Genomic DNA, 71,798 nt, shown 5'->3' on the forward strand with positions numbered 1-71,798 from the left:
TAGCAAATAACCTTTCAACCACTCAGATATAATCACATAAAAAGAAATTAAGTATTATACTAGTACTTGAGAAACAATATTTTAAATTATTGATGAGTTGTTATTTGGTTGAGTTCTACTCGAAAGAGATGTTACAACAACAACAACGACGACGGCCCAGTATAATCCCATAAGTGGGGTCTGGGGAGGGTAATATGTACGCATACCTTACCCCTACCCCGAAGGATAGAGAGGCTGTTTCCAGGAGACCCTCGGTTAAAAAAAAAAAAAAAAAGAAAGCAAAGCAACAGGACAAGTGAAGGGACAATAGGTACTGGTGGTGGTGTGTGGTCACATTTTAAGTTTATGTGTCCGAGATCTTAATTATTTTAAGTTATTTAATTTTAAATTAATAATCTGTACATATTTAATAAAAAATTTAAGACAAATACATGATTTAAACCAAAGTTACTGAGTTCAGTCGAAACCGTAACTGACGCTGTGGCTCCGCCTCTTCTGTGAATCCTGATTTGTATAAAGTATATTTTTCCTTTTTTGGCAGGCGATTTTCGTCCAGATAGATTAATTGCTTTTCAACAGTTTCAGTTTTTGGCATACGTTTAACCATAGGTTAAAATCCTAGTTCATTTGGCATTCAACATTTTTGATATTTTTGGACAATTGACATTTCTAACTTAATTGATGAACTTAACGAGCTAGCAATTCTAGGAAAATGACCTGCCGAGCAATACCCCAGATGTGAAAAGCTTCCTAGATATAGACAATGTCTAGCCGGTAAACTCTATGTCCAATAAAACAGTATCACATAAATTGGGACGAAGGAAATATAACTGCTACAATTTAATTGATCGGCTTGGTGTAAATACCAAACACTATAAGGGTCGTTTGGTTGATGGTTATAGTTATGCAGGTATCAGTTATGCAAGAATAAGTAATGCAGAGATTAGTTATACGTGGATTAGTTATGTAGGAATTATTTTTTTTGAATATTTGGTTTGTTATATAAGAAATTGATATACATTATATAAATTTTAAAATAAAATACTTATTTATTAATTTTGTCTCTAATAGATTGAGCAGAGGAAGAGCCTAGGAGTGACGCATCAATATCTCCATGCTTGCTCTCCAAAGGGCTTGATACAGATCAATCTATCGAAGGAAACCATTATGTGTAAAGTGATAGAGGTAATTTGTCATTTTAATATTTTATCCATGTATTACTAATACATGTATTAATTATTCCATCTTCTACCCCGCATAAAATAATACACGGATTGAGTCATAATTTATACATCTATTATTTATGTAGAATAATAAAATGATTACCAAACATAGTATTAGTTATGCTGAATTTTATACAAAATAACTAATGATTACCAAACATTGTATAAATTATGTTGCCCTCAATACATATATAACTTTTCTCGTAACCAGCTACCAAACGGCCTCTAAGTATTTAACGTATCTCGCTTAGGAACGGCCCTTCCCTAAAGCAAGTAAAACAACTGCTTTAGACTCCACATTTATGGGGAGGGGGGGGGGGGCTATTTTTTATTACACCTAATAGACTATGTATAAGTTTAAAAAAGGTTATGTGAAGTGAAAAAGTTTGACTTCTTTCTTTAGGCCACAAAACTCGTCGAGCCGCCCCAATCATGCTAGGGGAGCTTAATGGAAGGTGAAATTCTTTACAGCACAGCACTGATGGTTGACACTCATTCCTTGGCGTGGCATAGCAGATACGACGTCGTTTAGACATATCTTGCTTATGTCGGCTGGTTAAAATTAATCACATTCACATGTAACTTCGGTGGGACCAGATGAACAATTATTATTACTCTCATCATTATTATCCAAATAAATATCCAATTGTTGAAAGTTAAGTTAATATCAATAGCCAGAGTGTGTGGTATTTCTGAAATGTGGAAGTATTGTGATCAGAGCTTTGTGGTCACAATCTAATGTGACCTGACTTGCTGTGACTGTTATTGTCACTTTCTCAAAGTTTTTTTACCCTCTTTTGCCCGGCGATTTACACCCAGAAATAGTTATAATCGCTTTCAACAGTTTTTATCATACTTTTCGACAAGATTTTAGCTTATCCTAATTCATTTGGCATTCGACATTTTTGACATTTTTTAACAATTGACATTTTCAATTTACTTGGTGCAAACTAGCAATTCTCGGAAAATGACCTGACAATCGCGGCTGAGACTTTCCTAGGCCTGGAGTAGGGGTGGCAAACATGCGAGTCGGGTCGAAAACGGGTAATGTAAAAAGTTAAAATAGCACGATTTAGCCAGTTTTCGGACTGGTCATTTAAAAATAGCCAACGTTTATCAAGTCAATGAAAAATAGCCACTATTTTGCTACAATAGAGATCGGTCCGGCATAATATACTGGAGTTTGATGCACCTGTGTATGAACTTCCAGCATATTATGCTGGACTCGTATACTTTGCTGTCTCCGGTATACTGGAGACTGGAGCACCGGTGCTCCAAATTCCAGTATATTATGTTGGACCGGTATATTATACTGGAACTCCAGTATATTATGCTGGAGTATTTTTCCGGATTTTGAACAGTGTTTTCATTCAGATTTATCTTTACATGAAAAGTGGCTAAATTTCGATTACTTTTAAAATTGTAGCTATTTTTGAATGACCACCTGTAAATCTGGCTATTTTTGAATTTCTCCCATGTAAAAATGAATAAATTATCCATCCCATGAAGATAGTAAATGGGTTAACCAGTGGATAATATGGGTAACCATATTACTCATATTATCAAGCTTTTTGAATATGATCACTTTTAGGGTAAAGCTTGAGGAACCCCTAATTTGAGTCTTTACAAATATAAAAGTTAAACTCATTAATTATCAATCGGTTATCCATTTTCTAACTGGATAATATGATTCTTATTCATATATGACCCGTTTTTAAAAAGTTCATTATCCATTTTTCAGCGGATAATGTGGATGGATAACTGTTATTTTTATCCATTTTGCGACCACTAGTCTAGAACTACTTAACGGCGAAGGAAACCAGAATTACAATCAAGTAAAAACCAAAAGAAGAAGAAAACATGCAGGGTACCTCCAGCACTTAAAAAATGGGATTAGAAGAAACAATGCAGAAAGCAAAATTATAACACACTATAAAATTCGAGTAGAAGCACCTTTTCTTTCTTTTTGTCAAATCTTGAGCAAAACTGTCTGATATCTCTTTTGGTTAGTCTGCTCTTTAATAGCTGTTAACTGCAAGAATTCTACTTGTCGAATAATCAAGAAATAAGCACAACATAAGCACGAAAAGTGTGCGCCACCACAAAAATTGGATCTTTGATGAAGCATATTACGCAAAACATTTGAGTCTAGCAAATGTCAAATAGCCAGTATGACCTCTTGCTTCACCAGAAGGCCTAATCATCACAGTAGGAGAAGAAGTGCATTCAATCCCATTGTTTCCTTCAGCAGAACCCTGCCTCCTCTTTCGTGGAGGGCGCTCATTAGAATCTCCTTCATTAACTAGGCAGCTCTCTATTATCCTTTGTCTAACATCATAGGTGCGTAGAAGCACTTCAAATGTTCTTACATCTACACAAAGCAAAAACACTTGCCACATGAGAGTCTGTAGTTTTTATATAGCAGTTTTCTTGACTGAATTGAGCTAAAGTCTCCAGGAAAAATAACTTACCAGTAAAATGTGATTTGAGTGCTTCACAAGAGCGTTGTACTTGCTCAATGCATGGAGAAAAGGAGCACAATACCCCATCTGGTTTCAACATTTTTCCAGCAGAAGGAATGACAAGCCAAGGTTGAGGAAGGTCGAGGAATACTGAATCTGCCCGCCCACAAAACTCATCAGGGAACCCTTCCCCCTGTATATCTCTTACTCCTACTGTGACCAGATTGCTCAGCCCTGTCCTTTCAAAGTCCTCCCTACAGGTGGAAATTTTAAAGACCAAGTTAAACTAAAATAAATGAAACAAAATTAGTACAAAATTATAATGGGATCTCTCTCTTTTCCCTCTTTTATACAGACATGCAGCGCTGGGGGATTTTGGAAAAAGAAAGACATTATTGCAACTCTTGGACAGATCTAAGCCTACTATAAAATTACCTTTCTTTGGGAGGTTCATTGTGTGACAGTGAAAACAACAAGTAATGAAATAGAAGAAAGCAAATTCAAATAAGCCATAAGTTCCTTTCTTTTCTTATAAGAAAATTTCATCGATAGCAGCTCGGTGACGACATAGTAGACAATATATATCAAATAGAAAGCCATAACAAAATATTAAGAAAATAGAAAGCCACACATGTAATATGGCGTTCTATCTACTGGTGCATCCATCCAATCATCTACGCTAGTGAGAATGTCATATGTGCTCCAAAGATTTATAAAAGAGAGAAAGAGAGAAAAAAGAAGAGAGAGTACACAGTCCTATGTACTTGCTCAATAGAAGTGGAGAAGGGTAGATTGGTGGACCTATTATTCCCGAGTTTCGAACTGTGAACCAGCTAGCCCCCAGAGATTTCTTGTTTATCAAAAAAGAGATAGTACTTAATTATTGGTCCCATCAAATGCTTTTAATTCTTTTTCCCCAATTGCGCTTGCCAGTAAAAGGCATCACTATTTCCACTCTAAACAAATTCTAGATTGTTGACCATAGTCGATAAGATGACTGAAGTAGTATGTGGTTGACATTTTCCCCTGCAATATTTGCCTTGAACACTAACTAACATAAATTTTCTTTCTTGATAAATTTCCTTTAATATGGCTCAGCTATCACGTAAATGCTGCTAGCTACTTTCACTTCCTTCCTTTGGGGTCACATACTACATCACCTGCTTACCCCTTGAAGTCCAAACGAACCATTAACTGGGATAGATGCTTTCCTCACAAAAAGAATTTGCAATGGAAATATTAACTTTCCCTCACAGAACATTGTGCAACCAGACGCGACGAGGAGCAGGGTATATCGTTTTGCGGCAACTATGAACAACTTTGAGCAAGTAAGACTTTGTTACATACTCTGTAAGCTTTCTCATAAATATACCAATGACTTTGTATATCGCTCATGATTATTTTAATGTGCTAAAACACTGTAGATTAAAAACACGTCCGATTAAATTCAGTTGTATGGTTATTATATAGTCCAGTGTGCTATGAAAATGGTTTGTTTCTGGTCATCTTGGCTCCTAAAGGTTGTCTTTACATACTCTTGCTATTGCCAGTGAGACTTGGCTGTAGTAGCGAAGCAAAGTCCAATAAAATTGAGATCTAGGGTCACGTGACTAGACTATATTTTTATTTATTTTTTGTATGTGGGCATGATGTGGAACTGTCTAGCATTATTATTGTATGGGTCAAAATCAGATCAGAGAAATTCGACATGCAGAGACAAGTGGCCGAGGTTGAGCAGTAGTCTATAAGGCCGAGGTCGAGCAGTGCAGATAGATGTAACGGCTAGTTTGCTTTGAAATCCTCAAAGGGAATATTCTACTGGATATTCCCTCTAATTGTACTTTTTAGGGTTTTCTAGGGATACCCCTTATAAAGAGGAAGAGAGGACTTCTCAAGAGGGGGAGACTCTCTCTCTAGAAAATAGATAAACACATCTCTACAGAGATTAGAGGATCTGTGATCCCATACCTTCCATCATATCCAACAAGGGTCCTAAGGTTCTTGTATTTGTTTATCATTCATCTTTATTAAATGAAAGAGGATCTGTCTCACTCAAGATTGGGTGAATCTTTTCCTTTTGCATTTTATTGTCATTTAATGTTACTTAATGCAATTTTTTTATGCTATTAAATCTGGCCATACTCACTGCCAGCATTTATACTCAATTATGTTTTTCTATTTATATTATTCATCTCAGATCTAGAATTAATTATCCTTAACTAGGATTTATCCTCTATCTTCTTATTTAATTAGTTTAACAAAAAAGGTTCCATACTTTTTTTATCAAACAATTTGGCACCGTCTGTGGGGATCTTCTAGTTAAAATTTTAGTTTCCTCTAGATCTAAAATTCAATTCTAGCGAGTTCGTAAAGTAGCGTTGCTGTTTGGGATTGCCGCACAAAAAGAGGATCAAAATCTATCCAGATCTAGATCTGGCCGAAAAAGAAAAAATTCCAGCGACCTTTAGTTTGAACAATGCCGTAAAAACTTGCCGGAAAATTATCTCCGGCGTTGATGGTGTTTGTTGCCGCTGCTGCCTTGTTAGCTTTTGTCGAGTCACGATACTTCTTTTGTAAATACAGATTCAGACAGAGGATGGACAGTGTAGTTGCTTCTCGCTGTCCATTCAGAAACATGCATGTCCAGTATAACTATGTTCAGATTCTTTCTTGATTACAGAAGGAATTTGGGCCTTTAAGCTTTTAGGGGATTCAGATTGAACTTCATCTCCTGAGCAGTCATTTAGTCTAGAAAATATAAGCCTCACTCGTAACAGAAGTTCCTCTTTCTGCTTGTCATTGTGGAAAAAGAATGAGTTCTTCAAGATGAATATTGCAAATTTAGAGAATTGGTGGTGCTTCTGTTAAATAATTTTATCTATTATGCTGAACTTTTATTTTTAATCTGGAGATGGAATTAACCAGTGATTTTCCAGACGTATCATCTCCAGTTCTTTGTGTTTCTCTTTCTTATCATGGAGTTCACGGCGGCAGTAGTGGTTGTGAACATGGAATTACCTCGCTTTCTGCTGAAACAGAGAAGGGCCAGGTCTTACTGGTGGACTCTTCCTTCCTGCGCTTGGTGCTCTTCCTGGTGCAACGCTCATTCTCGGACATCTGAAAATCAACATGTCAGAAATACTAGGCCGCTCCTCACGCTCTATTCTTTCTTTAAGGAAAGATTCTACATTCCTCCCTACTCGTTGACCGATCAAATCGAGGTAACGAACGATTTCATTTGGTTTAACTGACTATTTTTCTAAGTGGGATAGAAGCAGGAGCATTCTCTCGGATGCGCGAAGAGGGAACGATCGCCATCATATAGAAAGAAAAAAAAAACGAAGACGCCAAGAGACCATATAGACTGGGACTGGATTGCCAGCCCGGAAAACATGTAAATCCCTCCGATATGCGTAAGCAAAGCATAAGTGCATGAAGCTCACCCGCATTTTCGCCAAAGCAACGCTGCATCAATTACACAAGTTACATTCCGCCTAGCTCGAATCAACACTCGGCCTCGCCCGAACCAACATTCGGCCTCGCCTGAATTAACATTCGGCCGCCTCGCCCGAATTAACATTCAGCCGCCTCGCCCGAATTCACATTCGGCGGCCTCGCCCGAATCACATTCGACCTCCTCGCCCGAATTAACATTCGGCCGCATCGCCCGAATTAAATATTCGGCCGCCTCGCCGAATTAAATATTCGGCCTCCTCGCCCGAATTAACATTCATTTGGCCTCCTCGCTCAAATTAACATTCGGCCTCTTCGCCCGAATTAAATACTTGGCCTCCTCTCCCGAATCAACACTCGGCCTCGCCTGAATTAACATTCGACCTCCTCGCCTGAATCACATTGGGTCGCCTCGCCCGAATTAACATTCGGCCGCCTCTTCCTCGCTCGAATTAACATTTGACCTCCTCGCCCGAATTAACATTTGACCTCCCCGCCCGAAATAACATTCATTCGACCTCGCTCGAATTAACATTCGACCTTGCTCGAATTAACATTCGGCCTCGCCCGAATTAGCATTCGGCCTCCTTGCCCAAATTAGCATTCGGACGCCTCGCCCGAATCACATTCGACTTTGCTCGAATTAACATTCAGCCTCCTCGCCCGAATCACATTCCACCTCGCTCGAATTAACATTCGACCTACTCGCTCGAATCACATTCGGCCGCCACCCCCAAATTAACATTCGACCACCTTGCCCGAATTAACATTCGACCTCCTCGCCCGAATTAACATGTGGCCTCCTCGCTCAAATTAACATTCGGCCTCCTCGCTCAAATCATATTCGGAATTAACATTCGGCCTCCTCGCCCGAATTAACATCCGGCCTCGCTCGAATCACATTCGGCCGCCTCGTCCGAATTAACATTCGACCGCCTCGCCCGAATCACATTCGACCTCGCTCAAATTAACATTCGGCCTCGCCCAATTAACATTCGACTTCACTCAAATTCAACTCTTCCTCGACCTAGTTCAAACTTGATTCACAGCCAGACCTTGTTCGAGTTGAATAGGGCAACGTTTGACTTCGCTCGAACCAATCAAAAACACTCAATCACGTTCGAATTAACGCCTACCAACGATTCCTTTGAAACCATCAATCGAGGAAAACGTTCAAGAAAAAGAAAAATAGAATCAGGAATGAGCACCAAAAGTAGCATTCCAAATCAAAAGAAGTATCAGAAAAGGCATCTCACAAGGGCCGAATCGCCCGTCCAGATCTGAGGACGCGTATGACCTCCTCTGATGCCGCCGTCCTTGTCAAAGCCGTCATCCCGGCCTCGTCGGCCTTTTCCAACTCTACTGTCTTCTCGATTAACTCATCACTCGAGTCATTGGCCTTGATCGAACTCTGCTCAAGTTCAGCCCGCGTCTTTGACCTGAAGATAGACACCCTCAGCCGCGATCCATACTAGTCGACCTCCCCATCCGAATTTCTCGAACTACGATTAATGAAGTCCGCTCACCGAGCTCGACCAAAAGACGACCTCGATAAGCGGAGGGACTAACTATATGGGTCAAAATCAGATCAGAGAAATTCGACATGCAGAGACAATTGGCCGAGGTCGAGCAGTGGTCTATAAGGCCGAGGTCGAGCAGTGATCTATAAGGCCGAGGTCGAGCAGTGCAGATAGATGTAACGGCTAGTTTGCTTTGAAATCCTCAAAGGGAATATTCTACTGGATATTCCCTCTAATTGTACTTTTTAGGGTTTTCTAGGGATACCCCTTATGAAGAGGAAGAAAGGACTTCTCAAGAGGGGGAGACTCTCTCTCTAGAAAATAGATAAACACATCTCTAAAGAGATTAGAGGATCTGTGATCCCATACCTTCCATCAGATCCAACAAGGGTACTAAGGTTCTTGTATTTGTCTATCATTCATCTTTATCAAATGAAAGAGGATCCGTCTCACTCAAGATTGGGTGAATCTTTTCCTTTATTTGCATTTTATTGCCATTTAATGTTACTTAATGCACTTTTTTTATGCTATTAAATTTGGCCATACTCACTTCCAGCATTTATACTCAATTATGTTTTTCTATTTATATTATTCATCTCATATCTAGAATTAATTATCCTTAACTAGGATTTACCCTCTATCTTCTTATTTAATTAGTTTAACAAAAAAGGTCTCATACTTTTTTGGTCAAACAGTTATGTCACTTTCAATTACTTAGTCCTCCCATACTGGATTATACTTTGCACTTTTAAAAGAGCAAAAAGTTAATTTTCTATTAATACCTTCCAACTGTGCATTTGAAGTTTCGAAAAGATCCTGTTCTATTATGTTAAGGTTCGTTATCACTAGCTAAGAAAGCTTACTACCGGTGAGAAACTAGTTCTTTGAACTACACTGGGGGAACTCTTAGGAAGAAACTAAAGGCTGATGTTAACTAGTTACTGATCTTCAAAAACTGTCTATGGATCATCTTTTGAACTAACAAAGCAACTTTACACACTTCAGCTATCATACAAACACCCTGCAAAGCTGAGGTTTAAAAACTTGTTTATTTCAGAATACCACAGAGCACAGAGTATGGTGCATGGATATTAAAAAAACATAAAATTTGTGGTTTCAAAAATCAGGAAACAGTCTGCTTCAGCATAATGATGTTCCTTCATATCTTCTCGTTGTATCGTGGTCATGTTTTAGTTCTACTTGGGAAAGTAAGCTGTCAATATTACTGTTTAACTAGCTGTCTTAATACTGACTTGGCTCAGCTGAAGTATTGTTAAATCCTTCTCGTTTGCAGTTAAGTGCATATAAAAGGGGCAACTCCCAACACAAATTTATCATTTCATACTCACAGAAAGCAAATTCACTTTCAGCTATTAGATGACATCCTTGAAAATCATGCTACTTACTGAAATCTCAAGGATGTCAGTCACCTCAACTCAATACAACTGTATCGCCTTATACACTGAACAATGTTTTAATTGCCCATCCTTGTCCAGCTACAGTTTCCCATCTTCATTCAGGTAAGAGTTTAATTTGTTGTATCCTATGAGACATACTGCCTGTCATGCTGCTTTGAGATTGGTGATTAATGATGTTTTCTCTAGACAGAATAAGTAAAGAGGGCCGGTATTTTTCTTCTCTGTTGTTGCAGATCAAGTGGACTTAAGAGTCTCAACACCTGCTGAAAGCATTGCACCTGTTGACCTACTGCTCCAGGAGCTTACAATAGTCTGATGCACAGAATTGTGAAGCTTGAGGAGTTAATGGAGATTGTATGGTATTGCAAAGAAGGGTTGATCTATAGTGATGGCTCTCAACTTGTCCACGCTATTCAACATGGGGATAGAGTTTTTATTAGAGTAAACATACATAATTGAGCTTTTGTAAATTTGTTTGAACTAAGTGTAAGTGTTGGACAATTTTTCTCTGTTAACTCTTGAAACCTTTGCTCACTAGTGCACAATGATGGTGGTAGTTCTACACTTTCACATCACAGAGGCTGCAGGGGAAGATGTTTGTTGCCCTAGGTTTCTACCGTCTAGAGTTAACTCTTGAAACCCAATTACATCTTAATCAAGCACAAAAAAAACTGCAAACAGAAGATTTCCAATGAATACAGTCTCCTTAGTAAAACAGCCCGAGTCAAAAAAAAAAAGGATTCACACTTCTATAACCTCTTGAACAATGCCCCTACTACTAAATTGTGTTCAGCATGAATCTTAAAACATCTTCTAAAATTAACATGTTGCACTAGAATGACTGTAAAGGATCCTAGATACACTTAAAACCAGCCAAAGCTTGGCACAAATCACCTTAGAACCAGGGCCGGAGCTAGGTTCAAGCAAGTGATACTGTGCAAATAGAACAAAAAGACTTTTTTTATCATATATAAACTGTTGAATCCCCTTGCCATAAGAAGATATTCTAGTGTAGTGGCAAAGGGGTACAAAATATGCTTTTGGCCACATATGCAAACCCTAGTGTGACATTCTAGTAATCTTTTTTTAAATTCCTTCATATAAATTCCTGGCTCCGCCACTGGCTAGAACAATTGAAAACTTAATGACCGTAAATCCACAAATTAAGTTCCAAACATAGTATAGAAAACATATATAAACATGATATTAAGAACCTTACCTAGCTGAAGCAGCTCTCTGTTCATGGAAATCAAAGGTATAAACATGACCAGTGGGAGCCACAGCCCTAGCAAGTGAAGTAGTCAAAGATCCACTACCAGTCCCAGATTCAAGCACCAAACAACCAGGAACAATCTCCAAATACATAACAACAAAACTAATATCAGCTATATAAAGAATCTGAGTTCTGTGACTTAAAACCAATGTCCACAACTCTGCAGTTGGAGCTAACAAGTAAACAAAACTTCCTTTGTTACTTAAAACTTTAGATCCAAATGGTTTTCCTATCCATTCCGAATGCTTAAATGCACCAAAACGATTCTGTAGAACACCATCCTCACTGACTTTTACTGCTTTCATTGTATCATGTCTTTCGTATACAATTACCAAATCTCCATCTTTAATGCAGCGTTTAAAGGATAATTTATTTGCTGGATTTATCGGAAGAATCATTTGGAATATCAGTTTCAAAGGAAAGAGTTTTTCAATTACTGGAAAATATGAAGTATGGGGATACAGAAGGGAGGGTTTCTGTGATACAGAGGAAAGTTTGGGGTTTTACGGTTTCAATGGGATAGAGCAGGAACCTCATTCGGGTGTAAAAATAGAACGGTATAGCCGGTTTTCGTACCGCTGATTCAAAAATAGCCACCGTTTACGAAGTCAATGAAAAATAATAATTATTTTGCTGCAACAGAGACCGGTCCAGCATAATATACTGGAGTTCGGTGCACCTGTGTATGGAGTCCAGCATATTATGCTGGATCGGTATGCTTTGCTGACTCCAGTATAATATACTGGAGACTGGAGCACCGATGCTCCAAACTCCAGTATATTATACTGGACAATTATACTTGGTGAAACTCCAGTATATTATGCTGGAGTTACAGCATACTTATACTGGAACTCCAGTATAATATGCTGGAACTCCAGTATATTTACGTATTTTTCGGATTTTGAACAGTGTTTTCGCTCAGATTTATCTTTACATGAAAAGTGGCTAAATTTCGATTACTTTTGAAAATGGGCTATTTTTGAACGACCAGTTGTAAATCTGGTTATTTTTAAATTTCTCCCCATTCGGGTTAATGGATACTGTTGATCCAGGCCCAGGTTTTGGAGTAAAAATTTTATGGGCTTATCCCTTTTCGGACGAGTTTTTGAAAAATAGCCAGTGTTAACAAAATCGATGAAAAGTAGTCATTTTTAATGCAAAAATAATATGACAGTTTCATGAATTTCGAACTTAAACAAGTGAAGAAATAGGATATTGTCTCAAATTTGACATGCATAATAGTGTCATGGATTTCGAAGATTAAAAAACATGAACTCCATGACAGTGTCCTAAATCGCAAATAATTTTGTCATAGAATTTTACTTTTTTTAGTTCAAAATTCATAATGGTTATAAATTCTAACTTTTTGTATTTTTTAATTACTTTTGGATTTGCCTCAATTTTCAATTATAAGTTCAAAAAACAATTACTATGTTTTAATTGTGTCCCGATTTCAACGGTTAAAGTACACAAATACCCTGCATAGTAGATGGTCTTGAATTTTTTTTCCTTTTGGTCATGTGCAAAACTTCAATTTTAACAAGTATTGTTTGCTTTTAACATTTGATTTTAGAGTTCCGCAGACAAAAGTTAAAAATCACCCCCAAAAAATATTAGTATATTTTTGAGTTTTTTACATGCTTGATCCCTTTTTAAAAACTATTCTCATAAATGATAGTAGGCTTTATTTATTCCAAAAATAGCACATTTTTTACTTTTTTAACACTTTCACGTTGATAACTCCATTAACGAAGGATCCCTCTGCATTAATATACTTTTTACTACATTTTTTTTTCCTTACTCTTCCATACTTTTTTTTTCTCTTCCATAAATAACACTTGTCCAAATATATCAAAGATTCTGAAAGAAGAATATCTCAAAAATAATTTCCTCTACAAAATGAGAACTTTAGTGGGCGTTTGGATATAAGAATTGTAAAATTCCAAAAAAAAATTATTTTTTTTCAAGTGAAAATGATATTTGAAAACTAGAGGTATGTTTGGACATGAATATAATTTTGGGTTATTTTTTAAGTTTTGTGAGTAGACTGAGTGTAAATTTTGAAAAGCAGCTTTTTGGAATTTTTCAATTTTTCAAAAAATTTTAAAATTCCTCTTCAAATGAAAATTTGAAATTTGATGGCCAAACACTAATTTCGAAAAAAGTGAAATTTTTTCGAAAAAAGTAAAAAAATTCTTACGTCCAAACGGGCTCTTAGTATTTCTTTTTTGGAGTTTTTAACTTTTTTCTATACAATTTTGTTTTAAATCAAAATAAACCTTTAATATATTTCAATAGAATTTACAGATATGTAATTTTTCTAGAATTAAGCTGAATAAAAAGGTTCATGTATAAAAAAAATCTGTTATGGAATGGATCGATAATATATATTTAAATATAAAGACGTGTATTAACAACATATGCATATATACATGAATTTCCCTAAAAAATACATGATTTATGATGTATAGATACCACAAACATACATTACATTTTCTTCAAGAAATATATGTATTTTATTTTACTAGTATCTATAAATCTATGTTGCACGTTAATAATGGCACGTGATGATTTAAATATTTATTTATATGAAAGAATAATAAAATTTAATTTATGAGAGAAATTTTATATATAATGACAATCATCTAAACGCCAAAAAATATTATTACATTAGCATAATACGTGACTTCAAAATGAAAGGACATCATCTGAACTTACATAATTGATCAATTTTAGTCATGTTAAGTAGATAGTTATGTATTGTAGTTTAAAGATATCTAATGTGATGATATCTTACCAAATAGTTATTTAAAGATGGTGTCTTTTTTGTGTATATTTTTTTCTAATACTTTGGTTGCTCTGTCATAACCAAAACTCTTGTTGTGGATAATGATATCTCTCTTGAAAGTGCAACATATAATTATTCATGTGAGAAAATACATTTGTAGCACCCCGGAAAATTTCGAAGTACTTAAGTGCTATTAAGAAAGTTGATGTGTGCTAATTACATTATTTTATATGCAGACGAGGACTATTAATATGATGGATATTAATTGAATATGACAATAAGTGTACGAGGTATATTATAAGTGATGTGGGGTCTAAGGATAGCCCTAAGTCCAAGTCAAATTGGAAATTACATGGTAAACTAAAGTTCCAAATAAGTACGCACAATACCTAACTTTGGACGAGCATATCTATATATGTATAAAGAGATATGTGATGGACAACCTATGAAATGAAAGATCTTTAAGTCTAGTTTCTAACGCTTCAAACCGTTTATCATTTGGATATTCCTACAAGTTATGACCAAATTACCAAAGGCAGGCGGAGGAGCCTGCGGATGCGACGCCTCCGAAAGAAAGGCTGGCAGTGAAGTGCTGCCATAGCGTCCATATCGCGTCCGAAGCCCAGAAATCTGGGCCTATAAATACCAAGTCGGGGGAGAGAGTATTTTGAGTGTTGGGGGGTTAGGGTTCTTGAGGTGAAGGGGCGATTTTGAGCTCAAATCTAGTCCAAATCAACCGAGGTAAGTTTTTAATGATGTTTTGAGTTGATATTACTCAATATACATGAGTTCTAACATCATTTTAACATCCAAATTCTAGATTTCATCATCAAAGCCTCAAGAACACAAAATTCACCAAAGTTGTGATTTTTCAAGATTGATCTACTAAAGGTAATTTTAATGCTTCAAACTCGTTTATTATGAGTAGTTAGAAGTATTTGAAATATTTGTTACAAGTTTTATTGGTTGAAAGATTGGATTATAAAACTCTAGTTCATGGCATGAATAGTATTTTTGGGAAAATAATAGAGAAGATGAATGGTGAATCTTAGTGATGAAATTGATTGAATACAATGAACCTATGGAATTATTGTTAGCAAAAGATGGAAGTGATCAACTAAGTAATCATCCGAATTGTATATTGTGCAAGTTTTGATTATGGAAGATGATGAATAGTAACTTGTGGCATTGGACAATTGATGTAGCATCATTAATGACTTCGAATGGGTATTAAAATATAAGGATGAAGTTGAATGGTCTAGCTTGTAAATGTATTTGGCGATTTGAGTTGTTGGAGGCTTGTAGCCAATTTAAGAGTCATATAGGGACATTGATTAATATCTTAGGTCATATTTTGATGTAATTGGGATATCTAATTGTAGATATCAACTTGTTGGTAATGTTGAGCTTTTTAATCAACATTGTAATGATGGAAGAAGGTTGAAAGCTTGTGAATGTTAATAACGCGAAAGCGAGGTAAGTTGATTAAAACTTACTCTTCTTGAGAGACTTTCTCGAAAAACATGTTTCAGAATCAATATAATCTGCACGGCATCACCCTTCGTGCTTTTACTCTCGTCCTCAAAATAAAAATCAATATAATCGGCACGGAATTGTACATCGTGCGGCACGGCATCACCCTTCGTGCTTTTACACTCTTTCTCACAAAATCATACACGGTATCACCCTTCGTGCTTTAACACTCTCTCACCAAAAAAATGCACGGCATCACCCTTCGTGCTTTAACACTCTTCCTCACCTAAACAACAATCACAAAGCAATAAGGGCAAGGAAATCAACAAATTTACAATTAAATCCCGACAAGGGAACAATAGTGCATCAGTCATATCCCGGCAAGGGAAAACAATATCAATAATAACATCCTGGCAAGGGAGACAACATTAAATAACAACATCCCGGCAAGGGAGACAATATCATAATCCTCTTTTCTTTTTCACATTTACTTCACAACTCAATTCACAATTTGAGCCAACGCTCTATAAGGTTCAATTGTCAATTATACTTCCACAAATCACTTTACAACTTGAGCCAACGCTCTTCAATGTTCAAATACAACTATCACTTCTACTAGCATTGCTCAACAATAGAAATCATCACATAAAGCATGAACAATATAAACGGAATCACATTAATCATAATATAAGACTTATGAGCATGTTTGACACCAACGTATAGATACACGTCACCATGCCTATACGTCGTACTCAATAACTAGCACATAGCAAATAGGACACAACTCCTAATCCCTCGAGCTAAGGTTAGACCAAACACTTACCTCGATGACACGAACACAATTCAAGCCTCAACTATCGTTTTACCTCTTGATTCCACCACCAATTCGCTTGTATCTAGCCACAAGTTACTTAACTATATCAATAAATGCTAAATGAATCCATTCCAATGCATGAAAATAGGTTTTCTAAAGTTTTTTCCAAAAAGTCAAAAATTGACCCCGGGCCCACATGGTCAAAACCCGAGGTTCGAACCAAAACTCGATTACCCATTCCCCCACGAACTCAAATATATAATTTGTTTTGAAATCGGAGCTCAAATCAAGGTCCAAGTCCTCAAAATTTGAAAAACCTAGGTTCTACCCAAAACACCTAATTTCCCCCATGTAAATCCTTGATTTTGAGTTGAAATCATGTGAAAAGATGTTAAAGATTGAAGAAAACGAGTTATAAATAACTTACAATCGATACCCAAAAGAGTTTATGTTTTGAAAGAGTTTGAAAAATGAATGATTTTCGGCTAAGTCATGAATTTGTAGGTCGCAGATGTTGCAATTGCAAGATTTTATCGCATTTGCGAGACTGAAGAAAATTCTGTCCACTTCGCATTTGCGATGACCTTTCGCATTTGCGATGAACAGGTAGCATTTGCGATAAATGCTCGCATTTGCGAAGCTTGCACACCTGCAACTTCCTAAGTTCAATTCCACTCAATGGCCTATCCAAAACTCACTCGAACCCTCGGGGATCCAAACCAAACAAGCACGCTAATCCAAAAACATCACACAGACTTGCTCGTGTAATCAAATCACCAAAATAACATCAATAACTATGAATTTAGCATCAAAATCAAAGAAAATCTCAAGAACTTTCAAAGTTTCAAATTTTACAACTAAGGTTCCGAATCACGTCATATGACATCCGTTTCTTACCAAATTTTACTGTCTTGACTTAAATCACATATAAGACCTGTACCGATCTCCGGAACCAAAATACGAGCCTGATACCATCAAATTCCAAATATATTCCATTTCTAAAAACTCATATAAATTGCAGAAAATAATTTTTTTTTAAAAATTATTTCTCGGGCTTGAGACCTCGGAATTCGATTCCAGGCATACGCCCAAGTCCCATATTTTCTTATGGATCCTCCGGGACCATCAAATCACGAGTACGGGTTCGTTTACCTAAAATATTGATCTAAATCAACTTAAATTCATTTTAAAAGGAAAATTTATCATTTTTCATAGATTTTCACATAATGACTTTCCGGATACGCTCCCGGACTGCGTACGCAAATCAAGCTGAGACATAAAGGGTTTTTAAGGCCTCGGAACATAGAATTTTTTTCTAAAATAAGTGATGACCTTTTGGGTCATTACATAGTATTTAATATCTTTCCCTATTTTTTCTTTCCATTAATCCATTCCATGACATGTTTTATGTTTTCGTTGGAAACCAATCCATTCCATTACAGATTGTTTTTCTTTCCATACATGGACCTTTTTATATAATGTAATGTAGCGAAATTATACATCTTTATATTCTGATGAAATAAAATACATATATTTCATGAAAAATATATAATATATGTTTGTGATATATATACACTATAAATCATGTATTTTTTTAAAAGGAATTTTCATGTATCAAAATAAAATGACATAATCGGAATTCTAGACATTAGTCTTATACTCCTATTAGTTTTAGGACATAATACTACACGTCAGAAATCCTACATAATTACTTTTAGAAATCCTATTAGTATAATTATTTTCAGACATAGATATATAATAATTACATGTTAAAGAAATAAAAGTTTCGTTAAGTACCAAATTAGTTCATGTAAGCACGTGAGTTTTGCCCTATGAGAGAATTACTCCCAAAAAAATTCAAAATAAAACAATTTTCCTTGGTGTGCAATGTTGAGAATTTTCGTGGCATTTTTGATAATTATTTGTATTTGTCCATGCATGTTTATTTATTAAATTAATAAAAAATACAAAAATATGTCGCATTTGCATTTAGGATTTAATTCTACAATTAGGAGCAATTAAGTTTGTTTTTACAAGAACAAAAAATCATAAAACAAATATTGCACGTTGCATTTTTAGCATTTAATGTCCAAATTGTGGGATTTTATCGTAATTGCTATTGTGTTTTAATCGTTATTGAGAGTTAATTTGCACTTTTATAAATTAATTTAGTTCTATAGGATAATTTAGGATTTTTAGAATTTAGTTTTAGTTTATGAAGAAAAAAAAAGAAGAAGAAAAAAAGAAGCAATAAAAGAAGAAAAAAATCGGATTGGGCCACCTTTAATTTAAATCAACCAGGCCCAAACCAAATAACCCCCACCGGGTCGACCCGACCCAGTCCGCCCCATAATCCAAACAAATCCCAACCCCCCTACTTCCATTTTTTCATTTTTCATTTTTGAAAACCCTAACCTAAAAAAACCTAACCACCCGCCCCCCCTCTCCTCTTCTTCTTCTCCAAACCACCCCCCTCCCATCGTCCCAAGCTCCCATGGCTGCCCTCCCATGGCTGACCCTAAGCTCCAGTTCCAGCCTCCTCCTCACGACCAGCTGCTCCACCGTCAATCAAACAGTCCGTCGCCTTCATCGCCCCAAACCAGTAGCAACCTCGTCGACCAACCACGAACAGCCATCGCCGGCTGAAACCCCAGCTGCTCCGTCGACCACCCTTGCTGCTTCTTCGTCTTCGTCTTCTTCATCAAGCTCCAGCCAGTCCACTGCTGCTGCTTCACCTCAACAGCCTCCCCGTCCGCCATTGAAACCAAACGACCACCATCGCTTCTGCTACGTCCAGCCATGAACACCACCCAAACCACTATCGCTACTGCTGCCCTCCCGTCGAGTTCCAGCCAGCTTCACCTGCTGCCTCTTCTGCTTCGCCCTCTCCAGTCGCAGCTCCAGCCAGCCCGCCATGGCTGCTGCTGCTCAACACACATACACACAGCCTCACGTCCAAACAACCTGATGTCTCGTCGTTTCTTCAGGTTCAATCCGTCGAGGTCGTCATTTGTCGTTCTGAGTTCGTCGAGGTTAAAAGAGAAGGTGGGTTTTCGTTGAGTCGAGATCCGTTAGGTCGGTGACAGTCTTGGTTCGAGTTCTCCGTTTCCGTTCGAGTTCGTCGTTGTTCATTTCCGGTTAGTTGGTTTAAATTTCATTTCTGTCCGTATTTTGTTTGATATTCTCAGATGGTTAACAGAATTCCTTATCCGGATTTCTGGTGCGCAGACTGTAATACAAAGTCATTCTTTTCCTCGATTCGGGATTCAACCGGTGACTTGGGACACCACAAATCTCCCAAGTGGCGACTCTGAATCTTTAAATAAAATCATGTTTCGATTGTCCTTTAATTAGAAAAACTCCCTTCCGCGCCCCTTTGCGGCGGCGCGGGTGAAAAAAGAGATGTGACAGTTCACATGAAAAACAAAATCTTATTCAGGATGGCATGAGCAAGAAGTAGCAAAGATGGATATCTGTAAAAATATATATATATATATAAAATACTCATAAAACAATAATTTGCCAATATATCCAAAGATATGTTTTCACAACTAAATTGATCCACCAGCCATAAATGTTGTGATGGACCCAAAATAGTTTTTATAGGGAAAAAATAAGTCAAGGATAAACATTAAGCATATGGACATATTTTTAACCATGCAATCCTATTACTTTTAGGATATTCTTTTTAAAAAAATCATATTACTAGTTTCATTTGAAAACGTATTATATTGTCCAAATTCATTTAGAAACAAGAGAGCTTATATTATCATAAAAATACGAATATAATATTAGCATATCAAAATAACCTTAAAATATTAAACAAGAGAACTCATAGGGAAAGGATATAAATGTAATAACTTATTTTTTTGGACAACAATAACTTCTATGTTATGATTTTAAATTAAGAGAACTCATAAGGAAAGGATATAAATGTAATAACTTATTTTTTTGGACAACAATAACTTCTATGTTATGATTTTAAATTAATACAATCTTTTCAACTAAATTCTTATTACAAATATATATGAAGATTTAATAAAATCAATTTCATAAGAATCATCCATATTGGTAATATATTTTCACTCTATAATATCCATTATCAAAAAAAAAGTAATGTTAAACGGACTGCATAAAGCGTCAAAATAGAGAAAAATAATTCTCACAATAATATATTATTATATTATATTTGAACTTCTTTCCTACTCAGATAATATTTTTTATTATTATTTTTTCGTGTAATATTGAAAAATATACTCATTTAATAAAGAACAACTAAGAAAATTTATAAGAATATAAATGTGTGAGAAAGAGAAAACAAAAGTTAGTAAGAGTCAATATCACTAATGATTTTGCAAACATAAAGATCTAAAAGTGGAATGTCATATCGATCTTTTTACTCTTTGAAAATAAAATTTGTGGTGGATAAAATTATAATTATAGTTAAATATTCAAACATGAGATGAACTAATATTAGAAATCTGAATCAACAAAAAGTAGATTATTTTTTTTATATTAAAACAAAATAATCAAATCTTTCAATCAACTATTTAGCAAGAAAATCCAATTAAATTATTTTTTAAATTCATCATCCGAGTAAAATCATTTTTTAAGTTAAAAAAATTAATCTTAGGATACATAAATTTATTCCATAAAAAGAGTGTTAGAGGTTAAAAAATTTGGATCATAAAGTAAAAAAGATTAGTATAATATTAAGAAAGTCATACAAGTGTTTGACGTAGCACAATCAAAACTAAATCCTGAACAAGAATAAACTTTTAAGACTATATTATAAAAAGTTGACTCTGGTATAATGGGATTATCCTTTCTAGATGCCCCCGGCGGAATCAAAATAATATTCCTATGTCATGCATTACTTGCAAATATTATATTAAGAGGCATGATATTGTTAGCAATAGGAATAAGTGATGTACCATCAATGATTTTTTTATGAGGTCGTACAACTCATTTTAGATTTGATATACCTCTTCAAATAATTGAAATAACCATCACAGATATATCACACATAACAATAGAGCTAAATTTATAAGAAAAGCAAAAGTGATAATTGTTTGGGAGGTGATTTCTGTCAAGAACTATAAGTAATTTTAAAATTGACGAAAGTAGAAACTGTAAAAGCTAGCTTGCCAGAATTATATTTATGGCCTCAAATAAAAAAATATTCAAATGACAAGAAGTATAAAAGTAAGAGCAGATCCACCATTCAGTGACTCCTTACTTTGTGTTGGAAACGAAGAAGAATATAAAGATGATTTAGTTCTTCTAGAACACTTGGTTATCAACCCCAATGGTAATAGTAATATATTTAATAAAACAATATTTCCATTGTTTGATTAAAACGTAATTTGTGCAAATTACATGATAGAAATTAAAGAGTTATCTTAGCTAGCAGAAATAAATATGTTGATCAACTAAATAAAAGGTTGATTCCTAAGTTTTATGGTAAAAACAAAATATTTTTCAGTTTTGCCTCAGCAGAAGATGATACCAACAATTACTACCAAGAAGAATACTTAAATACTTTAATACCAAATGGCCTTTTAGCATACACATTTGTTATCAAGTTCATTATTTCTTACTTATGTTAGTATCACCACATATATATAATAGACTTAGTTAAAATTGATCTTACATTGCATATAGGTTGATTTTGAAGGAAAATATGCATGTCATTCTACTGAAAATTCAGATCCACTGAATAGCTTATATAATAGTACACATATGGTATATAGAAATTTGACAATATCGTCATACATGCAGAACTTATGATACCGGTCAATGTGCTTCTAAGTATGTGTTTATCTCCGAATTCAACTTTCGTCCTCCGAAACTAAAGAATATCATTTTAAATTTGCGTGAAAATAATTTTCAGTATGTTTATGTTTTGTAGTTATTATAATAAAGTACAAGGACAAACATCCTAAATATTTGACTATATTTACAACAATATTGTCACGACTCAAAACCACGTGACCGGCACCCGGCACACTACCCGACGCGAGCGAACCAAACCATGTGATGCAGCCAAATCATATGCATGAAAATCAATGTAACTGCGGAAGCTCATTAAAAATCTTATGCATTTTCAAGTTAAATGATAAAATATTTTCCAATTCAAAATCATACATGACGCCCTTTCATAATAATAATAACAATGAGTAAGTAAGATAAATACACTTTCATGAATGTCGTGTACAACCCCGTTACTACAACATTTCACAACTATCTATGGAGCCTCTATACCAAAGAATAGAACCAACGGCTGGAGTAATTCCAACAAAATAAAATAAGGAAGAATATGATAGCTACCACGAAATAAAAGTGGTGCTTCATAATACCTCGGAAAGAGAGTCATCCCGGCCTGACCGCATGCCACGTATCATACATCATCCTGAAACATATAAAGTAAGCAGGGCCCTGTAGGGCCCCCCTTAAGGGCTGAGTTCACCACAACCGTACTCAACAAGTGTCATAGACTCTAGATAACTTAAGTTCTTGGGATAAACTTTATAAAATAATACACCGACATTTGATATAAAACGCTAAGAATTTTTTTATCAATTCATGACCCTTGTTATTTTAAATAACAACCAAGTAAAATATAATCCACAATATAAACTTTTAAACATTTACACCAATCCAAGATTTTGGATAAGCCATACAAAATCATTTCATATGCTTTAAGTCATCGAAATCACTTTCGACTCCTTAGGCCTAAACATAAGAAAATCATCCTTAACTTTCACTGGGAGTACCATACCATCACCGACATAAGAAAGTCAACTAGGTTATGTACCTAGCGGCAAGTATCATATACCCTACTTGCTCAGGTCGTCTCATCACAATGTCGTACGAATTGACTCAGCCATGCTAATAATAGTACAAAATAGTACTCTCTCGAGGGAGAGCACTCTGCCGTAGCCTATACCACAAAGTGGCCATCTACGCCTACACCGGCACATGTAGTTTCATGACAACGAACACAATATATCCGAAGTTAATCTCGGCGAACACAAGTAACTCCCAAAACATTTGATACTTCAAAAATAAATTCATAGCATAGTATCTTCAAAGGATCTATTTTTTTTATCAAATCATAGCATTTATAGAAACTCCAAATCATTTGAACAAAACTTTAATAAACAACCCTTTTCATGCTAAAGCCTTTAGCAATTTAACATCAAACTCCAAAAGAAATACTTTCCATGAAAACTTATCTCTAGCACTCAAATATGTATATTCCTGTCAATACATAAGTTTTGATAAAAACTTATAACATTTACCTTGAGTGTCATCTTGCCAACAAGATTTAAAATAAAATTTTACAAAACGGCATGACACTACATATGCAACATAGTATTAGTATATGGAGACATCCGTACTTGTTTGTCCTCACAAGCACGAAAGCACATTTGCAAACAACTTAAGTATTATGGTGAGGATGAGAGTAAAAGCACGAAGGGTGATGCCGTGCACTTGTTTGATTTCTGATTCTTGTTGATAATTGAGTCATGGTTTTCCTTATATTTACCTGCTGCCCTTCTGTTATCATTCGATGTTTCCCCGCAGCATGTTTCGCCCTCCCATCCTTAATTGTACATTCCTACTTTTATTTTCTGCGGTATATGATTTAACTGCACAGATTTATTTAGTAGTTTGGTCCTAGCCTCGTCACTACTTCGCCGAGGTTAGGCTAGGCACTTACCAGCACACGGGGTGGGTTGTGCTGATACTACACTCTGCACTGTGTGCAGATCCTGGTACTGGAGCATACATACCGTAACTTTGGGTTGCTGCCTTCAGTCTATTCGGAGATCCGAGGTAGTCCTGCAGGCGTCCGCAAGCCTTTGAGTCTCCTTCTATCCTTTTATTTTGTTTCTTTTATATATTTCAGAGACAGTGTTGTAATAACTCTTTCAAACCTTTATTTGTAATATTCCCTCACAGTCTGTGAAATTGTGATACCAGCCTTGGGTAGTTTATGTATGGATTGGCATTGACATCTTTATTAATATATTACGTTCCAGTTTTCCGCTTTTAAATTTTTGTTGTTTATATAATGTTGGCTGTGAGCACGTGATTTTTTTTCCTCACAAGAATTAATCTAAAAGAATTCATAAATAATTTTTCTTTGTATACGATTTTGAATTTTTCGTGGCATTTTATCGGTACATGTTTATTTCATTCTAATTAAAGAAAAATACAGAAAAAATAGTAATATATAGGTACATGTGTATTTAGGAATTAATGTTGTATTTTCATAATTAATTAATCATGGGTTTATATAAAAGGATAAAATAAAATATATTTAGGAATTAAATAAACCATAGTTGGTTTTAAAAGAAGAAAATATGCATTTAAAGTGTGCCATCGTGGGATTTTATTTTTTACTTATGTGGTAATTGTTGATAAGAGTTAATATTTTGTAGTTTGATTTTGGTTTTATGTTTCATTTTTTTATTTTAGAATTTTTGTTAAAGTGTTGATTAAAAGAAGAAATGAGAAAAATTAAAAACATAGGCCAATCAGATCTGGGCCAAGAAACTTTAAACAAAAAAAAAAATCAGGACCAAAACTTTCCCTATACCCGGCCAAATCCAGTCCACCTGCAGCCAATCCAAACGACGTCGTATTGGAAACTTACATCTGGACCGTCGATCAAGATAATTTAATGGTCCAGATCAATTCTCTTGTTAAACCAAACGACACCGTATGACTTTATTTGATCAGGACCGTTCATCGTTATTAATCCAATGGCTCTCAGGCTTTCCCTCCTGACCCGACCCATCCCCATCTGAGACCGACCCAATTCCAACTAAACCAAAACGGCACTGTTCCTTTAAGTGGATAGATAGATCCTGGCCATCTATCTTGCCTGATCTAACGACCCAGATTAGACCACCCCTCCCCTATATAAGTTGAATTCCTAACCCAGCCCCCTAACCAAACACCCCCTCCTTCTCCTGTTCATCATCGTCCCTAAGACGATGCCCCCAAACCCTAGCTCCCCCTCGCCTGAAACCCGGCGGCAACTACGCTGTCGGTCACCAAACCAACACCCTAAGACCACCTGACCATCCTCTATCCAAATCTGGTAACCGCTGAGCTCGAATCTTCCTGGAGTTTCTTGAATCTTCATTTGAAGATTCGAGCCAAACTCAGATCCAAACCCAACCGTCTCCGAATTAACATCATATCACCCCCTAACCACCCTCGTTACAGATCTGTTAATTGTTCACCTCGAATCACCCTACATCGTCTCGAATCTTCAATCGAAGATTCGAGCATAACCTAAACCTACCCCGATGTACCCCAAACTCACACTAGTCACTCTCCTAACCTCACTCGTAACCAAACCAAACTTGGTTTGGTTCGAATCTGACCAGAAATGATCGAGCCCTAAATTAGACCTTCAAGAACTCTAAAATCCCAAATCTTGGAATCTGCCCAAATTAAGTAGAAGGTTGAGGTCTAATCGACCTTAATCGAAGTATTTTCAGTTGAGAATACTTCGACTAAGGTCTGTTCGATTTCAAAGTGTCCGAATCAGAGTTTCGAAGACTAGGTCCGTATAATTCTGTTATTATGAGGTATTCTCTTTCTTTCCTTCGTTTTGTTTTCATTATTTACGTATCTGTTTAGTTACTATGTTGATTTTGGTTATTGTTAGTCACATTGACTCTATTCATTTTCAAAGGACCTTTTATTTGGTCCGATTTTGTCTGTTATTTATAGTCGCCTTAACTGTATGTGTTATAAATTGTGAAATTGAGTCCTAAATTGCGTTGCTTAATTAATTCCCTGTTAGTCTATAAGTTCGTCATATAACACTGTTTGATAGTTGCTTTGTTACTGATTTGTTTAAGTGTCAATTGTAATATGTAATCGATTAATTGAATAGGTCGTTCATATAATTTGAGTCACTTGGCATCCTTTTGATATTAGTGTCCGAGTGGTCTCATGTGTGTTGTGTCTGATCCTTTTTCTCTTAATTAGTCATCATCTTGCTGCATATATTTCCGTTCAATGTGTTTACAATGTTCTGTATTTAGGATTTGTGTTAGTTTACTCCCTGTATATATGCCATTTGTTATTCTAGTTAATTCAATATGGTTATTTCCTGATTCATTTATCCCTATTCTAATGCTATTTGATCTGATTTGGTTATAGTTGTTCAATCAGAAACTAGTGTTGATAATTAAGTTTGAACAGATTGTAAAATTTGTTTTGTGTTGGATTCTGATTTTTGTATTAGGGTCAGTATTATTGAGGGTTTTCAGGAGTAGTTAAGAGTTAGTTTGGGGAAAATAAACTACATGAATACTTGTATAAGGGCTGCTGAATATTTAAACCTGTTAGTGGACTGATTTGAGACATTCCTAAGTGGGCTTTGTGTAAAGATAATAGGCAACTAATGGTAGGGTTCACTAATTTGTTTGTTTACAGAATACTGGGGAACAAAAGAAAATGGGGGGGCTGAAATTAAGGGAAAAGTTGTCCTTAGTGGCTGATTAATTGAAAATTCAGACTTAGTGGCAGAGTTAGTGGAAAAAATCTGTTTTGAATAACAGAAAGGGGTCGAGCACTGAGTTTTAAAAAGAGGGGCAGACTTGTATAAAGAGGAAGCTGGACAGAAAAAAAGAGGAGGGAGATTAGCGGGAAAAAAAGAGATTATCTGAGAGAACTGAAAAATTAGAAAAAGATTTTAGAAGAAAAGGCAGACTAAAAAAAGAAGAGGGAAGAATTCTGGAACAAAAGAACTCTAATATTCAGAAAAATAAAAACTTTGGCATTAAGAGTTAGAGTTAGAGTGTTAAGGCTGAACTTATGTATTAAGAATTTCAGGCTGCTTTCTTTGAGTGTTTGAAAAAGGGAAAACTACTGCTTCCTTGCATCTGTCTGTGTTTAATTTTGGACTTCTGTTATCATTTCATTGCTTCACTGGATTTCTGGACTGTTTGGTTACTGGGATTGTTTCTGTTGTTTGTCATTCTGTGTTTGGTGCTGGTTGTTGCTGTTGTCTGCTGCTGATCTACTGATTTTCACCTTCCTCTTCTGTTCTATTATCAGGTACAATTTCGAACCACTGTGATGTAGCTGTTAAAAAAAATACTCAAGTGGGCGAGTACTTAAGTTGTATATGCAGTTTAATAGTCAAATGATAGGAAGTTGTATAATCTATCTTTGTAACTTAGTGAAGAATATGGACGATATACTAGATTATAACTGCTTTCTTTTGTTCGTAAACTGCAATTTGTAAATTATTAGTAGTATGTTAGTTAGAATTTCGTTTCGTTGTAAAATAAGTATTGAGTGGTTGATTTGAACAAGTTTAAGTAATCATAGTTGAAAACAGTATTTATTTGAAATCGTAGGTAACATTAATTGATAATTGATAAGTAACATTAAATTGTGGAACTGAATTCTTTGAAAAGGTATGAGTATCAATTAGTATAATATGTGTTACTTATAAGTCTCGTGTGAGTTTCATAGTTAAATAATGCCAATTTTGTTAATGATGTATTATCAAATACCTTAGTTCGAAATCATTTTTGGTAAATAATCCATGTAGGATATCAATTTGATATTGGTCGGTTAACAAAAATCTAGCTTTGAACTCGCAGACATTGGATTAGAAGTATTTCGCAATTTTGTAGTTGTTGAATTTTTAAGTGACAAAGACCCGCAAATTTTAGGCAAACATGGGAATCCTTAACTAGTAGAATTAGCAGGTTTAGCATATTTGAAGAGTAATTATAGCAAGGCTAAGAACATTAATTCAATAGGCATGAGTCGAGTAAAAATGAGTTAATATTGGAGTTCAATATTTTATTTTTATTCTTTTCGAAAAAGTATTAGTAATTAAGGTTAATTCTATTTGCCAATATTTGTGTCTAATTAATACACATGGTTTGTTCATTTAACAAAATAGGCTTAGGATAGTTACAAGATGTTTATTTTCTTTAAAAACAAACAAAAAAAATACTATTTGTCAATTTTGTACTTTATTTACAATTTCAATTTTGATGATGTTTATTTATCGTCAACAATGATCGTAAATTGGTAAAAAATAAACAACGGCCCGTTTAAGCATGTAAATAAATTAAGGCTTTTTCTCTTTCATTTTGTAGAGACAATTTTAATAGAAAAAATGTAGGCACTTTAGGATTATCCTTTTAAAATAAATGAGATGAGCCTCGCCTAATAAAATGCACAAATTGCGGGGCCCTTGATAAATGTTTAATTAAAATTACTTAGAATTCGGATCGGCCGTTTAGCAAACTCCACGGCCTTATCCAAAATAATAAATACGCTAATTGCTTTAGGCGCGCATCTTAATAATCTTACCTTCTTAAACTCGGGTGTGCATTTCATGCAACCCAAATCTAAATCCCAAAACATTGAATAAAAATGTGTTCCGGATTGCGGGTGCATTTCATGTGACGTAATCCAAAGACATATTTTTAAACGATGTTCACATTTTTTTGAAATATAATAATAAAAGCGGCTAAGGGATAAAATTTGCACATAAGTTTATAATATGTATTATATCAGATAATCAAGCCGAATATAACAGTTGAGCGACCGTGCTAGAACCACGGAACTCGGGAATGCCTAACACCTTCTCCCGGGTTAACAGAATTCCTTATCCGGATTTCTGGTACGCAGACTGTAATACAGAGTCATTCTTTTCCTCGATTCGGGATTAAAATTGGTGACTTGGGACACCCTAAATCTCCCAAGTGGCGACTCTGAAATAAACAAACAAATCCCGTTTCGATTGTCCTTTAATTGGAAAAAACTCCTTGTACCCTCGCGGGACGGAAAAAGGAGGTGTGACAGCTTTGGCGACTCTGCTGGGGACTTAGACCCAGAACCACTTGTTCAAGGTTAGAAATTCGAGCTTATATAAATTGTTATATTTGGTTTTATCTGATTTTGTTACATATTTTGGCTCAATGTGCTAATTGATTGTCTTTTACCGCTTTGATATTACGTGAACTGTATATAAACTGTGCCGAAACCCATCTCCTCTCTGAGTCTTCTGAATCATGAAGAAGGGTGCACTTTGTGTGACTTCTTTTCTGTATAGTGTCTAATTCCCAATTTAGAACAAGATTGGATAAGTTGAAAAGCCGGTGAAGCTTCTGTATTCCCGGTACGCTGCCTCCCTCTCGGCTCGAGCTGTCCGTTCGGGTAAGCTAGGTCTAGAACAAACACCCAGGTTCTGAACCTAGAATAACTCAGCCTCATGTCGGATCCCTAGTAGGAACGCTTATTTGCATCATGTGCATTTTGACTTAGGGGACTCAACATAGGGGTTGGGTCCGTCTAGGGATAGCCACCTGAAATAAAGACCGTCCTGAGGCATCTTATTTGTTTTATGTGCATTTATTTTCTCAATCTTGCATGTTGACCGGTTTTTGAATCTCGGAAATGTTAAAAAAAAGAGTTAAAAATTCAAAAAATATTTCTTTAGACGTCTTACTTTTCAAAAAAAAAAAAAAATCTTCATCCTCAAAGGCCGTATTTGAAAGCCGGGTCATTTGGAATATAGATAGTTTTCGAGTCAAATAAAAGTTTTTTTTTCTTCTTTAATCACTATAATAAATGTGCAGGATGAGCACAAGTCAAAATGAACCGTTCTCAGTCTGTAGCGAGGTCCCTTTGCAACTCCACCTGTGGTGGAATGATATGGAAAATGATAGTAAAAAGATAGTGGAAAGAGTTTTGGGAGGTTTTGTCGATCTGCTGAATATCAAGCCAAGGACAGATATCATCGAGGCTCTAATACCGTTCTGTGACCCGACCCGCAATGTATTCCGTTTTGTTGACTTTGAACTTTCACCTACACTAGAGGAAGTCACCGGATATACGGGGTTGAATGGGAAACTAAGAGGGCAGTATTTACTTTCACCAAGACCAGTATCTCCGCACGCGTTCTTGGATTTGCTAAGCATTAGTCGGAAGGTGCAGAATGATGATTTGTCGATAGGATGTTGTACTCTCCAATTCTTGTATCAACGGTACAGAACTCCTCAGGGTTTTGAAGAACCAAACCTCGGATTAATTCACACTAGGAACAGAATCAAGTGGGAAGCAAGAGGAACTTTGGCATTTATCACAGCATTTCTGGGAGTTGTGTTCTGTCCCCACAAAGATAAGAAAATAGAGATAGGCCTGGTAGGGATGGCCGATGTTGCAATCAAAAGAACCGACAGTACTGTGGTTCCTTTTATTTTGTCCGAAATCTACCGAGCTTTAACTATATGCCGAGAAGGAGGCAAGTTCTTTCAGGGATGCAATCTGTTACTCCAGTTGTGGATGCAAGAACACCTCCATCACCGAGTGGGATACATGAACCACGGGTTGACTGAGAGAAACTGCATTAGCGGCTTTGAGAAACGAATGACAAGCGTCATATTTCCCGAAGGCGTCGAAGCATAGCTTACACGATTGAGGTCAACAACAGCCGACCAAGTTGAATGGGCATTTGGGTGGCTGAATGATACTGAGGTAATATACATGGCGGCCGAGGAATGTCATGTTCTTTTAATGGGACTTCGCAGCATCCAACCATATGCTCCTCATCGGGTACTGCGCCAGCTAGGAAGATTTCAGGTAATTCTCACTGATGATGATCTAAGCAAGCACGCCATTGAGTTGAGTCCAGGAGTCGTGTTCCTCGAAGGAAAAATTAGAAAGCTATGGCATGAATGTAGATTCCTTGAGCCCAAGACTATGGTTCGAGAGCTGGCTAAGGGTGAGGTAGACCCAAAGTACGATGTTTGGTTCGGGAAAAGGTTCCAGATTCGTCAGAGACCTGCTAAAAGAGCTCACGTCCAACAATTTGCGGACTATTCGCAGGAACAGTGGGGCTGGTTAGTGAGAGAGGAAGGCTACCGGGCTGAAATCGGGAAGCTGAAGCGACAAATTGAAAGGCTTATGTTTGAAAACAACGTTCAAGTAGCCTCGAAGCAGGGTGAAAAGAACAAATTAGCCAAAGAAAACCAGACACTAAAAGCCCGAATTCGCCAAGTCGGTAAGAGTGATAGCGACCGACAGAAACGTTGCTCTGATGAAAGGTTAATAGCGGAATTGAGAAATCAAGTCAGCAAAAGCCGAGAAGACTTGGAGAGATCCAAGGCTTGTATAACAAGAATGCGGGTCAGGTGGGCCAAAGTTACAGCATCACGGAGAGAGCACCTATGACAAGTAAAAAGGGACTACGAAATGAGTGTTGCGACATTGAGAGAGATAAACTCCATTCTCAATAATCGGGTCCTCAAACAAGCCCGGGATGCTAGAACAGATAGGGAACGCTGCTATGAGTCAATAGCCCGAATGGAAGAACAAATGGAGAGGTTCCAAGATCAGCTCATTGACAATACTCGGATATTGGGACTAAAGAATCAACGGATAGAACAACTGTGCATAGAGAGGGATAGAATCAGGGGTAGGATCAATGAGATAGGGCGCTACATCACCACAAAGTGCCTAGCATGTGAAGAGATGCCTCGTGATATCCTTTTTTTCTCAGTCATGGATTATGTCCACCGGATCATGGAGGAACTAAAAAGCTTGCAAAGAGGACTGGCACCAAAGCCCGCGGAAAGGCTGAACGATGCCTCGCGGGCACCAAAATCCAAAGCTTTAATGTATCCCTAGTTCAATCTTGCACTTGTTTGTTTTTCAGAGTCTGTTGTCTACCCTTATGTTCTCTTCAAACATTCTTAAAAAGAAAAATGGAGTCTGTATTTTCGTTTTTTTGTTTTTTCAAATGATGGCTTATAATAGCATATTTGAGTAATAAAAGGAAAAATTGGGTCTTTATTTTACTTATGGCACGAACTACGCTTGGTCTGATTCGTGCGGGGTCACGATATGTAGGCAATCTCTATAGGATTCGACCGTAATTAAAAAAGAAAAAAAAAGAAATATATATATATATATATATATATATATCTGTCAGAACAAAATAAGCCGGGATGATGCATGCGGTCAGAGCAAAAGCATGTTAGAAATGATTAACTGCCTAAGAGCATTGCATCCCCCCAACGTGCAATTACAATATCTGTTAAGACTCTAACACTGACAAGTTTGTTGTTTTTCCAATCAATATCAGTTAGTTGTTAGAGCGTACTGGCACCGTACCATTATCAAACAAGATCGAAAGGTCCTATACTAGAAAGCATGACTGGATCAGACAACAGTGTTGAGTCGGAAAAAACGGCAAATCAGATGCTGAAGGAAGCCATGGAAAAAATGGAAAAGATGAGGCTGGAAATGAATGAAATGCAGATAGCCTTGGCTAGAGCCCAAAAAGGGCAGGAACTACCTGTTACTCCTACTCTCCAACCAGGACACACATCAGAATATCCCTCTCCCGGTCCTTCAACAAGTTTCCCAAGCCATCACTATTATCAGGGAAGAGAGGCTTATGATCCCCAAGCTCCCCCACCCAATCAAAACCCTCCCCCACCAAATGTTCCGTCTTTGTGGCACCTCCCCCAGCCCCATTGCACAGATCATCCAGTGAGCCACTGTTTCAGGCTCACGATACACAATATTACCCCCCCTGAACTCACATTCAAAGCACCCGAGCCACATACCTATAATCCCCACTTTGAGGTCCCGACGGAGATTGAAAAGCCGGCTAAGAGCCCAGAGCAGGATGAGGTGATGCGGAAATTTAAAAGCCTGGAGCAGTCCTTCAGGAACATACACGGGTTAGGCAACCAGGTCAGCGTGGCTTACAAGGATCTATGCCCTTTCCCTGACGTTCAATTACCAGCAGGGTTCAAGATGCCCAAGTTCGATTTATACGAAGGGCATGGCGATCCTATGGCACATCTACGGGGTTTTGTAGCAAAATGAGGGGAGCAGGGGGAAAAGATGAGCTACTGATAGCTTACTTTGGCCAGAGTTTGAGCGGGTCGGCATTGGAGTGGTATACAAGACAAGATCCGAGCAGGTGGTACAATTGGGATGACTTGGCACAGGATTTTGCAGGACACTTCCAATACAACCTTGAGATAGTCCCAGACCGTCTCACATTGCTAAAGCTTGAGAAGAAATCCGGAGAAAGCTTCAGGGAATTCGGGTTCCGATGGAGAGAGCAGGCAGCCAGAGTTGATCCTCCAATGAGAGAAGGAGAAATGGTAGATTACTTTCTACAAACTCTAGAGCTGACTTACTTCGGTCACTTGGTGACGTCAGTTGGCAAATCCTTCAATGAAGTGGTGAAAATGGGGAGTATGATAGAAGAGGGACTTAAGTCCAATAAGATCCTGAGTTACTCGGCAATTAAGGCAACAACTCAGGCCATTCAGAGCGGCACGGGAGGTGCGCTCGGAAAGAAAAGGAGAGAGGAAGTCACGACAATAGAGGCAGGAAATTGGTCCAGATCTAAAGGCCCTTACCCTCATTACCAATCCAAACCCCATCATCTAAACTACCCACACAATCCATACAACCCTCCACAACCCTACTACCCGCCACAAGAACAACATTTTTCCATACATCACACCCAAACTTATACCCAGCCTCCGGCTCGTCCGCAATGGCGTGTACCGGCTCCCCAACATACATATCTACCTCTACAAAGCACATATCCACCACCGAGGGCCTACAGGAATCCTTCAGGGCCAAACTTCCGCGGAAATCAGGCTTTCAGAAACGAAAGGATGCAGAAGCCAAGAACATTCACTCCGTTGGGAGAAACCTATACTACTCTGTTTTACAAGTTGAAGCAGATAGGCCTACTAAGTCCTGTTGAAACCAAATTGCCAAATCCCCTTCCTAGAAATCTGGACCATTCAGTGAGCTACGAATATTGTTCAGGTGCTCCCGGGCATGACACTGAGAAATGTTGGAAGTTGAAGACTGCCATACAAGATCTTATTGACACAAATAGGATCGAGGTTTAGGCACCAGGGGCCCCCAACATCAATGAAAATCCGTTACCAGTACACCATGAAGCCCACATGATCGAATTAGTGCACGACGGAGGGAAACCAAAAACACCCTCACAAACGGTAATGATGATTCGCGCCAGTACTAATGAACAGTCAACCAGTGGAAAGGCGGTGGTACAGTCGGGAAAGGTATATGACAAGCCCTTTGTGATAGCAGGGAAAAGGTCATCTATTACTGCGAAGAGGCCAGAGTCAGTCAGAGCAGTGTTGCAGGGAGTAGCAAACAAACCCAGGTTGGTAGTAAAAGGGGTCCATGTGGGACAGTTGTTATCAAGCCGGTCATACAATTGCCGATAACAAGTGAGAAGGCTGTGCCGTGGAGCTACAGTCAAGTGACGATGACGCATAAGGGGAAGGAGGTTGTAGAAGACGTATGCGAGGCATAAGGGTTAACTCGATCGGGAAGGTGTTTTGCTCCTGCAGAGTTGAGAAGGGTCAATCCTGAAACAATAAAGAAACCTGTAACAGAGGAAGAAGCAGAGGAATTTTTGAAGAAGATGAAGGCGCAGGATTACTCAATTATAGAGCAATTGAGAAAGACCCCAGCCCAGATTTTGCTTGTTATCCTTGTTAATACATTCAAACGATCACTGTCAGGCCTTAATGAAGATTCTGAACGAGGCCTATGTCCCGGACAAACTCTCAGTGAACCATTTGGAGAAGGTAGCGCACAAGATCTTTGAAGTAAACCGAGTGACATTCTCTGATGATGAGTTACCGGTAGAGGGTACTGAGCACAACAAAGCACTCTATCTGACGGTAAAATGCGAAGAATCGGTGGTCACTCGAGCATTAATTGATAACGGGTCAAGTGCCAATATCTGTCCTTTGGCCACTCTCAACAAGCTAAAGGTTGTTGATGACAGGATCCACCAGAACAGTGTCTGTGTCCGAGGTTTTGATGGGGGCGGCATTAACACAGTAGGTGATATCGTACTAGAACTAACCATTGGCCCAGTCGAGTTCACCATGGAATTTCAAGTAATAGATGTGGCAGTGTCATACAATCTTTGGTTGGGGCGACCATGGATCCATGCAGCTAAGGCAGTACCTTCTACACTGCATCAAGTGGTCAAATTTGAATGGGATAGACAAGAGATTGTGATACACGGGGATGATGGCACACACGCCATCAGTGATGCTATTGTGCCCTTCATAGAAACCGACGATGATAAGGGCCCGTGGGTTTATCAGGTTTTTGATGCAGTCTCGGTAGACAAAATTCCTGAGGGCGAGGGCCTTCCACTTCCCAGAATCACAGCTGCAGCCTTCATGATAGCAGCAGAAATGTTGAATAATGGGTTTGTACCAGGGAAGGGTCTGGGGGTTGATTTGCAGGGAATGATCCAGCCAGTTTCTTTGCCCAAAAACCTAGAAACTTTTGGGTTAGGATTCAAGCCTACCGCAGCGGATGTGAAGCGAGCCCTCAAATTGAAGAAAAGAGTTTGGGTCCTTCCTAAACCAGTCCCACGCCTGTCCAGATCTTTTGTCAAAGCAGGATGCAGAAAGTTGCCAGCCCCGGAAGTTCTTGGGACTCTGATGGGGCTAAACAGAGATTTGAATGAAAGCTTCGGAAGAGTGTTTGCAGACGTCAACATGATAGAAGCTGGAGAGGGTTCCAGTAAGGCAGACATACAGTTTGTGGGCCCCAAGGTCAAGGTCAACAATTGGATGGCCACTCCTCTTCCTACTTGGAGGGAGTCTTGGTAGTTGATTCTGATTTTCCTTTTCTATTTTCTGGATTATTCCAGGGTTGTAATCCAGTTTTCTTTTTATTATATCGAATACAGTGTGAAACCTTAATTCAATAAAACGAAAAGTTTCTTATTTATTATTTTAATTTTGTTTCTTTCGTTTCTTTTTCTAAACAGTTCTTTTCATACTGGTTCTAATGACATGGCATGTACAACGGATCTTCAACCTAGTCTAAAAGATTAGTCTGATTCCGAGCTAACCATACAAGAGGTCGATTATGATAATGAGTCGGAATACGATGAGGATGAAGCATTCGAGGAGATAAATAGGGAGTTGAGCCAGTTTGAAGAAAAATACAAACCCAACTTAAATGACACAGAAGCCATCAATTTAGGGAATGCCGGCGATATCAGAGAAACTAAAATAAGCATCCACATTGCACCAAATATCAGGGAGGAATTGATCAAAACACTTATTGAGTTCAAAGATATTTTTGCATGGTCATATGAAGACATGCCGGGGTTAAGCATAGATTTAGTGGTTCATAAATTGCCCACTGACCCGGCATGCCCTCCCGTCAAGCAAAAATTAAGGAAGTTCAAAACGGATATGAGTGTGAAGATTAAAGAAGAAGTAACCAAACAGCTGCAAGCAAAGGCTATTCGTGTCACTCGATATCCTGATTGGTTGGTTAATGTGGTGCCGGTACCAAAGAAAGATGGAAAGATCAGGGTGTGTGTCGATTATCGCAATCTGAATAGGGCAAGCCCTAAAGACAACTTTCCTTTACCCAACATCCATATCTTGATCGACAATTGTGCCGGACGTGAGATCGGATCTTTTGTGGATTGCTATGCTGGGTATCATCAGATTCTGATGGATGAGGAAGATGCGGAAAAGACAACCTTCATTACGCCGTGGGGAACTTATTGCTATCGGGTAATGCCATTTGGTTTGAAGAATGTTGGGGCAACGTACATGAGAGCAATGACCACTGTGTTTCATGACATGATCCACAAAGAAATCGAAGTGTACGTAGATGATGTAATCATAAAGTCCAAGCATCAGGAAGACCACGTAGCAGACCTAAGGAAGTTCTTTCAAAGACTTCGAAGGTATGATATTAAGCTCAACCCGGCCAAATGCGCATTTGGCGTTCCATCTGGGAAGCTTTTGGGATTCATTGTCAGTCGGCGAGGTATTGAACTGGATCCATCAAAAATCAAATCTATCCAAGAGTTTCCATCGCCGAAGAACAAGACAGAAGTAATGAGTCTGTTGGGAAGGTTGAATTACATCAGCAGATTTATTGCTCAACTCACAGCAACCTGTGAACCAATTTTTCGGCTGTTTAAGAAGGATGTTGCAATAGGATGGACGGCGGAATGCCAGGAGGCGTTCGACCAGATCAAAGAATATTTATCGAATCCACCTGTATTGGTTCCCCCTGAGCCGGGAAGACCATTAATTCTTTATCTAACGGTCTTGGAGAATTCTTTTGGTTGTGTGTTGGGGAAACACGACATTACAGGAAGAAAAGAGCAGGCCATCTATTATCTCAGCAAGAAGTTTACAGTATATGAGGTTAAGTACACTCAACTCGAGAAGACATGTTGCGCCCTAACCTGGGTGGCCCAGAAATTGAAACATTATTTATCCTCATATACTACTTATCTCATTTCCCGTCTGGATCCGTTAAAGTATATTTTCCAGAAGCCTATGCCCACAGGAAGGTTAGCAAAATGGCAAATATTACTTACAGAATTTGACATTGTCTATGTGACGAGGACAACCATGAAGGCCCAAGCGTTGGCAGATCACTTGGCTGAGAATCCTGTTGATGAAGAATACGAGCTGTTGAGGACGTATTTTCCTGACGAGGAAATAATGAATATAGATGAGTTGGACTTACCTGAGGAACCAGGTTGGAAGCTTTTCTTTGATGGAGCCGCAAATGCGAAAGGAGTTAGAATAGGAGTAGTGCTTATTTCTGAAACAGGACATCATTATCCTGTTACAGCTCAATTACGTTTCTATTGTACCAACAACATGGCTGAGTATGAGGCATGCATTTTGGGTTTGCGATTAGCGGCAGACATGGATGTCTAGGACGTCTTGGTCTTGAGGGACTCGGACCTCCTGGTGCATCAGATTCAGGGTGAATGGGAAACACGGGATTTGAAGCTCATACCATATCGACAATGTTTGCACGATCTGAGCAAGCAATTTCGATTAGTGGAGTTCAGACACATCGCAAGAGTTCACAATGAGGTTGCCGATGCATTGGCCACTTTAGCATCAATGTTGCACCACCCAGACAAAATTCATGTTGACCCGTTGCACATCCAGGTTCGTGATCAGCATGCCTATTGTAACATGATAGAGGAAGAAGTGGATGGCGAGCCATGGTTTTATAACGTCAAAGAGTACCTCAGGATGGGGATATACCCGGAGCAGGCCACCGGAGATCAAAAAAGAGCCATTCGGCGATTATCAAATGGTTTCTTCCTTAGTGAGGGAGTGTTATACAAAAGAACCCCATATTTGGGATTGCTGAGATGTATAGATGCCAGTCAAGCCATGACAGTTATGACAGAGGTACATGCTGGAGTTTGTGGGCCACATATGAGCGGATATGTATTGTCAAAGACGATTCTTCGAGCAGGATATTATTGGCTCACTATGGAGCATGATTGTATCAGTTTCGTATGAAAATGCCATCAGTGTCAGATACACGGCGATCTGATTCATTCTCCACCAACGGAATTGCACACAATGTCAGCACCATGGCCATTTGTGGCATAGGGCATGGATGTCATTGGGCCTGTTGAGCCGACAACTTCGAATGGTCACAGGTTTATTCTGGTGGCCATCGACTGTTTTACTAAGTGGGTTGAAGCCAAAACTTTCAAGTCAGTAACCAAGAAGGCAGTGGTGAATTTTGTCCATTCCCATATCATCTATAGATTTGGGATCCCGAAAGTGATAATCACGGACAATGGTGCTAATCTTAACAGCAATTTGATGAGAGAAGTATGTGAACAATTTAAGATTACACACCGTAATTCCACACCTTATCGGCCCAAGGCAAATGGAGTTGTTGAAGCGGCCAACAAGAACATCAAGAAGATACTGAGAAAGATGGTAGAAGGATCCAGGCAATGGCATGAAAAATTACCATTTGCATTGTTGGGTTATCGCACTACCGTTCGGACTTCAGTAGGTGCAACCCCTTATCTGTTGGTATATGGAACTAAAGCAGTAATACCGGCGGAAGTGGAAATTCCATCCCTTCGGATTATCGCCGAGGCTGAGATTGATGATGATGAGTGGGTCAAAACCCACTTAGAACAGTTGAGCTTGATTGATGAAAAGAGATTGGTAGTTGTGTGTCATGGCCAGTTATATCAAAGGAGAATGGCAAGAGCCTACAACAAGAGGGTGCGCCCCAGAAAATTTGAAGTGAGGCAACAAGTGTTGAAACGAATCCTGCCACACCAAGCAGAAGCAAAGGGCAAGTTCGTCCCGAATTGGCAAGGACCATTCATTGTAACCAGAGTATTGTCCAATGACGCTTTATGTTTAACAGATGTCGAAGGAAAATGCGTCGACATGGCTATCAATTTCGATGCAGTTAAAAGATATTATGTATGATTCCTTTTGATTGTAATTGACATTTGTTTGTGGTTGGCATTTATCAGAGAATGAGATGACGGAGGCAATTCTTTCTTCTATCAAAACACTTTAACCTTTGCTTACCCTTTTGAGCCTTATTTATTCTTTCATATCCCTCTTTTGGAGTCAGTAATTAAAATAAAAGGTAAAAATAAAGAAAAACAATAATAAAGACAAAAGAAAATCACCAGGAAAACAAAGAAAGTGGGAACTAAGTTTGACCTGATTCCTCAAAGAAAGGATACGTAGGCGCCTCACGGCTCGGTCATAGTGTAACAAAAAATAAGAATCCCCAAGCAAGAAAAACTGGGGCAGAAGTTGTGTTTATAATTTTGGGAAAGAAAGTTTGATTCCAAGAGTTGTAATATTTTACCTGTCAAAACTATTTTGAGCCTGTTAATAGCCTTTTCTTTAACCCCACACAAAAATCCCTATTGATGTCCAAAAAAGACCTCCCGATCAGTATCCCAGAAATGCCAAGTCATGCACGTGGAAGTCGGGAATAACACTCTGATCCCCAACAGAGAAAGGGATTATGAGCTGGAAATGAATTGATAGCCGAGAGAATCCCCAACAAAGAGCGTCATATCGACAAACGCTCCAGTCCCCAACCGAAAAATAAAATAAAATGAGAGAGTCTTATTGGTTAAAACCTTCATAGGCACCATGAGGCGACGGGAGTTGAGAGAAATGAGAGAGTCTTATTAGTGAAAACCCCTCGAAGGGCACTATGAGGCGACAAGGCGAGATTGGCGGAGAAGGTCCACCTTTGTCAAAAGTTGAGTATTTATTTATCCCCAGCAAGATGAGGCCATCCGAAAGATTGATGGATACAAATAGACTAGGTTGATCAATCCGGAATGCGCGTCATGATCATTGGGATTGGTTATATCTTTCAGATAAGTTATTTTCATTTCTTTTTCCCCAGCGTTTGTTCAGAAAGACTTCTTCTCTATCTTTAAAGTTGTCAATCTTTCATTTCTTAGTTTAAAAGATTTTATTTTCCCAGTAGTTTATTTTGAAAAGGATTATCAGAGTTTACTACCAATTGCCAAAATGATGCAAGGCGAAATGCGAAAAGACAAGCCAAAGATAAGGCGACAAAGTGAAAAGAAGTTTGTCGCAAGACCAAATGATGAATGAGTCTAGATCTTAAGAGGCCCAAATTTCCAAGGGAAATTACGGATCGAATTTCAAAATGATCTTCAGCAGATTTGCGAGATACAGGAACAACTCCAATAGATTCTCAACCAAGCTCCACAATGGTCGGACGACACAGAGCGGGGAAGGAAGAGAAATGACAACCATCCCCAGCAGGAATATCAGCCCCAGCAATCAATATTCTCCCCAGCAAGTTTTATAGCAATGCAAGGAAAAGAAAGGGGGAAAACCATCCTCAGCAGAAGTGGCACGACCACTCGCCCCCCATTTTAAACTAATGAATTTTTCTTTGATTTGAAACATGGAAAAGAAATATTATTGACCGCAGGAAGACAGGGTCATAGAGAAAATCATCAAACTGGGGCAGAAATTTTTCTCTCATTACGAAAATTTTCTTAAAACCAGATAGTCATTTGGGAAAGAGAGAGGATAACACAAGTGTTGAAAAGGAAAATCCCCAGCAGTATACGAGAAGGGAGAAACAAGTTTTAAGAGAAAAGCAATCTTGGAAAAAGCAAGATAATCAGTATCATCCCCACCATTATTAAAAGGAGGAAGATAATTCCCCAGCAGTGTTATTCCCGACAGGTTTCAGGGAAGCGAAAGCATCAGCTTTAAAGGAAATAGTCATTGAAGAAGGAACATGACATATTGGTGAAATAAAATAATGGTGTTATCCCCAGCAATTTTCAGAGGAATAAAACACCAGTTTTGAAGGAAGCAGTTAAAGAAGTCAGGAGCCCGCCTGTAGAACGGAGGTTGTTATATTTTAAGTTGAAAACGTCTGGAGCCCGCCTGGAGAATGGAGGTGTTACATTTAAGTTGTTGTTGAAGTCAGGAGCCCACCTGGAGAATGGAGGCTGAATTATTTTAAGCAGTTGTTGAAGTCAGGAGTCCGCCTGTAGAACGGAGGTTGTTATATTTTAAGCTGGAGAAGTCAGGAGCCCGCCTGTAGAATGGAGGTGTTATTTTTAAGGAATTGAAGAAGTCAGGAGCCCGCCTGGAGAATGGAGGTGTTACATTAAAGTTGTTGTTGAAGCCAGGGGCCCGCCTGGAGAATGGAGGCTGAATTATTTTAAGCAGTTGTTGAAGTCAGGAGCCCGCCTGTAGAACGGAGGTTGTTATATTTTAAGTTGGAGAAGTCAGGAGCCCGCCTGTAGAATGGAGGTGTTATTTTTAAGGAATTGAAGAAGTCAGGAGCCCGCCTAGAGAATGGAGGTGTTACATTTAAGTTGTTGTTGAAGCCAGGGGCCCGCCTGGAGAATGAAGGCTGAATTATTTTAAGCAATTGTTGAAGTCAGGAGCCCGCCTGTAGAACGGAGGTTGTTATATTTTAAGTTGGAGAAGTCAGGAGCCCGCCTGTAGAATGGAGGTGTTATTTTTAAGGAATGGAAGAAGTTAGGAGCCCGCTTAGAGAATGGAGGTGTTACATTTAAGTTGTTGTTGAAGCCAGGGGCCCGCCTGGAGAATGGAGGCAGAATTATTTTAAGCAGTTGTTGAAGTCAGGAGCCCGTCTGTAGAACGGAGGTTGTTATATTTTAAGTTGGAGAAGTCAGGAGCCCGCCTGTAGAATGGAGGTGTTATTTTTAAGGAATTGAAGAAGTCAGGAGCCCGCCTGGAGAATGGATGTGTTACATTTAAGTTGTTGTTGAAGCCAGGAGCCCGCCTGGAGAATGGAGGCTGAATTATTTTAAGCAGTTGTTGAAGTCAAGAGCCCGCCTGTAGAACGGAGGTTGTTATATTTTAAGTTGGAGAAGTCAGGAGCCCACCTGTAGAATGGAGGTGTTATTTTTAAGAAATTGAAGAAGTCAGGAGCCCGCCTGGAGAATGGAGGCTGAATTATTTTAAGAAGTTGTCAAAGTCAGGAGCCCGCCTGTAGAATGAAGGCTGGATTATTTTGGGAAGTTGAAGAAATCAGGAGCCCGCCTGGAGAATGGAGGTGTTAAATTTTGAGGAAGATGTTGAAGTCAGGAGCCCCGCCTGCAGAACAAAGGAATACATTTCCAGATCAAACAGAAATCAGTAATCAGGAGGAGTACAACGAACATCTCCAGCATAACAAGCTTTAGTACAAGAAGCAGTTGTCCCCAGCAGACAGAACGGAATAAAGCTTATGCTCAAAAGGCAAAAGGCCAGTGTTGTCCCCAGCAGTTTTCGAAAGAAAGGCACCAGAGGAAACGCAAGCCGACAAGAGCGAGGCAACCAGAGCAAGGGGAAGACAGATAAAATTTTGTAATTCCTAGCTTAGTCTAGCTTCTTATTTTCTTTTGGCACGGTATAATAAGGAGATCGGGAGGCAGTAACAACAGCAAGCAACAACAGTAACAGCAATCCCATGGTAGTCCCAGCTACCAAAACTTCCCGAACTATATTGACCTGATTCCCTTTTAGCCAGGGATATGTAGGAAACCTTTGAAGCAAGGTTCGGTCAAATCTTTCAAAAATGCTTCACACGGAATAGTCAAACGGGCAAAAATCGCTCGTATCCGCTCACTTTATCTTTGTACGAAAACTCTTCGTATTTTCGGACAAAGAGGGGCAGCTGTGAGCACGTGATTTTTGCCTCACAAGAATTAATCCAAAAGAATTCATAAATAATTTTTCTTTGTATACGATTTTGAATTTTTCGTGGCATTTTATCGGTACATGTTTATTTCATTCTAATTAAAGAAAAATACAGAAAAAATAGTAATATATAGGTACATGTGTATTTAGGAATTAATGTTGTATTTTCATAATTAATTAATCATGGGTTTATATAAAAGGATAAAATAAAATATATTTAGGAATTAAATAAACCATAGTTGGTTTTAAAAGAAGAAAATATGCATTTAAAGTGTGCCATCGTGGGATTTTATTTTTTACTTATGTGGTAATTGTTGATAAGAGTTAATATTTTGTAGTTTGATTTTGGTTTTATGTTTCATTTTTTTATTTTAGAATTTTTGTTAAAGTGTTGATTAAAAGAAGAAATGAGAAAAATTAAAAACATAGGCCAATCAGATCTGGGCCAAGAAACTTTAAACAAAAAAAAAAATCAGGCCCAAAACTTTCCCTATACCCGGCCAAATCCAGTCCACCTGCAGCCAATCCAAACGACGTCGTATTGGAAACTTACATCTGGACCGTCGATCAAGATAATTTAATGGTCAAGATCAATTCTCTTGTTAAACCAAACGACACCGTATGGCTTTATTTGATCAGGACCGTTCATCGTTATTAATCCAATGGCTCTCAGGCTTTCCCTCCTGACCCAACCCATCCCCATCTGAGACCGACCCAATCCCAACTAAACCAAAACGGCACCGTTCCTTTAAGTGGATAGATCCTGGCCATCTATCTTGCCTGACCTAACGGCCCAGATTAGACCACCCCTCCCCTATATAAGCTGAATTCCTAACCCAGCCCCCTAACCAAACACCCCCCCTCCTTCTCCTATTCATCATCGTCCCTAAGACGATGCCCCCAAACCCTAGCCGTCCTAGCTCCCCCTCGCCTGAAACCCGGCGGCAACTACGCTGCCGGTCACCAAACCAACACCCTAAGACCACCGACCATACTCTATCCAAATCTGGTAACCACTGAGCTCGAATCTTCCTGGAGTTTCTCGAATCTTCATTTGAAGATTCGAGCCAAACTCAGATCCAAACCAACCAGTCCCTAATTAACACCACATCACCCCCTAACCACCCTCGTTACAGATCTGTTAATTGTTCACCTCGAATCACCCTACATCGTCTCGAATCTTCAATCGAAGATTCGAGCATAACCTAAACCTACCCCGGTGTACCCCAAACTCACACCAGTCACTCTCCTAACCTCACTCGTAACCAAACCAAACTTGGTTTGGTTCGAATCTGACCAGAAATGATCGAGCCCTAAATTAGACCTTCAAGAACCCTAAAATCCCAAATCTTGGAATCTGCCCAAATTAAGTAGAAGGTTGAGGTCTAATCGACCTTAATCGAAGTATTTTCTGTTGAAAATACTTCGACTAAGGTCTGTTCGATTTCAAAGTGTCCGAATCAGAGTTTCGAAGACTGGGTCCGTATAATTCTGTTATTATGAGGTATTCTCTTTCTTTCCTTCATTTTGTTTTCATTATTTACGTATCTGTTTAGTTACTGTGTTGATTTTGGTTATTGTTAGTCACATTGACTCTATTCATCTTCAAATGACCTTTTATTTGGTCCGATTTTGTCTGTTATTTATAGTCGCCTTAACTGTATGTGTTATAAATTGTGAAATCGAGTCCTAAATTGCGTCGCTTAATTAATTCCCTGTTAGTCTATAAGTTCGTCAATAACACTGTTTGATAGTTGCTTTGTTACTGATTTGTTTAAGTGTCAATTGTAATATATAATCGATTAATTGAATAGGTCGTTCATATAATTTGAGTCACTTGACATCCTTTTGATATTAGTGTCCGAGTGGTCTCATGTGTGTTGTGTTTGATCATTTTTCTCTTAATTAGTCATCATCTTGCTGCATATATTTCCGTTCAATATGTTTACAATGTTATGTATTTAGGATTTGTGTTAGTTTACTCCCTGTATATATGCCATTTGTTATTCTAGTTAATTCAATATGGTTATTTCCTGATTCATTGATCCCTATTCTGATGCTATTTGATCTGATTTGGTTATAGCTGTTCAATCAGAAACTAGTGTTGATAATTAAGTTTGAACAGATTGTAAAATCTGTTTTGTGTTGGATTCTGATTTTTGTATTAGGGTCAGTATTATTGAGGGTTTTCAGGAGTAGTTAAGGGTTAGTTTGGGGAAAATAAACTACATGAATACTTGTTTAAGGGCTGCTGAATATTTAAACCTGTTAGTGGACTGATTTGAGACATTCCTTAGTGGGCTTTGTGTAAAGATAATAGACAACTAATGGTAGGGTTCACTAATTTGTTTGTTTACAGAATACTGGGGAACAAAAGAAATGGGGGGGCTGAAATTAAGGGAAAAGTTGTCCTTAGTGGCTGATTAATTGAAAAATTCAGACTTAGTGGCAGAGTTAGTGGAAAAAATATGTTTTGAATAACAGAAAGGGGTCGAGCACTGAGTTTTAAAAAGAGGGGTAGACTTGTATAAAGAGGAAGCTGGACAGAAAAAAAGAGGAGGGAGATTAGCTGGGGAAAAAAAGATTATCTGAGAGAACTGAAAAATTAGAAAAAGATTTTAGAAGAAAAGACAGACTAAAAAAAAAAAGAGGAAAGAATTCTGGAACAAAAGAACTCTAATATTCAGAAAAATAAAAACTTTGCATTAAGAGTTAGAGTTAGAGTGTTAAGGCTGAACTTCTGCATTAAGAATTTCAGGCTGCTTTCTTTGAGTGTTTGAAAAAGAGAAAACTACTGCTTCCTTGCATCTGTCTGTGTTTAATTTTGGACTTCTGTTATCATTTCATTGCTTCACTAGATTTCTGGACTGTTTGGTTACTGGGATTGTTTCTGTTGTTTGTCATTCTGTGTTTGGTGTTGGTTGTTGCTGTTGTCTGTTGCTGATCTACTGATTTTCACCTTCCTCTTCTGTTCTATTATCAGGTACACTTTCGAACCACTGTGATGTAGCTGTTAAAAAAAATACTCAAGTGGGCGAGTACTTAAGTTGTATATGAAGTTTAATAGTCAAATGATAGGAAGTTGTATAATCTATCTTTGTAACTTAGTGAAGAATATGGACGATATACTGGATTATAACTGCTTTCTTTTGTTCGTAAACTGCAATTTGTAAATTAGTAGTAGTATGTTAGTTAGAATTTTGTTTCGTTGTGAAATAAGTATTGAGTGGTTGATTTGAACAAGTTTAAGTAATCATAGTTGAAAACGGTATTTATTTGAAATCGTAGGTAACATTAATTGATAATTGATAAGTAACATTAAATTGTGGAACTGAATTCTTTGAAAAGGTATGAGCATCAATTAGTATAATATGTGTTACTTATAAGTCTCGCGTGAGTTTCATAGTTAAATAATGCCAATTTTGTTAATGATGTGTTATCAAATACCTTAGTTCGAAATCATTTTTGGTAAATAATCCATGTAGGATATCAATTTGATATTGGTCGGTTAACAAAAATCTAGCTTTGAACTCGCAGACATTGGATTAGAAGTATTTCGCAATTTTGTAGTTGTTGAATTTTTAAGTGACAAAGACCCGCAAATTTTAGGCAAACATGGGAATCCTTAACTAGTAGAATTAGCAGGTTTAGCATATTTGAAGAGTAATTATAGCAAGGCTAAGAACATTAATTCAATAGGCATGAGTCGAGTAAAAATGAGTTAATATTGGAGTTCAATATTTTATTTTTATTCTTTTCGAAAAAGTATTAGTAATTAAGGTTAATTCTATTTGCCAATATTTGTGTCTAATTAATACCCATGGTTTGTTCATTTAACAAAATAGGCTTAGGATAGTTACAAGATGTTTATTTTCTTTAAAAACAAAAAAAATAAAAAATACTACTTGTCAATTTTGTACTTTATTTACAATTTCAATTTTCATGATGTTTATTTATCGTCAACAATGATCGTAAATTGGTAAAAAATAAACAACGGCCCGTTTAAGCATGTAAATAAATTAAGTCTTTTTCTCTTTCATTTTGTAGAGACAATTTTAATAGAAAAAATGTAGGCACTTTAGGATTATCCTTTTAAAATAAATGAGATGAGCCTCGCCTAATAAAATGCACAAATTGCGGGACCCTCGATAAATGTTTAATTAAAATTACTTAGAATTCGGATCGGCCGTTTAGCAAACTCCACGGCCTTATCCAAAATAATAAATACGCTAATTGCTTTAGAAAATATTCACGCATCTTAATAATCTTACCTTCTTAAACTCGGGTGTGCATTTCATGCAACCCAAATCCAAATCCCAAAACATTGAATAAAAATGTATTCCGGATTGCGGGTGCATTTCATGTGACGCAATCCAAAGACATGTTTTTAAACGATGTTCACATTCTTTTGAAATATAATAATAAAAGCGGCTAAGGGATAAAATTTGCACATAAGTTTATAATATGTATTATATCAGATAATCAAGCCGAATATAACAGTTGAGCGACCGTGCTAGAACCACGGAACTCGGGAATGCCTAACACCTTCTCCCGGGTTAACAGAATTCCTTATCCGGATTTCTGGTACGCATACTGTAATACAGAGTCATTCTTTTCCTCGATTCGGGATTAAAATTGGTGACTTGGGACACCCTAAATCTCTCAAGTGGCGACTCTGAAATAAACAAACAAATCCCATTTCGATTGTCCTTTAATTGGAAAAAACTCCTTGTACCCTCGCGGGGCGGAAAAAGGAGGTGTGACATTGGCTCTTAACTATTAAATGATTAAAAATGGGAAAAAGGGGAAATAATTCAAATAGTTGGCTTGCCTTGCTTTCACTAGTAAGCGCCATCATGACTCCCGAGGGTGGGGAAATCCGGATCGTGACATACATATGATTGCCTTTTTAAGCAGCTTGATTCTTGCTGATTTGAATTGAATGAAATCTGCTATATATATATATATATATATATATATATATATATATATGTTACTGCCATATTTGTTAATCATTAATTAATGAGAGAAATTCAAAAATAGTTAGATTTACAAGTGGTCATTCAAAAATAACCAGCGTTTCAAAAATCATCGAAATTTAGCCACTTTTCATGTAAAGATAAATCTGAACGAAAGCATTGTTCAAAATCTAGAAAATATTCAAGTATATTATATTGGAGTTACAACAAAGTATATTGAACTCCAGTATATTATACTGGAGTTCAATATACTTTGCTGTAACTCCAGTATATTATACTAGAGTCAGCAAAGTATACCAGTCCAGTATAATATGGTGGAAGTTCATGCACAGGTGCACCGAACTCCAGTATATTATGCTGGACCGGTCTCTGTTGCAGTAAAATAGTGGGTTTTTTCAATGATCTGGCAAATACTGATTATTTTTGAATGACCCGTCCAAAAACTGGCTAGACGTCCTATTTTAACTTAATTAATGCTAATCTTTTGTATTATATTTTTTGGTTTCGGCAGCTGACGAATTGGGTTTTGAGACTTTCCTGCATTGATATTGGGTCGGTAGAACAAACTGACCTAATGACCCGCCCAATTACAATTAGTCTTCAACTACAAATCTAAATTCTAATGACACGTCATTCGTGAATGTGAGTCCTAACATTCGTCATTGATGACGTGGGAAGTAGTCAATTGGTGGTCTATGCTAAGAGAAAGTCTAAAACGTGAAAAGGTAAAGACAAAATCCAGTTGGTATCCTATTTCTCTTTTTCTTTCTCACATCTCATCTCCATAATTTTCATGACATTAAATGATTGGCAGATACATTTATTATAATTAAAAATATTGATAAACGTGTTGAATTTTTTTGGTGGTTATGAGTTCGTCCAAAATTAATTACACGTGTCATCTATTTATGAAAAAAATAAGACGGATAATAAAATTAAATAATGATATGTAAGTTTAAGTACGACAATTTTTTCTATAACTTTTACTTTTTGAGTGATCCAAAGCTTAGTTCGTCGAGTGAGTGATTTTCACTTAAGAGACTTGTAATCAATTTTCATTACCAACAATATCCTCAACCAGAGCTCGACACAACAGACTTGTCTAGTGTAGTTTATATTTTTTTATGTGATTTGGAATTTATTGCACAGTTAACAAGTTAATTAATGCGTACTCAAAGGACCTGTTAGGGTTTTTCGTGCTTTTCCACTGAATCCACATAACAACTTCTAATTTTTTAAATTTGTAATAACGTATCGGTTAAATTTCATTTGTTACTTGCACAAACAAGTAAAATAGCTAAATATAACAATCATGTTTCCCATTAAAAACTACTTCAATATGAGTTTATTTTCATAGTTGATTTAAAGGGTTTTTTTTGGCACTGCCACAATGATTTAAGAGTTATTAAATATAAATAAAAGTTCAATTAGTAATCTAAAAATTAATTTATTTACTATAAAAATTATTTATACTATTAAGTGAGTAGTATATTGATTTAAATTTAAAGTTATGACAGAAGGGTTTGTATACGGGTAAAATCGGGGATAATGCATACCCCGATTTCCCGATGAAGAAAACGGAAAAAGGGCATGGATGCACGAGATTGAAATCGAGGCTGGGAGCCCTTCGTATCGAGATCCATGAAAGGTGAACGATGTGTTCATCATCGGGCATGATAAAGCGACACTCCGTGGACTAGGGATGTCAATGGTTCGGTTCGACCGGTTATTTTATAGAATTTGTACCATACTAATTTTCCGATTATTCTATTATGTATAACCAAAATTAGATTTTTCAAAACAGTCCCAATCATGTCGGTTTCTCTTCTGTATCGGTACAATTCGGTTAATTTTTTAAATGTCATATAAAATTCACCGGTAAAAGTAGAATGCAATAACATACCTACTTTTATAGGACTTAGCAAAACTCTCTAGACATTTTTATAGTTTAAAATGTGATGAATTAAGAAAATATGAAAGATGACCAAAGTATAGATCCATCAACTATTCTACAACAGCGTAAAAGAAACTAAGCAAATATAAAGAAAATATAAATACACGAGTTGAAAGATAATAACCAAGTTGGTATTCAAGAATAAAGTTTATAGAAGATTAAATATTTAAAAAGATAAATGTAAATCATACGAAAGGAAACATATTTAATATATTGTAGTATGCTACTCTTAATCACTACAATACTTTGTGTTTTGCTAGTGAATATGCTGGACATAATTTAGTTTCAATAAAGTAGCATAATAGGTTTGGAAATTAGGATTTTGAGTTTAATTTTTTGTTGGCTTGTAATCGTTTCATAATTCTAAGGCCCAAGAAAAAATTTTAATATTTTATTATTTTTAAACTTAATATATAAATATATTTTTCACATTGTAAATTTATTCGGTACAATTCGGTATTTTTCGATTTATTTTTATAAAATAAAAAACCTACCCTAATTATCGGTACGGTTATATATTTATATAAAAACTTACGATTTTATTAAAAGAAACCTAAAAATTGGTTCGGTACGGTACGATTAGGTCGATTTAGTCGATTTTTAAATATCCATTGACACCTCTACCCTGGACCCATAATGAGTTCTAAAGCCTCGGGAAACATGGTAAACGAGAAAAGATAGAGGGTCATGGTATTCGTACCTAACCGGATATCACGACACATATCTCGCTCGATGTCGGTTACAGATCAGTAATTAACGAGAAAAGAAGATTTTTACCTTATTTAGACTTATACTAGGGATGAAAGGGGAAGTTTTTTTTTTTTGGTAAGACATATTGTAACACGCAAATTAAAGCAATACAAATTCATTTTTTTTTGCGTTCTAGCTACTGTTTAATTGTTCTGTTCTTCATTCACAACTGGGCTCGAACCAAGGGTCCAATCGAGGGCAAAGTTACTGTTCAACCTAGGCTCGGGCTAGGCCATAACATTACAACTGGTTTGATCGTTTATTTTGTCTCTAACTTATTTAGTTAATATTTTTAACTATTTGTGTTGAATCAAACCACATATCCGGATAAACAAGGTTATTGCTAATATTAGTGTGTCGAGCTAGAACGTGAAACATATTTTTGTGGATCAACCTAGATAGCTCGATTGGGTGGGGACCTGCTGGGTCAAAATCGTAGAATTAATTATGACTGTGGAATTCTAATATGCGTAATTTCGCAGTGATAGGTACTTGTGTGCTGCTACGGAACGGAACAATAGTCGTGACACGATAAAATTTCAATCCAAAGGAGAAGGAACTAGACACTCTTCCTTCTTTTTCTCTCCTTTTATTATCCATCCATTTCCATTTACTTACAAAAGAAGCATAAAAAAAAACGTAATATCCATTCCCGTTGGCTATTGCCACGGCGCATTGATTCGCTACTCTCTCTCCGATACAGGCGCCGTACGATCTGGCCGGTGAGTGCTCATCGCTCTTTGATTTTTTTACTGTAACTTACTTTTTTGTTGCGGAGTTTTTGTTTTTCCATATTTGTTGTATTACTGAAAGTGTAATTTCTATATTTCAATTGTTTCGCATGTTAGGTGTTTGTTAAATGTTCGGATTCGATACTCTCCATTATGAAAAGCATCGATTTAGTAACTTACTTTTTAGTTGCGGAGTGTTATTTTTGTTCCTTGTACTAATAAATAAGTGATAATTTGATGCTGTTCTTAAATAGAAAGTATCGATGTTTTTTTGCTCTAGTAACTTGATGTAATGTAGTCATCTGTAGCAAACCTTTGATGATTTATGAAGTAGCAGCAGAATGATGAACTCAGGAATCAGGATCATGCTGCTTAGATATTAACGAAGTAGCAGTGAAGTTTAACTGCATTTCTATCTCTGTGTTTCTACTGTAGTGCGGTAACTTTATTGATAAGGTGAGCTCATATGTGGAATAGTAGAATTAAATTTAGCTGCTAATATATCTGTGTGTTTCTGCTAAATCCGGTAAATGATCTGTATAGCAGAATTAAAGTTATCTATGGTAAATGATCTGCCGTGAAACTTAACTGCTAATTTATCTGTGTGGTTTACTGTAATGCGGTAACTTTTCCAATAAGGTGAACTAATATGTGGTAATGATCTGTATGTAACAGAATTAAGTTCTAGATGCAACAGCGATATGAAATTTTCACCTGTAATGCTCCTGTAAGAGATATGTTTACAGAAAACAGAAATCTGTATAAACTTACCTGCGATTTAAGTCTGTCTTATAAATTGAACGCTGAGATTGCCACGTTTGCAATTCTGCAGTTTGAACTCAGAAGAAGCAAAAATTTCTTGTCAAAAGGGGAAAAAAAAACTTATTTTGCCAATTTGAATAAAGATAGGTGATAGAATCCGTGATCCCAGGTCTACTATTAGTTGACGTCCTGATTTGGTTATAGCCGTAACAACAACAACATACCCATACCCAGTATTATCCTACACCGTGGGGTCTGGGTTATAGCAGTAACATAATTGTAATTTACCTTCCACTTGCACTTATAGAAGCTTTACAAAGTTGCAAACCTTTTAACAATGTAAAATTATGATTTACTTGATGCGGGATATTAGTAAATATTTAGCTAATATTGCAGCAACAATTTAATTCCATGTGTCTCCAGCAGGATGCAGCTCCATCCAACTGCTGATACTACTGCTTTGGATTATTGGTTGAACTGGAGGTTCTTGCTTTGTGCAATATGGGTCTTGGCACCAACAGTTATATCATTGATCTTTATATGGAAGTATGAACTATCACTTAATGTCAATCCAGAATCTGATGGAAGGGAGGATTGCCAGAAAAGGTCTTGGCTTTTGTATTTTGACAAAGCTTGGAGACCATGCGTGAGAACAATAAACCCAATTTGTCTGGCGACTTTCCGAGTATTTGCACTTGTTTTACTCACAGCAGTGATTGTAGCTGATTTTGTTGTTCATGGAAGTGACATGTTTTACTATTATACTCAGTAAGTAATCCTGCTCGTAATGCTTAGTATGTAGCACCATATAGGTTCAATGTTCAGGACCGTGTGAGAGTTTTTCTTTTTCCCCCCTGATAAGTAAGGTTGAGAGTGGTTGTTTTTGTTGGAGTGTATCCTATTACAACTTGCAAGTTTTGTATCTTATATGTACATAAATATATATAAGTTCCTCTCTTTACACTACTCAACACTATGTGCTTTAATATGGAGTTCCTCTCTTTACACTACTCATGATGTATTGGTTTCTGCAGATGGACATTTGCTTTGACTACCATCTATTTCTGGGTATGTATCTCAGTTCCAGTTTACTTCCTTGAATTTATATCATTTACTAACTCTATTAGGGTATGTACATACTAGATGTTTTTGACCTGTCAAATATATATGTGTGTGATTGCATGCTACATAAATATCCTTACTTTCGCTTGCATTATGCTGCTAGTGAAATATCTTTTCCCTAACATCATGCTTTTGTAACTGTCTGTAGTTTGGATCAGTACTTTCCATCTATGGCTGTTACCGGTATAACAAAGCAAACAATGGTGTTAGCAAAATGCAGATGGATGTGGAGCAAGGGTTACTTGAGTCCCTTATAAGCACAGACTATATGAATGGCGTCAAGATAGTGAACAGCATAGATTACAAGGGAATACTTGCTGTTCCTGAAATTGCTGGACAATGTGGCTATCTCTTCCAGATTCTTTTCCAGGTATGACATTCTTCTTAGAGGACCCAGACAAGGTTTCTAATAGGTAGAAAGTAGAAACTGCTGCTTCATTTACTATAAATGCTTCTTTTGACGCAACACAGTTTTATTCTGCCTGTTTATGTATGTTTTTTTGTAATTTTGAGAACATCCTCCCAGTTTCGTATGCTTGTGAAATATAATCCCACAACTTGAAGTCATTAACATATCTAGCTGTCCAAATGAGAATCTCTGCACTTACTGTTACAAAGTACTTTTTGATTAGCAGTTATGTTCCTGGAAGTCTCTCGTAGTTGGCGGCTTTATTTGCAATTTGTTGGAGATAATTGTATAATTCGAATCATTTCTATGCCCGTCTTTTCTCTACAGATGGCTGCTGGAGCGGTGATGCTCACTGACTCTGTTTACTGGTTTGTGATCTTCCCATTTCTTACGCTCAAAAACTACGAGTTTAACTTTGTAAGTATCTGGTATTTCAAAGGATCTCTCTGGTTCCATTCTTTGTTTCTGTCGGTTGCTTAATAGTTAATACCAACTGCTAAACTAACACTTGATTTGAGATTTTTGAGATGTTTGCCTTTATTTCAAACATATAACCATGAGTTTGCTGTAACAGCCTCCTGTATGTCAACTTTGTTCCGTTTGGGAACCACCTTTTTCTCTCTAATATGGGCGCTTATGCCAGAGCTACCAACTATTAAGTTCTTTGCTTTCTGGTCTCATATGTCTTAGATTTTTGTTTTGATGGCCGAGGCTTTATGATGCAGTCCTTTCTAAATTTCCAAGAGAAAAGATGAAGCAAGTCAACATGCAGAACTGCTCCTTTCTCTCTGTTCCTCTTCTTTGGATCTCTGAAACACATTTCCTCCTCTAGTATAATTGGAGGAATTAAAGATTAGGCCGTTATATCTCCAAGCCTCATTGAGTTATATGCGATGTAGCTCCTTCTTCTCCGTTTCTGATGTTGTTATTTCCTCAGGCCTTTTATGTGAAAAATGTGCTGAAGCTATATAGTTAATTTTCTTGCATATTATATCAATTGTAGTAGTTTCACCATATTAGTAGTTGTTGAAAAATTAGTTTGATATGAAACCCATCATCTCTTGGTTTAAATTTGAGCAGTGTAATCAATTTAAATTCCCTGAACATCATAAGTTGGGTGAACAGATTCAGAAAATTATTGTGAAATATTTGGTATCTTCCCAAATATGAAGTGAGTCATATGAATCAAGACATGGGTAGGACGGTCTAATTCTATAGTCGCTTGGGATCTTTTGCCCCTTTGTTAAGCTAAATAATATTTCTCTCTTCTTTTTTTCTTTTCAGTTTACTGTTGTTACACATTCGCTAAATGCTGTCATGCTCCTTGGTGATGCATCTCTGAATTCCTTGGTAAATGCTCTTATTTTGCTTGTTTTCCAGTTCTTGTGAAAATATCATTTAGGACATTTTTTCATTAACTCTCTAAGTTGTTCTTCCAGAGGTTCCCTTGGTTCCGGATTTTTTACTTTGTCGTATGGACTGGTGTTTATGTCATTTTCCAGTGGATAGTTCATGCCTGTAAATCATTTTGGTATGTTTCATCTCAGTTTGTTTATGATTGAATGAATACATCTCATTCTTCTAACTGGTTTTCTCCTTCTATTTTTGTTTCTTTCAGGTGGCCCTACCCCTTTCTTGACTTATCTTCAATATATGCTCCTGTGTGGTATGTGTTCTCTTAGGATATATATTCTTTACTAGTCTTAGAGTATGCGCTTTGCGCGTGTAATCATATTAATGAATACAAAGCTTCAAAGAATTAGATTAATATTATCCATCTGCTTTAATTTAGTTTAACTGGATACAGAATTTAAGAAAGTAGAAAAGAAAGACTTTTGAAACTTGTGATCCTGCACATACCATACTATTTGACTGGCTATAACTATGTGTCATTAAAGATAAAATAAAATATTTATGTTTAATTATTTTCAAATTTAAAAGTACTATTAAATTTTTAAACAAACTAAAAAAGAAATAGTATTATTCTTTTTGGAATGAATAGAGTATCAAATAATATATTTGATCTCAAAAAAGAAAGAAATTTTGCACCACAAAAGTTCTTAGATGCTAAGAGTTTAGTTAATTGAAAAATACTTTTACTCATGTGATGAATTTAAAAAAGAACTAAATTTAATTTTTTTGCCAATCAGTTAATGTAAAAGATTTAGTTATTTCTTTTCTACATTAAAGGTAACTTAATTTAAACAATTGATTATTTTTTCCTCAAAGTTAAATGTAATAACTTATTTTTCATTATTCAGATTTTAAATATCAGCTCATCACAAATTTTTATAATTTCAACTGCAATTATAATTTTTTCTACTAAGCATTCTACTCTCAAAGAATAAAAGTTTGATCTGACATTTGAATCTTTATTTTTATTGACTCTTGCCAACAACTTTTTTTTTTCTCTTTTATATTCTTAAATGGTTTTATTCGTTCTAATTATTCAATGTAGTTTTAAAATAATGCCTTACACAAAACAATGAATAAAAGCTTCCTTTAAATGGGAAAATAATTTGTTCGACATGATTGTGTTAAGTATTCAATTTATAATTAAAGAGAACAATGGACTGTGAAATAGACTTTGTTCCAAAATGAATTGTTATCGTATGTTCCTTCTCGTATTATCTTACTCCATAATATGTTTGTGTGCTTTTATTCCTTCTCGTAGTTCCTAACTAATTTCATATATTTGTTGATTTCCTGCTAATTCAACTAATTTCTATCTTTTAATAAATGAAATAAGTTAATTCTAAAGCTATAATACTAAAAAAATTAACGTGGAAGGGTTCAAATAAAGAAAGGATATATGTAAGTTGAAATGTTTAACAAATTTTAAGGTCCTAAATTTTAGAACTTTCTGCATAATTCAAATAAAGAAAATTGTATTGATTAAAATTTTAGCTGCTTTTAAACACCTAAATTTTAGGAAAAATTATCAAATTACAATTTTGTCTAATGTGAAATTTATTTTTAAAGGGTAAAAAAGGCGAACGACATTTCACGTGCTTTTAATATAGTATAGATAGATATAGATATAGATCATGGTGACCGTATATGATAAATTACCAATCCTTCTTGCAAATAAAATTGTAACAGTTGGTTTCTTTGTAATAGCCACATTCAAGGCTTCTCATTTCTGAACCTTGTGTTAAACACTTCTCATTTTTTCTTGGAAAACTCAAGTGCTAAAACTTTCTTCTGTCTTTCCATGCTGTTAGTTAATGTTTCCTGAATGAATTCTGTCCTTTTTGTGTCTTTTTCTTGCTGGTATGTATCTTTGAATACGGGCAAAATAATTTCTTGCCAAACTAATTTGTTTCTGTATTGATTCTGGGGCAGGTATTTGTTGGTGGCTTTACTGCATATTCCGTGCTATGGAATTTTTGCATTACTTGTTAGACTTAAACAGTATGTGCTATGGAGATGGTTCCCCCAATCATAGAAGTGTCTGAGAAATGATCATCCCGAGTTGGTCACTTCCAAAGTTAAGGCGTCTCGTGTTCCTTAAATGGTGAAGATGGTGTTATTTGAGAGTGCAGGATAAGTTTTCTGGGGCAGATTTCCTGCAGCGTGTCAGCCAAGTGGGTATTGATTCAGTTAAGAATTAAATCAGTAGCTATTGTTGGAAGTACGTTGACAGCCTTCTTTTATCTGCAATTTGACCACCCTCTAATTCCTTGAATGATCGGCTATTATACTTTCTGGACGCTAAGTTCGTCTGATTCAAAATTGTGTATACCTTTCACAGGCAAAAGCTACTTAGTTTTTCTAAGAATTTTGATTGGATTTGTACACAAAGGATGCGGTTTCATTTTTTGCTCTTTAAATAGATGCCTATATTACCTGCTGCCTGAAAGAATTACCATAAATCACTGTCCATTTTTCCTCGAGTTTTTTGAAGGTCTCCCAAGCTTATTCAGCTAGGACTTGGACATAGAAACTTGGCTCTTGTCTCATTTGACCCGAAACGAAATTATGAGCTATAGCTGCATATTAGTTATTCTAGCCCGAGCCAATACGAACCACCTACTGCTAGTTACTACGATTAGTTTCCTCGAGTTTTCGTTGCAACTGGTTACAACAAAATCATATTTTCCATGATGTGTTCTGTATTCCGATAATTTAGTCTATTTTTCTCTAGGTTCATTTGGTGACTTAATTTTCGTTTTCTTAAAATATGTCTGTGAAAACCAACTCTGATGAATTGATAGTTGAGGGGATGATATAACTTCCTCTTCACTGCCATAAATTAGCAAGAAAACCACTCGAGGCTTTGGCGTCCCTTCACACAAGGCCTGGATGTGATTTAGGCGACGACTGTTTGAAGCGATCAGCATTCAGCGGCATGCAAATTTGAGTAATTGACGCTCTGAAAGCGTCAGCACCTTTTTGACAAAGAGATGGGGAAAATGACTTGACACTCAAAGACTGAAGTTGAATCAAGTGCGAGGAATCCTTAAGAGTTGCATTGTCTACAGCTTAGAAGCCCTGATAGTTTCTGCAAGTTTTTAATTTTCTTTGCACTATTTGACGTTCATCATTTCTGCAAGTTAGATGTCCATTGGGATTCAGAGGTCACCACAACTGTATGCCAGCCAGTTTTACCTCTCTTTCCTTCTCTACCACAACATGCTTTTTTCATGATGATGAATTACTATGTTTTCCTACCATATTTGCTGGACCAGCAGAATAGATCAGTTAGTGGCGATTGGCTTTGCTTCGAACACAAAATGCTACAATTACTTTGGAGTTTGGCCTACAAATAAGCTAAAGGAATTTCCTACCCACCCCAACAGTGTTCTTCTCCTCAGGAGCATCCGAAAGGCCACAAGTAAAATTTAGAGAAATTTATGGAGTCAAATAATCATTTTCCCAATCAATGATTCAAAAATTTGAAACAAAAAATCAAATTTCAAGAAGAAAATAACTGCATGAGATGGTCATTTGCATTGGGATCGCAATAAATGTAACTCCAACTGATTAATAGAATAATTTAACAATCAAAGTAGTATATGTTTTCGATTATTTTTATTGCCCTTTGAGCAAAGAGTAGTTGAATTTTCATGCATAGGGTCCTAGACTCATAGTTTATACCTACCCTGTGTAAAAAGTCATACATTGTTTGTGCACAAAAGTGAAATTCTTTCGGTAAATCTTCTTATCCCAGTAAATAAAGACTGGGATCACACTGGTTATGTTGTCGTTTCATTGTAATGTCACCATGTTCCTATGATTTTTACATCGATCAACAGATTAGATCAAATAATTTTGATCAGCTTCCCTTAAATTAGCATACACGATGCGCTAATATCTTCGCAAGAAAAGGAAAATGTTATAGATCACTTAATTGTGGTCACCTCTGCTTAAATCACGATGCTATCCATTCGCCAACAAATAAGCTAAAGGATTTTCCTGTGCATCTCAATGGCGTTCTCCTCAAGTGCCCTCTCCCTCTATTTTTTTTTCTTGGACAAGTCCTCATTCGTTGACAGTCCCTCAACTGTTTAAGTATATGCAGGTCAAAATTTAGAGACCTCCAAATTATAGAATATCCTAATGTAACAGCTCCAGGTAGGAACAAGTAGTTTCATGTCACCCCCAACTAGCTTGGGATTGAAAAATAGTAGTTGTTGTAACTGCTGGCAACTTCCCAGCAGTTAACCATCAACACAGAACATCCACAAGGGCACAATAACGAATTAGGCGTCAAACGAAAATGTTCATATGCACGACACTCATTCAAGTAACTTTCTTCTTTGAAGCAAAAATATCATTCACATAACCACTTTGCTACGAAAACAGAAATCGCTTTATTTATGGAGTAAGTTCACGAGATCCATTCACTGAACAACCAACTGACTATTTGACCATCTAAGCGGAAGAAGATTTAGCAAGTGCTCCAGCCTCGGTTAGCAGAGGGACAAGTTTCCCTTCCCTGTGCAATGCAGTTGTCGCTGCAAATGAAAAAAAATAAGAAAATCAACTGCTGCATGAGTTCAGAAAGATCGATTTCAAAGTGCCTTTAGGATTATTTTCTCATAATTATGACTAGAATTTTCAACCATAGGAAAAGCAAAAAGGAAAAGGCGAAGATCATACCGTCGCAGCCACCAATGTGCTTCCCGCCAATGAAAACGTTTGGCACAGTGCGCTGACCAGTCCACTCAGCCAGTGCTGCCTGGATCTCACTTCCATCCTCTACATAATCAAATAGAATCATTAGGTTCAACAGACAAGAAATAACAGTAAGAAAATTGCACCAGTTTACTCACTTAGCTATCTGTCCTGAGAATAAATTCACAGTACACTGAAGAATATTGTTGGTTCGAAACTATGGACAAGGAATACATGCCAGAAACTTTATCCGTCAGATGAATAACAACTAAAGAGGCCATTTTAGACGGAGCAAATTGCTTAAACAACATTATTAAATAACTAGATTTTCCAAATTGCCTTGCATTGCTAGCAAGATGTATGATAAATCAATGATACATCTACACAATTATAACAATATGCACCAAATTTCGCTCCACACAACAATGAGAGGCTACATTTTTTCACATAGTTAACACAAAATCCAATTGACCAGTAGCTTATCTGGTGGTGATGTTAGGATTCGAGTTTTAGCCGACCACTACAGTCCTTCAAAAACAAAAGTACATTATCGACATAGACAAAAGCTTTGTGAGAATTGCATAGTACTAGAAATGAAAAAAGAGGACTGATATGTGTTGCTACAAGTAGTTTAAGTTTACTGAGCAAGCTAGCCAAACTTTTGTGCTAAGCGAGCTATATGACTAGTAAGGTAACCTGTGTCAAATCATGTGTTAGTGTAGCTACTTGCCTATATTGTCTTACAAACAGCTTGCTATACTCTTATTTTATTTTATTTTATTTTATTTTATTTTATTTTTGTAATGGTGGTTTCAGCCGTTCTCTAGCCATTCGGAAACCTCTCTGCCCTTCCGGGGCAGGGGAGTAAGGCTGTGTACATCTTACCCACCCCAGACCCCACTTGTGGGAAACTACTGGGTTTGTTGTTGTTATTGTTGTAATGGTGGTACTCAAACCAGCTTGCGCACCTCGACTATTCCATACTTGCCAACTCCCACCGGCACAAAATGTCATGTTACTCTATCCACAAGGCATATGTAGATGAGAAGAAATCACCTCGTCAACTTGCTATACTCTATTAGAGTCTCTTAGGTCTATCATAAGCAACAGAGGGAAAGTAGGTTTCTCTCTTGCGAATTGTTATCCCTCCAAACTATACCAAGTTCGAATTATAAAAAACAAACTTCGACTGTTAGAATGATGGCTATAAGATTTATTATCTAGCACAAAAAAAACCAATGCTAAATTTGCTTTCATAAAAAAAAAAATACAAAACGATTGACAATAGAAATTGCAAATCAGAAGCAGAGGCCTTACTTTCAGTATCTAACTCAACGGCCTTGAACGAAGCACCGAGCTTACTCAACAAATCCTTGACGCTAACGCAGAACGGACAGTATGTCTTGCTGCGAATTCAATTTACAACCATTTCAGATCAAACAAACATTTCAGATTTTTACAAAATACACAATTAAACAGATATAGAAATGTGACCTGAAGACCACGACTGGATTAGCAGAAACAATTTCCTTAGCCTTGGCAAGCGCCATTTTCAATCAATTTGCTTTTCAAGAAACCCTAGATTATACTGAAGAATTCCTACTTTTGGATAAAGAATGCTTTCCTGAAGCTCAATTTATAGAATTTGACACGACAGGTTATGGCCTTGCCGCAAAAGAAAGAAATAAAAAGACAAATTTGTCCCAAAATACTCTGGGCCCACAAGATTTATTAGACCGTGGCCGGCCAATTAACGACTCCAGAATATTTTAGTAGAAATGACATTAGGTAGCCAATTTTAAGGTCAAAATAGCACGGTATAGCCAGTTTTCGGACTGGTCAATCAAAAATAGTCATCGTTTATGAGGTCAATGAAAAATAGCCACTATTCTGCTGCAACAGAGACCGGTCCCGTATAATATACGGGAGTTCGGTACATCTGTGTACGAACTCCAGCATATTATGCTGGACCGGTATACTTCGCTGACTCCTATATAATATACGGGAGACTGGAGCACCGGTGCTCCAAACTCCAGTATATTATACTGGACATTTATAGTTGCTGGAACTCCCGTATAATATGTTGGAACTCCAATATATTATACGGTCGTATTTTTCGAGTTTTGAATAGTGTTTTCGCTCAGATTTATCTTTACATGAAAAATGGCTAAATTTCGATTACTTTTGAAACTGTGGCTATTTTTGAATGACCAGTTGTAAATCTGGCTATTTTTAAATTTTTCCCGTATGTATAATGTTTAAAATATATTTATGTTGTACAATATATTTAAATATTAGCCAATTCGCTTAAATTTCAGGTCATGCATCCTGCAAGGTTCAAACTTTAAGAAATCGTGTCATAAGTTCGAAAATTGTGTCCAGATATTTGAATCTTATGTCCTGAATTTCGAATTGACAGCTCAAAAATTTAGGATACATAATTTCAGAATACTTAATCCTAAAATTTGGACAATTTTGACTAATTTTTAAATATATTTTAAATAATAGATTTGAAAATGATTACTAGTGCACTTCGCCCGCTATTATTGTAGGTTCAAATTCTTGAGAGGATTAATGGCTGGACCGACATTAGGTTCGTCAGCTCGTTCGCACGCACAAACGTAAAAATTTATCAACTAATACACGATATTCAATTGTCGTCACTACTTACGTAAATGACTATGCTTTTATATTAATTGTTTACAACAGATGAATAACCAGTTTGTTCAAAAATTTTAAGTCTGAAAATGGTGGTCATATTCGGTTGATATAGTATATTGTGTAAATTAACAAGATACGAAAGTGGTTGTATTTTAATTGTCTTTTGGTAATGTAGAAGTCACAGACCACCTCTACATCTGGTAAGAAATTCCTGCATTGACCTTGGACTTTTTTTTTTGTTTTGACCTTGGACTTCATTAGTTTATTTAAACTCAACCATTTAAATTTTACGTGTTTGAAATTTTATGTATTTCATTTAGAAGGCTACTTTTTTAATCTGTTTGAGGCATTAAAACAACAATAACAACAACAACAAAAAAAAACTCAATAATTTCACACAAGTGGCATCTGAAAATGGTAAGATGTACAGAATCTTACTCCTATTTCTGGAAGGGCAAAGAGACTGTTTCCGATAGACCTTCGGCTGAAGAACGAATAAAAAGGTAATGGCAACAAGTAGAAATAACAACAAGATAAAAATAAGATCGAAGTCAAGAAAGCAATTAAACTCTAGGCAGTAATATCAATCTATGAATAAAAGGATATCAAGTTATTTGTGGCATTAATATGTTTATATTAAAAAAATTATACTAGTTGAGGCATTAATACATGTGTTCCTTAAGGTCCTATAAGATTCCATTGTTTTTTTTGGTGGAGGGTGACTTAAGTAAAAAGGACAAGTAAAAGCTTAACGTGCAACGGAGAAGTAACAGAAACAAAAACCCAATTGCGAAAGTGTAGCACTATCCACTGAGCTACATATGCCCAGAGTCGAGAGGTCGACACATGAAGAAATCACATACTTCTATTTAAAAGAGTCATTCCTTCATGTGGAGACTTGACTTGTTTCGGAAATAGTAGAAAAGACCATTAGTTAAAACACCGGCACAATGATATAAAATTGACAAATGGACGAGAAATGGCATTTTTATTTGAGGATTTTAAGAGTCACCAGCATGAATCACTCAAAGAGATGTTATTTCCTATCGGAGCGATTACAGAAACTAGTATAAAAGAATCTCCATTGGCGGCGTATAGATTTATGTTCACTGTGAAGGGTATGAGTAGGAAGCAAAAAATATGTGATGATTTGCTGCTCATGATCTGTTTCAGCTCATACAATTGCGGAGGCACCAAGCTTCTCTTGAAGTTTCAGTGCTACAGCATCAATAAATTCTTCAGTATTCAAGTAGTGTTCCCTTGATACCCTGCAGAGGGTTGACAGTCCTACCTGATCCCCTGAGATCGGGAAGATGAGGAGGAGGGGGAGGAGGAGGAACAGGAATAGAATATAAAGAGGGAGGAGAAAGAAAAGCAGGTGCAAACTGAATCAGGTTTTAGTTCAACAAAATAAATCATTAAAAATTGAGTGGTAAGAAGGTAAGAACATTCTTCGTTGTATTGTTCAAAGTGACCTAAGCTATGGAATTTATTGTTCACATTATATGTCCTTTTTCCAGAATAATCTCATTTCCATAAAATATATGTACCATATATCAAAAAAAGGACCTCCCCCTCCTTTTTGTGAGGTGAGGAGTTGCCTTCAATTAGAGGAGATACTAGAAATTCTAAGTGTGGAGTAGGGAAATAGAACAGGAGTATACAGGCTGTAGATTTGATACTGAAAAGAGTAAACCACCACTTACTTGGGTCCATGAACCAATATAGCTAAATCCTTAGTCATCTTCCCGGACTCTATTGTCCCAACGCAAGCAGCTTCCAGGGCGTGAACAAATTCAGTCAACTTTTGGTTCCCATCAAGCTGAGCCCTGTGGATGGATCAGTGCGTATCTTTTAGGCTTTGAGAGACAGATTCATTGACATCAGGATATCATAAACATTTACAAGGATAATATAATTGAGTGGTGCATCTAAAGCTGAGAATATCTCAATTGGACCAACTAAGATCTTCCTACTTTAACTGCCATCTGATACATAAGAAATTAAAAGGTGAACACTTCCTGAATCCCGGCGAGATATATATATATATATATATATATATATATATGTTTTTTCCCTAATAGAAGGGTCCTTTAGTTTTTCTTCCAGATCAGATAATGATCACTTCCCTGAAAGAAAAATAGAATGGAAAAGAAATATAACCAGTATCTAGCTTTTCGGGGTGCCCCAAACCATAACGAAATAGGCTTTTTCATTTCACAACTTCCCTTAAACACATTAGCTTCTCTGGAATATTTCTTAGTTCTTGCTCTATAGAGAGTTCTTTCATCTATAGAAGGGCAAAAACGAAAAAGAAGCAGGAAAAACTTTTAATATTCTTTGAATGTGTGAAGTGAACATGACCTACAATATGGGACAGAAGAGTGACACAATTTCTATAGATTTCATTTTTACAATTATGCTACTCCTCCCTTTTTCTGTTTTCCATCCTAATTATAGGGCCAACATGAGATCAAATCAAGCAGGCAATAAGTTCATAATTCCACCTACTCTTGGTAATAGTCTTAGAGAATTGAAACAGAACTCACCTATGTCCAAGTCCCCTTGTCCATGCAAAAATAGAAGCAACACTGTTTGTACTTGTTTCTTGACCCTTTTGATGCAGCCGAAAATGTCTGGTTACTGTGCCATGGGCTGCTTCAGCTTCTAATGTCTTACCATCAGAAGATAACTGCAAAAGTAGATACCTGATGTTATAAAGCAGAGCAATGAGTGTGACATGCTACAATACAATGAAAGCTCGATAGGAAGATACTGACCAATACAGAGGTCATGAGGCCCAGAGAACCAAATCCTACATAATCAAAAACAGACTCAGTTAGACTGGAAATAGTTGATGTAGCAACTGTGTTGCTGTACCAAATTAAAATCTTCAACTAAGACATGAATTTCAAAAGAATAGAACGAAGTCACAAAGTACAGTCATGCGAATCACCTTGAGCGAGCAGATCACTCTGGACATCTCCATCATAGTTCTTGCATGCCCAAACATATCCACCCTCGCTTTTTAATGCATAAGCTACCATGTCGTCTATCAATCTATGCTCATACCTACATGCCAGTGACAGCTTTCAACCAGTATTGCAACAATTCCAGAAATAAACTACAAAAAAGCCCTTATTAATCTCATAGAGAACCAACCATATCGAGTGTTCCTCAAACTGTTGCTTCCACTTCTCTTCATATACCTCTTCAAAAATGTCCTTAAACCTGACACAATTATGTTTGACATTTGATAATTTGTCTAAACTCTTTAAAAAAATAAAATTTGGAGATCCCAAGTAGCAATCCTGTTAAAATTAGAAAAGAGGGAATTTTTGGAAGGACTTGAAGGGAAAATACGAGACAAGCATAAATTGAAGGATACCTTCCATCGTATTTCTTTAAAATTGTATTTTTTGTACTCAAGTATAGAGGCCATTTCTTCGAAAACGCCATTGACATTGATGATTCAGCAAACGCTCGAATTGACTAGCAAATTTCACCGAAGCAAAAAGAATAAGGATACAAGAGAATGAGGAAAAGGGCATGAAAGTGAATCAGCAAAACCATTTATTAAAGCATAGCGAAAAAAGAAAACCTGGTCAACATTGTACATGGCAAGTGCAACACCTGGACCTTTAAAATCATAAACATCCAGTTCCGTAGGGGCTTCCCCATTTTCTGGCTCTGAAAAAAAAAATTAAAACAAAAATAGAGCATATCTATTAGCATGCATATGTTTGTATCTGCATGTTTTGCCTCATAAAATTAATGGACAGAAATCAATTAGCTCACCAAAAACCATTTTAAGCTTTCCTGGCCCATTAATAATTGCATCTGTGGCACGATACTGGTCACCAAAAGCATGCCTACCAATACAAATGGGTTTCTTCCAACCTGCAGATCTCACAGGTTAAGCACTGACGAGACTGATGACATTAGACTTATACCAAGAAGTGGTTCAAGAAATGTTACCAGGAACAATTCTGGGGACGTTCTTGCATAATATAGGCTCCCGGAAAACAGTACCTGAAGGCAGAATCTATCACTTTCTAGCAATTATGGGAAATGAATTCAGAAAGTATCACATCCATTCTTTAACTATCCATTTAATTATCTATTAATTGAACTTTTTCTTTTTGACAAGCCGAAAGCTCAAATAGGAACCAGGTATTTCTGAAATAACATATAAGAAAACAGGGTATAATCTGTTCACTTAACTCATTGCACAAGCCCGAAATATTGTAGAGCTCATGTCCCAACAACTCTAGTACAAAGCCTGCTATAGTTACTTATTTCCTTTACATGCAATGATTCGTTCAGTGTCAATTATATATAATGCCACTCACTCCATGTAAAATAATAGCATATGGTATCTTATTAATTCAATCAATAGCCACTTGTATCTACCATCTTTGGTATTTCATGAGATTAACATAATGTCATCTATAGATGAGGAAAGTTTCCCTGCTACATCAATAAAAACCCCATTAAGAGCCAAAACTATCATATTATGATGGATGCACATCATACATAAGAATAGCATGGCCTTAAAATTGCAATAAATACAAATTGAATTGCATGCAAACCATTTAAAATGTTTCTGATTGTGCCATTGGGACTTCTCCACATAGACTTCAGCCCAAATTCCTTGACTCTGGTCTCATCTGAAACATCAAAAGTAGGTAAATGAGAAAGTGTTGCAATGCAGTTTGCCACCTTCCCACATAATTTCATGCACTCTCAGAAATTCAAACTCTCTAACCTAAAATATGAGAGAGCCATATGTGAAATTAGATAACTACCACTTAAATGAGACACTTGGAATAAAGCATGAATTATTTTATTAAAATACTTCACAGAATGGAAATTTCGTCTCCTTTAAACTTCCTCTATGCCTTTAAACTTCCTCAGATGCTTTTCTAAACCAAAAAAAAAAAAAATGAAAATGATAACTGACCAGGTGTTATAGTAGCGCATTTCACAGCAACATTATACCTGCACAATAAAAGACTATAAACCCAATTCTGTATTGGAACTAGAATCTACTTGAGAAATTAACTCCAATTTCCCTACAACAATCTTTGGTGTGAAATACAGAAGCATTTGCCCAAAAAAAAAACAGTAGCTAACTTCTCAAACTAGTACATTAATCTACTTCAGTTCAGTGATGGTTTTATAAATTATAAGCTGTCATCAATTGTAACGGAAAAAAAACAATAACATTAGATTCCCTAAAGCAACTAATTCCTCAATACAAAACAAGGGAATGAAGGTATAAATGAAGGTAGAACAACAATTAATTTAACTCACTTAAGTGTAGCCTCGGCACTTTCAACAGTAACTTGATCGTCAGTGGCATCACGGTTCAATATCCCCAAATCGTAATACTTCGTATCCAACTCTAGATAAGGATATATTAGCTGCCACCAAAGTAAACACGTCGGATGAAAAAATATATATACATACGATAAACCTTAGAAGCAGAATAAGAAAGAGACAGAAAAATTGGCCCAAAAAAAAAAAAAATTGAAAGATATATTCAAAAAGCTAACAATAAATATACCTTGTCTTTGATCATTGTCCATATAACCCTCGTCATTTCATCGCCTACAAAAAAATAAAACAATAAACAAAGTAGTAATAGAGTTGATATGAATAATTAAACTCGGTGCATTTACTGTGTCAAGAGCAGTAAATTTACCGTCCATTTCAACAATAGGATTTTCAACGCGGATTTTAGACGAAGCTGTAGTGGAAGCGAAGCATCGAATTGAAGCATTGGGGATTCGGTGGGGAAGATAAACACGGCTCTTGAACAGCTGCCGATTGGAAATGGTTGGAAAAGAAAGGTTTTTGGAAACTGCGGATGATGTTGAAGCCGATGAAGATGAGATAAAAGAAGCAACACCAGCCATGGCGGAAGACCGGAGTCTGAGTCGAGCGGTGAGCATAACACTTATTGTTGGCTTTAATCAGTTTGCCAGTTTTTGCTGCTCTGAGCAACTCTCTATTGTCTTTGTCCGCCGTGCACACAAGATTCGGCCTCCACTCGAACCACGGATTTAGGGGGGCGCAAGGTCCCGAAACCTTAACATAGTACAAAAGTATAGTTTAGCGGTCAAGGGTTCAAAATATACATAAGGTAATATACATAACGTCGCGAGTTCAATTCAAAAGTGTAATTTACCTATCAAGTGTTCAAAATATACGTAAGGTCACGAGTTCAATTCCTACTAGCTCCTTTTCCTTTTTTCAGTGCTTTGTACTCCTTTGGAGTTTTCTATCATAATAATCGGGAAGGCATCTTCTTTTGTGATATTTTTTTTTTAAACCCTTAGGGGTCGTTTGGTACGAGGTATAATTTGATATAGTATTGGTATAAAATTTCAAAACTTAATACTTTATTTGGTTAGCAGAACTGGTATAAGTTACTTCGCGATTAAAATTAGTATCGGAGTAACTTATATCTTGTGGAGGTAGAGTAATTTGTACGGGGATAACTTATACCTTCTTCTTGTAAATTATGCAATTATCATTTTTAATACGACATACCAAATAATGGATAAAAAATAATACCAAGATAACTAATCTCAACATAACTTATCCCAGCATAAGCCGTATACGAATCAAACGAATCCTTAATCTTCTTGTGTATTTGCTCTTTTTTTCTTAATCCTCTTTTTTTTGTTTACGGATTATTAAAAAGTTTCCACTAGAAAGTTTGTACTTTACTTATAGCCTGTTTGGCCAAGCTTTTTTTGGGGTCAAAAGTACTTTTGGGGCAAAATTTGAGGTGTTTGGCCAAACTTTTGGAAGGAAAAAAAGTGCTTTTGAGGAGAAACAAAAGCAGTTTTGGAGAAGCATAAAAAAATAGTTTCTCTCCAAAATTACTTTTAAGAAAAATACACTTAGAAGCAGTTTTCAAAAGCTTGGCCAAACACTAATTATTGTTCAAAAGTATTTTTCTAATTAATTAGCTAAACACAAACTACTTCTCACCAAAAATATTTTTTTTCAAAAATACTTTTGAGAAAAGCACTTCTCAAAATAGACTTATTTTAGAAGCTTGGCCAAACGGGCTATTAGATTGATTTCTTTTTTGCCATTTTCATTTCCGAGGAAACTAGTACTGAAATAACTAATATCTCAAATTTTTAGTGTTATCTCATACTATACATAATATGAAGGGTAACTAATATCAGTACTTAGTTATATTCTTTTTATTGATCTCGGTATAACAATGCTTGTATTTTGTTTTTTTGTATTACTAATTTATAAATCAAATGATTTAGTTCTTTTTTATAAACTCACTCTTATTGTAAGTACATATAGAATAAAAGAACTAAGATTTGTAAAAAATCAGGAGTTGTGAAGTTTGAATGTATAGAAAATGCCAAAATTACTATCACAAGAAAATTGCCCTTATCATATATAAAAAGATCTATAAGATTGAGTTTAGTTGCCGATTTGAGTCACTCATTTGGTTTATTGTTCCAAAATAAGAGATACAGAATCTACTATGAGATTAACTATCTTCTCTTAATACATTTTATTTTTTAATTTTTTCAAGTTGAGTATGAATTTCATTATTTAAAAGTTAAAATTGATAATTTGATATTTGAACAATGATAATATACTAATTATATTATCTCATAAAATGTTAAATTGCTCGAAGGACAACCCTTAAAAGCAAACATTTTTAAAACAACACAAAGAAGAAAACGTTTAATTTTCATGTTTGAAGGTTGAGACTAAAAAAGATGCATTTATCTGCAAAAGCTACATCCTCAAATTAAGGGTAAGTTTTTCATAGGGTTGTATTGTGGGACGGGCCCGCGAGGCCACGGGCCTAATGGGCCAAACGGTCCGGTTCAAATGGGTTGGTCTCAAATGGTCTTTGAAGCCCACTGTGGGCCGGTCCTACACAAATAGACCGCGAGCCCGGGATCGGTGGGTGGGCCTGGTCCGGTTCAACCGGGCCTAACGGGCCAAACGGTAATATTTTTTTTAAAAAAAATTAAAAAAAGACCAACGGTTAGAAATTAAAAAAGTAGTCGTTGGCCCTTAATTTCAGCCGTTGGGAAGTTTAAAAAACAGCCATTTGACCCCCCAACTTTGTTTTAATCCCAAACTTTTTATAATTACACTTTTTCCCTATTCTCAACTATAAATACCCCCTTATTCTTTCATTTTTACTCACAAATTCCTCAATCTCTCTCAATATCTCTCTAATTTTCTTCTATAATTGCTTACTTTATTATTGCAATTTCGTGAAAAATTATGAAGTTGGTGAATTGAAGTATTCAAGTCTTCAAGTTTTCAACGATATTCAATTTTCAAGAAGTTGTTCGTCAATTCGGTAAACTCGTTCCAACTCTTAAGTTTTAATATTATAGTTTTGTGTGTTTTATTTAGTATAATTATAATTAATATGGACTTTTCTTTGAAAAAAAAATATTCGGGGGTAAGGGTAAGGGAAAATCTAAAATTGGTGAATCTAGTCGCCAAGCTACTACTCTTCCCCCGGCTCCCCGGCCTAGACCTGTTACCCGTTCTCCTCCACCTGTTATTCTTGATAGTGATAACCCTTTTTCAATTTTTCGATAGTCAATTTTGCCATGATGTTGCACCAGGTCAACAATTAAATGAAGACGTTATGAATGCTCTTTATCTTAATCAAACTATCTTTGAAAATGTAGAGAAAAATGATAATTTAGATGAAACGCAACCGGATTTAGATGATACACCTACTAGTCCTGTTAATAACTCAACTGATGCCCCGCCT

General features: G+C 36.7%; 4 protein-coding genes across 6 annotated transcripts; 1 reads left to right on the forward strand and 3 right to left on the reverse strand.

The window, feature by feature from the left end:
* Positions 1–3,111: 3,111 nt before the first annotated feature.
* LOC107763321 (uncharacterized) lies at positions 3,112–11,888 on the reverse strand. Of its 2 annotated transcripts, XM_075250533.1 has the most exons (4): positions 11,296–11,888; positions 6,704–6,802; positions 3,695–3,939; positions 3,112–3,594 (listed from the first exon to the last, which is right to left on the reverse strand). In XM_075250533.1, exons 1-4 carry the CDS (start codon positions 11,745–11,747, stop codon positions 3,353–3,355), a joined length of 1,038 nt encoding a protein of 345 aa, XP_075106634.1. In that variant the 5' UTR covers positions 11,748–11,888; the 3' UTR covers positions 3,112–3,352. The 2 variants fall into 2 exon arrangements, with proteins under 2 accessions (XP_075106634.1, XP_075106635.1); XM_075250534.1 differs by lacking the exon at positions 6,704–6,802 and having other exon boundaries at positions 11,296–11,886.
* Positions 11,889–51,676: 39,788 nt separating this feature from the next.
* Positions 51,677–58,088, forward strand: LOC107822845 (uncharacterized). Of its 2 annotated transcripts, none has more exons than XM_016649416.2 (9): positions 51,677–51,924; positions 53,119–53,463; positions 53,730–53,763; positions 53,966–54,187; positions 54,554–54,643; positions 55,511–55,576; positions 55,666–55,757; positions 55,845–55,892; positions 57,572–58,088. In XM_016649416.2, exons 2-9 carry the CDS (start codon positions 53,123–53,125, stop codon positions 57,672–57,674), a joined length of 996 nt encoding a protein of 331 aa, XP_016504902.1. In that variant the 5' UTR covers positions 51,677–51,924; positions 53,119–53,122; the 3' UTR covers positions 57,675–58,088. The 2 variants fall into 2 exon arrangements, with proteins under 2 accessions (XP_016504902.1, XP_016504901.1); XM_016649415.2 differs by having other exon boundaries at positions 51,697–51,924; positions 53,122–53,463.
* A 1,882-nt stretch (positions 58,089–59,970) lies between these two features.
* LOC107822846 (glutaredoxin) lies at positions 59,971–62,000 on the reverse strand. The gene is made up of 4 exons (XM_016649417.2): positions 61,841–62,000; positions 61,664–61,752; positions 60,332–60,430; positions 59,971–60,186 (listed from the first exon to the last, which is right to left on the reverse strand). The coding sequence occupies exons 1-4, from the start codon at positions 61,894–61,896 to the stop codon at positions 60,104–60,106; spliced, it is 327 nt and encodes a 108-aa protein (XP_016504903.1). The 5' UTR covers positions 61,897–62,000; the 3' UTR covers positions 59,971–60,103.
* Positions 62,001–63,976: 1,976 nt separating this feature from the next.
* Positions 63,977–69,181, reverse strand: LOC107816938 (isocitrate dehydrogenase [NADP]-like). The gene is made up of 15 exons (XM_075250535.1): positions 68,715–69,181; positions 68,577–68,620; positions 68,324–68,433; positions 67,971–68,008; positions 67,600–67,677; positions 66,986–67,039; positions 66,806–66,907; positions 66,609–66,697; positions 66,396–66,499; positions 66,170–66,238; positions 65,964–66,079; positions 65,788–65,822; positions 65,557–65,699; positions 64,714–64,836; positions 63,977–64,275 (listed from the first exon to the last, which is right to left on the reverse strand). Exons 1-15 carry the CDS (start codon positions 68,962–68,964, stop codon positions 64,182–64,184), a joined length of 1,449 nt encoding a protein of 482 aa, XP_075106636.1. The 5' UTR covers positions 68,965–69,181; the 3' UTR covers positions 63,977–64,181.
* Between the last annotated feature and the right edge of the window lie 2,617 nt (positions 69,182–71,798).

The sequence above is a fragment of the Nicotiana tabacum genome, chromosome 3 (assembly GCF_000715075.1).
Source record: "Nicotiana tabacum cultivar K326 chromosome 3, ASM71507v2, whole genome shotgun sequence".
In the NCBI taxonomy this organism is placed as follows: domain Eukaryota; kingdom Viridiplantae; phylum Streptophyta; class Magnoliopsida; order Solanales; family Solanaceae; genus Nicotiana; species Nicotiana tabacum.

What these genes read in the sequence shown, in the direction of transcription:
- LOC107816938 (XM_075250535.1), bottom strand. Translation starts at nt 68,964, where the DNA reads ATGCTCACCGCTCGACTCAGACTCCGGTCTTCCGCCATGGCTGGTGTT. An exon ending in AGTGCCGAGGCTACACTTAA is followed by an intron (nt 68,009 to 68,323) that starts GTGAGTTAAATT and finishes TTTATTGTGCAG; the next exon opens with GTATAATGTTGCTGTGAAAT. An exon ending in CCATGTACAATGTTGACCAG is followed by an intron (nt 66,500 to 66,608) that starts GTTTTCTTTTTT and finishes GAAATTTGCTAG; the next exon opens with TCAATTCGAGCGTTTGCTGA.
- LOC107822845 (XM_016649416.2), top strand. Translation starts at nt 53,123, where the DNA reads ATGCAGCTCCATCCAACTGCTGATACTACTGCTTTGGATTATTGGTTG. An exon ending in TGACTACCATCTATTTCTGG is followed by an intron (nt 53,764 to 53,965) that starts GTATGTATCTCA and finishes AACTGTCTGTAG; the next exon opens with TTTGGATCAGTACTTTCCAT. An exon ending in AAAACTACGAGTTTAACTTT is followed by an intron (nt 54,644 to 55,510) that starts GTAAGTATCTGG and finishes TTTTCTTTTCAG; the next exon opens with TTTACTGTTGTTACACATTC.
- LOC107763321 (XM_075250533.1), bottom strand. Translation starts at nt 11,747, where the DNA reads ATGATTCTTCCGATAAATCCAGCAAATAAATTATCCTTTAAACGCTGC. An exon ending in CTGTTTCAGCAGAAAGCGAG is followed by an intron (nt 3,940 to 6,703) that starts GTAATTCCATGT and finishes TTCCACCTGTAG; the next exon opens with GGAGGACTTTGAAAGGACAG. An exon ending in ACTCAAATCACATTTTACTG is followed by an intron (nt 3,595 to 3,694) that starts GTAAGTTATTTT and finishes TGCTTTGTGTAG; the next exon opens with ATGTAAGAACATTTGAAGTG.
- LOC107822846 (XM_016649417.2), bottom strand. Translation starts at nt 61,896, where the DNA reads ATGGCGCTTGCCAAGGCTAAGGAAATTGTTTCTGCTAATCCAGTCGTG. An exon ending in AATCCAGTCGTGGTCTTCAG is followed by an intron (nt 61,753 to 61,840) that starts GTCACATTTCTA and finishes TTGAATTCGCAG; the next exon opens with CAAGACATACTGTCCGTTCT. An exon ending in GCACATTGGTGGCTGCGACG is followed by an intron (nt 60,187 to 60,331) that starts GTATGATCTTCG and finishes TTTCATTTGCAG; the next exon opens with CGACAACTGCATTGCACAGG.